General features: G+C 39.0%; 3 protein-coding genes across 5 annotated transcripts in view; 2 read left to right on the top strand and 1 right to left on the bottom strand.

Annotated features, from left to right (window-relative positions):
• LGR6 (leucine rich repeat containing G protein-coupled receptor 6) overlaps positions 1-11,119 on the top strand; it is a 119,573-nt gene extending 108,454 nt beyond the window's left edge. Inside the window, exons 14-15 of the mRNA XM_042464278.1 lie at positions 4,977-5,057; positions 6,220-11,119. Of these exons, the coding sequence (XP_042320212.1) occupies positions 4,977-5,057; positions 6,220-7,469 (1,331 nt within the window). The 3' untranslated portion in view covers positions 7,470-11,119. The remainder of the gene's footprint in view (positions 1-4,976; positions 5,058-6,219) is intronic.
• Positions 11,120-19,851: 8,732 nt separating this feature from the next.
• UBE2T (ubiquitin conjugating enzyme E2 T) lies at positions 19,852-32,311 on the bottom strand. 3 transcript variants are annotated; one of them, XM_042461574.1, is made up of 7 exons: positions 32,191-32,311; positions 27,737-27,801; positions 24,131-24,200; positions 23,773-23,878; positions 22,801-22,899; positions 22,063-22,146; positions 19,853-20,313 (listed from the first exon to the last, which is right to left on the bottom strand). In XM_042461574.1, the coding sequence occupies exons 2-7, from the start codon at positions 27,795-27,797 to the stop codon at positions 20,185-20,187; spliced, it is 549 nt and encodes a 182-aa protein (XP_042317508.1). In that variant the 5' UTR covers positions 27,798-27,801; positions 32,191-32,311; the 3' UTR covers positions 19,853-20,184. The 3 variants fall into 3 exon arrangements, with proteins under 3 accessions (XP_042317510.1, XP_042317508.1, XP_042317507.1); XM_042461573.1 differs by having other exon boundaries at positions 19,854-20,313; positions 27,689-27,801; XM_042461576.1 differs by lacking the exon at positions 22,801-22,899 and having other exon boundaries at positions 19,852-20,313; positions 27,689-27,801.
• A 5,180-nt stretch (positions 32,312-37,491) lies between these two features.
• LOC121929565 (cryptochrome-1-like) lies at positions 37,492-52,742 on the top strand. Its single transcript, XM_042465245.1, has 11 exons — positions 37,492-37,610; positions 39,826-40,258; positions 41,338-41,454; positions 43,139-43,289; positions 44,383-44,523; positions 46,222-46,392; positions 46,887-47,027; positions 47,804-47,955; positions 48,915-49,012; positions 49,636-49,746; positions 52,081-52,742. The coding sequence occupies exons 2-11, from the start codon at positions 39,846-39,848 to the stop codon at positions 52,176-52,178; spliced, it is 1,593 nt and encodes a 530-aa protein (XP_042321179.1). The 5' UTR covers positions 37,492-37,610; positions 39,826-39,845; the 3' UTR covers positions 52,179-52,742.
• The last annotated feature ends 5,193 nt before the right edge of the window (positions 52,743-57,935 follow it).

Raw genomic sequence — 57,935 nt, 5'->3', positions numbered from 1 at the left:
CGAGGAAATCCAAATCAAAAGCTCCCTGACAGATGCCATCCAGCCTCTGTTTAAAGACCTCCAAGGAAGGAGACTATACACCCTCCGCGGGAGTGCATTCCACTGTTGAACAGCCCTAACTGTCAGGAAGTTCCTCTAATGTTCAGGTGGAATCTCTTTTCCTGGAGCTTGCATCCATTGTTCTGGGTCTGTTCTCTGGAGCAGCAGAAAAACAAGCTTGCTCCCTCTTCAATATGACATCCCTCAATATTTAAACAGGGCGTCATATCACCTCTTAACCTTCTTTTCTCCAGGCTAAACATCCCCAGCTCCCTAAGTCGTTCCCATAGGGCATGGTTTCCAGACCTTTCACATTTTTGTCGCCCCTCCTTTGGACACGCTCCCGTTTCTCATGTCCTTTCTGAATTGTGGCGCCCAGACATGGACACATATTCTAGGTGGGGTCTGACCAGAGCAGAATACAGTGGCACTATTACTTCTCTTGATCTAGACACTACTTCTATTGATGCAGCCTAAAATAGCATTGGCCTTTTTAGCTGCCGCATCACACTGTCATTTCCTGTTCAACTTGTGGTCTACTTGGACTCCTAGATCCCTTTCACAGTAGTTTCATTCAGCCAGGTTCACCCATCCTATATGTGCATTTTATTTTTCCGCCCTAAGTGCAATCCTTAACATTTCTCCGTGTTGAATTTCTTTGTTAGCTTTGGCCCCGCTTTCTAGTCTTTCAGGTCATTTTGAATCTTGATCCTGTCCTCTGGGGTATTAGCTATTCCCCCTAATTTGGTATCATCTGCAAATTTGTAAGTTGCTTCCCAATTCGTCATCCAGGTCATTGATAAAGTGTTGATAGCACTGGGCCCAGGACAGAGCCCTGTGGGACCCCCACTGGTCACTTTTCTCCAGGATGAAAAGGAGGCCATTGTTGAGCACCCTTTGGGTTCGGCTGTCAACCAATTACAGATCCATTTAACAGTTCCTTTGTCTAGCCCACATCTTACAAGCTTGTTTGCAAGTATGTCATGGGGAACTTTGTCAAAGGCCTTACTGAAATCAAGATATACTATATCCACAGCATTCCCTTCATCTACCAAGCTGGTAATTTTATCAAAGAAAGAGATCAGGTTTGTCTGGCATGACTTGTTTCTCTGAAACCCATGTTGACTTTTTGTGATTATGGCATTGCCTTCTAGATGTTCACAGACTCTCTGTTTAATGATCTGCTCCAGAATCTTTCCTAGTACTGATGTCAGACTAACTGGACGATAATTGTTGGGATCCTCTTTTTTCCCCTTTTTGAAGATGGGGACAACGTTTGCCCTCCGCCAGTCTGCTGGGATCTCTCCTGTTTTCCAGGAGTTTTCAAAGATTATTGCCAATGGCTCCGATATTACATTTGCCAGTTCTTTTAATACCCTTGAATGGAGTTCATCTGGTCCCGGAGACTTAAATTCATTTATATTAATAAGGTGTTCCTCTACTATCTCTTTACTTATTCTGTGCTGAAATTCCCCTATTCTGTCCTCTGCTCCATTATCCTCAGGTTGAGCACCCTTTGCCTTTTCTGAGAAGACTGAGGCAAAGAAGGTGTTGAGTAATTCTGCCTTTTCTCTGTCTTCTGTTAGCATTTTGCCATCTTCTCCACGCAGTGACCCTACCGTTTCCTTCTTCCTTTTGCTGCGGACATATCCAAAAAAGCCCTATTGTTCTTAACCTCTCTAGCAAGCCTGAGTTCATTCTGTGCTTTAGCTTTTCTGACTTTACCCCTACACATGCCTGCTATTTCTTTGAATTCCTTTTTTGTGATTTCCCCCTTTTTCCATTTCTTATACATGTTCCGTTTCAAACTTAACTCGGTTGAAAGTTCCTTAGTCATCCATCCTGGTTTCTTGAGACACCTCCCGTTTTTCTTTCTCACTGGAACTGTTTGAAATTGTGCCTTCAGTATCTCTCTTTTGAGAAACTCCCATCCGTCCTGAACTCCTTTATCTTTTAGTATTTCTGACCATGGAATCACCCTCAATATTCCTCTAAGTTTACTGAAATCCGCTCTCCTAAAGTCTAGGATGCGTGTCTGACTATGCCTGGCTTCTCCTTTCCACTGTATTACAAACTCCAGGAGAACATGGTCACTTCCACCTAATGATCCCACCACTTGCACCCCATTAACCAAGTCATCCTTGTTGGTTAGGATCAGATCTAAAATAGCTGACCCCCTTGTTGCCTCTTCCACCTTTTGGACCATGAAATTGTCTTCCAGGCAAGTGAGGAATTTGCTAGACTGAGGATTTTGCTGAGTTTCACTTCCAGCAAATATCAGGATAGTTGAAGTCGCCCATCACTACTACATCTCTCTTTTCTGACTGTGTGGTCATCTGTTCTAGAAAGATATCATCCAATTCCTCAGTCTGACTTGGGGGTCTGTAGTAGACTCCCACCGTAACATCCTTGTTGTTTCCCTCCCCTTTGATTCTTATCCAGATGCTCTCCACCTGGCTTCCATGATTGATGTCCAGGATCTCTTCACTGGTGTAAATATCTCTGACATATAGTGCTATTCCTCCTCCTTTCTTATTTGGCCTATTTCTCTTAATAAGGTTATACCCCTCTATTTCCACATTCCTATCATGAGACTCATCCCACCAGGTTTCAGTGATGCCTATTATATCATATTTGCTTTGTTGTACTAGGAGTTCGAGTTCATCTTGCTTATTTCCCATGCTCTGTGCATTAGTGTAGAGACATCGCAGACCATAGTTCCCTTTTACTTGCTGCTTGTGCAAGTTTTTTTGCCTCCCACTGTTGGGTCCTTGCACTTTTTTTCTTGTTTCCTCTATGTCAGTTTGACTATTTTCGCCATCCCTTTCGCCTTCCTTAATATTGTCTCCCTTCCCCTCGGAACTCAGTTTAAAGCCCTCCTGATCAAGTTCTTGAGACTGTTGGCAAAAATATTTCTTCCAACTGGCGTGAGATGCAACCCGTCTGTTGCAAGAAGTCCCTCCTCATGGAACCGCAGCCCATGATCGAAGAATCCAAATCCTTCTCGGCGGCACCATCTGCGAAGCCAGTTGTTCACATCTGCTATTTTCCTCTCCCTTCCTGGACCATGCCCTTCAACTGGCAGAAGAGACGAGATGACAACCTGTACATCCATTCCTTTCAGCTTCCTACCAAGCGCCTCGTAATCCCTTTTGATGTTCTGAAGGCTGTGTCTTGCAGTATCATTAGTTCCCACGTGGACCAAAAGGAAGGGGTATTTGTCAGTAGGCTTGACCAGTCTTGTCAGCCTCTCTGTCACATCACGGATCTTTGCACCTGGAAGACAACACACCTCTTGAGACATCTTGTCAGGCCTACATATCACTGCTTCTGTACCCCTCAGCAAGGAGTCCCCCACTACGACCACACGCCTCCTCCGAGGCTTAGCAGCGACTGTTCCCTCGGGTGGGACTCTCAGGCTCCCCTGCTCTGTCCCTGAAGTCTGTCCATGCTGCTCTTCTTCATCCTCCTTGATAAGGGAAAGAGCTTCGAATCGATTCTCTAGCTGCAAGCTCCCTGAACAATTCCTTCTTGGCTTACTTCTCTTTGTGACATTCCTCCAGCTGTCTGCCTCCTGTGTATGGCAAGTGACCTCTTCCACCCTAGCATCTTCCTCTGCATGGTACTCATCCAAGATGGTTAGTTCTATTGTGTCCAAGAAATCCTCTTGTTCCCTAATATGCTGAAGTGTAGCTACTCTTGACTCCAGCTGCTGCACTTTCTCCTCCAAGAGTGCTACCAACTTGCACTTGGTGCATGTGAAGTTCTCGACTTCTGTGGGCAAGAAGAGAAACATCCCACAAGAGTTGCAGGTGACTACAGCAGATCCCTCATTGTCCATACTGCAAAGTCTTTAGTAATGACTATAACAGTCAATCTACTGGGAATACTTCTTTAAAGGAATGTAGTGGCTGCTATCTGATACTTAAAGGCAAGGTTCTATTTCAATATCTGATTCTAACCTGATGCCACTTGAGTAGAGTTGTTGAGTTAAAGAAAACTAAAACTAAAATTCCTCTCCTTCTCCTCTCTCTGGCCGGACTGCTCTGAAAGGGTCTGGAAGTTGGTATATAAAGCTAGTCTGCTAGCTCCGCCCCCTTGTGACTCACAGATGTGACTCACAGAAGCTCCACCCCTTCAGCAATGAGCACACGGTCTCAAGCACACAGTCTCAAAATGGCTGCCAAGTACAAACCTGTGAAATCTGTGGAAAATACCATTAAATGCTCCGCAGATATATTTATGGATTCTGAAATCATGAGACAAATACATCCCTTAAAATGATGAGTGGCATTGGGTTTTGTTGGAGACAGATGTTTTAAGAAAATACATTTATAACATGATATATTGTTTTGTAACATATCTGTCACATTTTTTCAGGCCTGCTGCTTTAAGCACAAAATCTCACCATTTCCATAGCTGTGACTGAGAAACGAAGTCACATGTCACAATACAAAGATGAACATTAACATAACTGTGATGTATTTCTTTTTGTTGTTTTTTAAAAAAAATGATTTTATTATTAAAAAACCATTCATATATATACAACAGAAAACAAAAACAAAATACAAAAACAAAAATTACAAACTAACTTACAAGTACACACACACACAAAAAATATATAGAGCAAAAACGAAAAAACATTAAAAACAACCTTCCCATCCTTTAAACTGAATATATACAATGTATCAATTATATGACTTACCTTTAAATCCTTTTAAGTCTCCTTACAAAATGTTTCTTGTGCATCCTTTAATTGAATCATCTATTTTATACATAAATTCTATTGTTAACACCATTGACGTCTTTCCTAAATAGCTTATTATCTATATAACTTTTATATAATCCATAATAGTCCTTTATAGTTACAATTACCAGTATTTCCTTAACAACTTTCTTTTTGTATGTATCTGTATTTCTTTTTGTATGTTATCTAGATGACCTGGACATAGATGACTTCCAGCTGGAACTTGATGATTCAAAGCTATATCCCAACATCCAGTGTACACCAAGCCCTAGTAAGAAAAAATGCTAAAATACAGTGGTGCCTCGGGTTACGAAAGTAATTCGTTCCGCGGCCGCTTTCGTAACCCGAAAAGCCTTCGTAAGCCGAATTGCCATAGGCGCTAATGGGGAAAAGCCGCGTTTCGTGCGAAAAAGCCGAAAAAAGCACCAAAAAATTTTTTCGTAACCCGAATAAACATTCGTAACCCGGAACAATTATTTCCTATGGGATTTTTTCGTATCCCGGAAATTTCGTAACCTGGGTATTTCGTATCCCGGGGTACCACTGTACAGATATCATTGATAAAAAGCTTTGTTTCATTAAAAGTGATGACTATAATACATTTTTAGTTGATCTAAATATGGAAGTACAAAGCTTCCTAGAAAATACTAATTCTGTGATACTCACTGATGAACATTACATATATCACCGCAAAGGGGTATTGTAGCACCTTTGAAACTAACAGAGAGAGAGAGCTTGTAGTGTAAGTTTTTGTATGCTGAGTCTCCCTCATCATATGCTACAAAATCTTTTTGCATACCTATCTAGACTAACATGGCAATGTCTGTGAATTCTGCATTCAGAACTGTTATTCTGATATCTCAGTTCTTCATCCACTACCAATTCTAAGTTCATGTAGTGTAAAACAGCAATCTCAGTCTTTCTTTTTAAAATAAAGCACATTTCTAGCTTTTTTGTGGGTTTTTCGGGTTATTTCTAGCCCTTACTGCCCTAAAGAAAATGACTTATTGCTGGCCAATATCTTGCAGATGATTAAGAGAATGCAGGATTTTCAGAGGACTATCTTTTGCACTCCATTTAGTTCTTTGCCCCCCCCCTCAAAATAAGACTCAAATAAGCCCCTTGTACTTTGAATACTGATTTCCAAGCCCCTAGTTGCATCTGTTGAGCAACACATCTAAGAGAAGTGCACCATTATTATTCCTTTTTTTTCATTGTGAGCCACCTTACTTCTAGGCATGTGTCCATAGAGCTATCTCAGCTTAAGTACTCAGTACGTTTCTTTTTCTTCATCCTCTGTTAAATGCAAAATGAGACAAAATGTTCACATGTCTCACTTTTGAGCTGAAGCTCTGCATGGTACTGTGTCACCTGCTTTGTTGCATCATCCTTGCCATCCATTTTGTAATTTTGCTTCCTTCCTTCCTTTTTAGGTCCTTTCAAGCCCTGTGATCACCTGTTTGAGAGTTGGGTCATCCGCCTAGGGATCTGGCTGATCACATTGGTCTCCATGTTGTGCAATGGGCTAGTCATGGTGGTTGTCTTTGCTTCACCTGGCTATCTCTCCCCCATCAAGTTTGTTATTGGCACCATTGCTGGTGCCAACATATTGACAGGCCTGTATTGTGCTATTCTGGCCTTTGTGGATGCATTCACTTTTGGTCATTTTGCAAAATATGGAGCCAGGTGGGAAACGGGTATAGGGTGCCAGGTGACTGGATTCCTATCTGTCTTTGCTTCAGAGGCTTCCATTCTTCTCTTAACACTGGCCACTGTGCAGTGCAGTCTCTCAGTGTCATGCATGCGGACATATGGAAAGGTTCCATCCTTTGGCACTGTCAAGGCAGGCGCCTTGAGTTGCTTGTCACTCTCTTTGGTAGCTGCAGTGCTGCCTCTGTTTTCTGTTGGGGAGTATGGCGCATCTCCACTCTGCCTACCTTACCCACTCCCCGATGGTAAGCCTTCCATGCTGGGTTTCATGGTGACCTTGGTGTTGGTAAACACCCTCTGCTTCCTCATTATCACGGGGACATACATCCGCCTCTACTGCAACCTGTTGAAAGGTGAGTTTGACTCTGTATGGGATTGTGCTATGATTAAGCATGTTGCTTGGCTCATTTTCACCAACTGTCTTCTCTACTGCCCTGTGGCCTTCCTAACATTCTCTTCCATGCTCAGTCTCTTTCTCATCACCCCTGAAGTCATCAAATCTGTGCTGTTGGTGGTGCTTCCTCTGCCAGCCTGCCTGAACCCCCTGCTCTACCTGCTTTTTAACCCCCATTTCAGAGATGACCTGCGGTTACTGAAGCAGAAAAGGCAAGCTCAGGAGAGCTGTGCCCAATCCTATGTGTCTGAGGACACAGAGAAGAGCTCATATGACTCTACTCAGGCCCTTGTTGCTTTCTCTGACATGGATCATATATTTGAGGCACCAGACATCTTTCGAGTGCCTTCAAGCTGCTCATCAGTCCTAGATGCCTATAGCTTCCCTTCAATGACTCTCATTCCATGTCAACAAAGAGCAGATGCAAAAGGATATGACAATGGCTTTTCTACCCATCTCTCCTACCTTGCTGATGATGAACTGCTACTGGCACCAGAAAGCAGGGACACAACAAGGAGCAGCCTTCGGATTGCTTTGTTTCCCACAACACCTACACCAGCCTTCACTTCTCACTTATAAACAGTCCTTCACCTTTCCAGACCCAATGTAAATTTCCTCAGTAAAAAACCTATGCAAAGACACCATGCTGTAGCCATCAACAACTTGGGGCAATGGCTATTCTGGGAAAACAGCCCAGTTTATTGCTTCTTCTGGAAACAGGGCTTGATCACCTGCAAGGTGCTTCCAGTCCACATATTGCTTGCTAGAGCATTGTCTCCTCCTCCCTGCAGCAGTATGCAGAGTATTCCTCCTCAGGAGAGGAAAAACTAGAAAAGAGTTTAAATCCTTGGCTATTGCATAACAGAGCACGGCTGTAGCAAAACCAGAAGCTTCTGTGCTCCCTAACCAATCATGACTTGGTTTTCTGGGATATTTTTGACTCCTGATGAGTTGTGTGGGATCAACAGCAGATCATAATGGAGTGTTAAGATGGAGAATCTTGTCCTAGGACAGTGACAGAGCAGGTATTGTTCTGGGTGATGTTATGACTAATATGATAGACACCACTGTCCCTGCCAAAGCATAAATACATAGAAACATCATTGGCTCTTCCCCTCTCGCTCTCTGTAATGAGATTCATTATCAATTCTGCTTTTACAAAATAATGTCTAAAGGCTTTTACTAAATAGGTCTGGACTTCATTATGGAATGCTGGTTTTCATAGAGCCTAGGGTTTGAGTTTTTTTAATGAATTACAGTATCTATCTATCTAAAATGTAACTCCCAAGAAATTAATGTGTCCCAAAACCAAGGTCTGTTATAATAGTGTGGCTATCTGTGAATTGAAGTGCAGTGGTAAATCAAAGAACAGAAGAAGTCTGGAACCTCACTCCTCTAAGAGCCAGACCATGAGACAGTTTTAAGTTTAGCTCACTGTTTAGGATAGGCTGCATCTCCTTGGTCCTAGTTCCACCAGAACCCATAAGCACAAATTCTTAGAGCCTGTGAGCTGGAAAATTTCAGGAAGGCAGCCTTAAGCTAGAGGCCCCCATCCAGACTGTTGAAGAACAAACAGTACATAAATATTTCTGCTTTGTAGCACTCTCCATTTTTAAAGCTGCCAGTGCTACAAGGAAGAAAGCTAAATACTAAACATACCCATACACTCAAGAGAAAGGCAAGACACAGGCTTATTAATCATAAATCAAAGATTCCCATCGTGACATATCTTTACCAACCAGTGTTAATCCAACACAGTTTAACTGCACTAAAGCCAACCATTACGTATATTGTGATCCAATTATACTGTAATAATAATTTAAGCAGCACTCATAAAGGCTTGACATAGCTCATGTCTGAAGACAGTAACAATATATTATGGCTTTGGGATTGCACTTTTAACCATAAACCTTTCAACTTTCTTTGTAAATTAAGGATAGAAATTATAAAAGAGAATTTATACCTCTTGCCTTCCCATCTAAAGGAACCAGTAGTTCTGTTGTGGAACAGCTGCTGTTGTGTGCACTGAAGTCATTTCTGACTTATGGTAGCTCTAAGGTAACCTTATGATGGGGTTCTCTCAACAGGATTTATTCAAAGGGGGTTTGCCATTACCTTCTTCTGAGGCTGAGAGTGTGTGCCTTACCAAAGGTCACCCAATGGGTTTCTACAGCCGTGCAAATTTGAACCTTGATTTCCTATAATCCTAGTCCATTACTTAAACCGCTACACCACACCAGCTTACAGTAACATATAGCAAATAGGGAGCCAGATTCCTACTGATGGCAGTTAAAGTCACTGTGGGGTTAAGGCATTCAAGTAAATTTGTGTTATAATTTTGATGGACTCATTTCCAAAATGAACAAGTTGGAGAAACTGCCCTAGCCTTTTAAGAATTGAAGGTTGCTGGAAAAGCCCAAAATAATTTTTCCAATCTGTTCTTTGCTGAGATAGCATAGCTGTCAACATTAATAACTTGTCCAGTGTTCTATGAGGACATTTTTATTAAAGGAATTTTCTCCTAACACATGAATACCTCAGAGGAAATACTATGATACATACAGTAAGTGTACCTTTAGGGAAGCTCTTAATAGAGTCGGGAGAGAAACCTTAAGACTGAAACCCAGGAGAAGTGAAGAATGTTATAAACAGTCTGGATACATTTTCCTTCTGTCCCTTGAGGTTGATTTGGCATATCTAATAAGTCTAGTTATGGCAGAGTTCTGGTTAGACAGAACTCGAGTTCTTAATTCCTCAGTTGTTACCTATGCTTATGGCCTTATCCATAGACAGTAAAGATTGACAAATATATAATAGGAAGACTCATTATGCCTTACTCAAAAGAAGATAGGTGCAGCTAGTATAATAGGAAGCACTTGAATTCCAGAGGGTCTCACATGAAGTTATACATTAAGAAATAATTGAATTCTTGGCATAAGCTATTAATCAGTGCTGCTGTCAGCCAGGTTCCCAGGTAGTAATCAGCCACATGAAGAACTTTCTTCCTTCAGTAATGAAGTAGGCAAAGAGCACCTTGTGCACCAAATTCAGAAATCAAATCCAGCAGGATTGCTATGCTCACACATGAAATAACTTACACAGCTGCCCTTTACTGCACCAGTAAATTTACCAGAAAGGATAAAGATCAAAGGAAGCTACCTGCTTATCCAGAAACAATATTGCACAGCTCTGAGCATGTTTACTCAGAAGTGTGTCCCACACTGAATTCAATGAGATTTATTCTCAAGTAATTGTGTTTAGTATTGTTGCCTTAGGGATTTGGCTTGCCAAATGCTGAGCATGCTATTGTACATAAAACAGTAAACACCACTGGCTTTCCATGTGGACTTCATATTACACAATATTCCTAACCTACAAGGAGCCTGATTAAAATTCTGAAGGTCAGGTAGATTAATCCATAGTAGGAATAGACAACTTCCTGGGATTGTGGGGAGGACATTTTTTTTTTCTTTAACACCCTGCAAACATCCTAGAGGATGTGGGGATAATTTTGCTATGTATGTGTTGGCAGCTCTTCTGGGCTGTTTTACTTCTAGGACAGGCCTTTATCTAACAGGGAAGTTAACTGGCATTCATTAAACCAATTTAATTCTTCATTAAAGGCCTCTGCTAGACCCAGAACAGCCTCAAATACATAACAAGCTACAATGGGGGTCAGGCGAGGGAGAACATTTTGAATTCGTAAAAATGGGGAGTGGAGTATTAGGATGCTGAGGGACTGCAAAATTGGTCCTAGGGAGTATACTTTAGTTGGAATTCAAAATACTGACGTTAAAAGAAGTGGATTGTATCTTAGTTGTGTCTCATAATAGAAGAACATCTCACTGGAACAGTCTATATCACATGCAGCTGGGAGCCGAGAAAATTACTTAACCAATGTTAGAAATCTACTGCAACATTTTAAATTTAGGGAAATGAAACAAAGTGTATAAAGCTATGCATAATTATTTCTGCATTCTGCTAGATAGTTCTTTGTCCAAAGCAAGCCCTGCCCTTGCCTGTTGTACAGAGGAAAAACATGCAACCCAATTGTACAGGCCTTACAGATACTGCAGCAGGGGATGTTCTAAGACCCCAAAAACTTCATAAATTTCAAACATGCCTCAGTCACCATGTATCATGTCTCTAAACATGATTTTAAAGCCAGAGTGGAGAAAACTTGGCCCCAGCTCCCTAAGGTTATAGGGGACATTTTCACCATCTTAGGCCTTTTTTTCAAATGGAAAGTTGATATCTTGCTTACTTTCTGTCTGAAATAAGGCCTTTCCTAGACCTAAAACAGTCCAGAGGAGTCTGAAAACATAGCAAAACTGTTCCCATCTGTAGGGGTTATGAGGGGGCCTTTTGGTGTAAAAAAGTTGTGTATGTATATCAGTGGTCTATGGAGGCCAGTGCTCTGCAAATGTCAACATTTGTTTTGAAATAAGGGTCTTCCATATCTCACCTCCTGCTTTCCTAAAAGGGTGACTGTTTTAAAAATAGAAATGCTTTTTGTATTTCTAATGTCTTCACATATGTTGCTTACAATGTAAATTCCATTTAACAGGAGTCATTTGGGTTGTTTTTTTTTTTTTATGGAGTATTAAAAATGTCTAGAAAGTACACATTACAGAATGAAGAGGTTCCAGGTAGATCATCCACCATACTGATTTTATCAACATCAGCACTCATAAAGCTCAGTCCAACTAGTTGCTAAGGTAGATGCACAATCAGGGTCAGGAAAGATTCATTTCCCCTTACTGGCAGCTTGATTACTTAGCTAGGTCTCTAAATAAGTACAGGTGCTAGTCTTTCCCAACACACAAGCACCATCTACGATATGACTATTTCAAGGTCTTCTGCCTGTGGTTCATTTTCCTGTATCACATGAGACCATTGCTACTCAACTTCTCTTGAAATAGGATACTCTTATGTAACCATAAAAGATTAAACATAGAAAAGACGTATCAATATATGTGGAACTAAGTAGGGAGGTTTAAAAAAGCAGGCAGAAAGAAGCCTAGTGACACAGAGAGAAGACACAGGGAAAAGGAACAGCTACCAAGAAGTGACTCAGTGCACACCACAGGAGAGATTGAGCTGGAGGACAAGAGAGTGTTAGGAGCTGACTGCAGGTTTAAAGTTCCTTGGCTTTTGTTATATAATTCCTACTTGAGTTTTACTGAAAACTCAAATTACATGATCCATGGTGTTATTGTCATCTTTAACCTTTAAATACTGAATTCCTATAGTTCTTACCATTGATACTACTATGTCCAATATCTTATCAAGATCCCGTCCTACATTGAAGCTAAGAAACATATCTGATGAAATACCTTTACACACCATGTATGTTAGTGTCTGTATATACATGTCATATATGCAATATCCAGCATGCGTGTGTTTGTATATTATGTGTATATTTATATAGAGAGATATATAGCTACCTTCCCTCTCTTACTGACCTTGTTTGAACCTTTCATTTTGTATATTGATTTGTAAATCATTCCCAATGGAAGACTATGTAGAAAATTAAAAACTAAGTTTTAAACAACTAATTATTATTGTTCCAGTGATTGAAGTTGGAAAGCCACAAGACTGCAAGTTGTACATGGTTATTTAATGATTGCAACATCAGATATGGTGTTAATGTATCAACAGATCCTTACAGATGTAACATCATAGGTAGAGCACCTACATTACCTCAAGCAAAGTGCTTCTCAGTGCATATAGTCAGTTGCTAGACATCAAAGCTAGAGTGCAAAGTTGTCAAGTGATGACTTGTATGTATGAACTAGGTCTCTGTGCCTGCTAGGAAAAACCAGAAAAATCTAGTATCTCAGCAAATGGGATCTACAGAAGAGATTATCACAAAAAGGGGGTGAGGGCGGAGAGGGAGACACAGACATCACCTCAGACAAAAACAGCGAAAGGCTTTATTTTAATAAGGAAGGAGTCTGTCTTGACAAACCAAAGACAAACTAGCTGCTGAGGCATTACACCAGTCCTTCAGGGAAATACAAGAAACCAACAAATTCTTATCTTATGAAGTCTTACAGAGCATGCCTTTATAAGTAGGCCCAAGGAGATGAATGAATGAACACTCCTCCTTCAGTGTCAGTTAGCTTTAAAGGAGGCTTAAGTGCAATATTAATAGTCTGTGACTTCAGATAATTGAAGGAACCAAAAGGTAGATCAAAGTTGTTTTTAAGGCAGATTAATACAGATGGCTAACCTACAAGAGCTGGAATGTTAATTAAGCCCATCATTCAAATTTTTGAAAATCTATGTAAGAACAGTCAATAAAAAAACAGGAACATGAAATACAGAGAACTTGTACACCAACAAACCAAGTCTACAACTGAGAAGGTCAAAGTCTGGTTACATAAATAGGTCGTATACTTCATTTACATGCTTGATTGCTAAATTTGGGTTTGTCAAATTTGACTTTCTATCGGAGAACAAATAATGGGAGAGTTAACAGAAACAGCAAGCAAGGAGGGATGGGGATCTTAGGGAGAAGTGCTGTGTTGTGAAAACTTGCTTTCTGATCAGTAGAAGTTAATAAATGTAGTTACTTTTTATCTAAAAATTTCCCCAGATAAAATCATTGGGAATGGGATTAAAAGGAAATTGTTGGCATCAAACCTCCTCACACTTGAAATTCAGATTCCATTCTAGTACTTGTGCTCAGGTTTCTAAAAATCCTAGCCCTATACAAAGAGGACAATTAGAAGGGCAAAACTTGCAAACTCTCTCTGAACAAACATGCCAAGTAAAACCCATGATATGTTGAAATCCGAAACAACTTGAAGGCACACAACAACAACAGCAACAGAGTCAAACTGTAGCAGTAAAAGCTTAAAAGGTGCAGTCTTAGGAAATAAGCTAAACATAAACCCATGGGAAGTCACAGTAAGTTTTTATACTTCAGGACAACGTATTGGTCTAGTTCAGGGGTGGAAACTGTGGAGCCCTCCAGATGTTGCTAGACTGCAACTCCCAGCAACCCTAACCAGCACAGCCAAACCTGATAAAAACTGAAGGTAGCAGTCCAACAGTATGTGGAGGGCCACACAATTCCCACCACAGTGTAGTTGAATCAAGCTTAAAAGGAAGGTCACTGGATGAAATTCAAAGACATTTTTCCATTGGTAGCACTGCTTCTCTGTCAATCTAACAAAGATCAACTTTCTCATGCGGTTGCAGAATCTACTCTGGTAGGCGATGGATCCAAAGAAAAATTTAAGGGGAAATGGGGAACTGCAAGGCAGAAGAGATGGGGAGGCTTTACCACTGTGTAAGACTTCCATTCAGATGTTAGCTTCCATTCACTATAGATCAGTGGTTCCCAACCTGTAGGTCGGACCCCTTTGGGGGTCGAATGACCCTTTCAAGGAGGTCGCCGAAGACCATTGGAAAACACCTATTTAATTACAGTTATGAAGTAGCAACGAAAATAATTTCATGGGTTTGGGTCACCACAACATGAGGAACTATATTAAAGGGTTACGGCATTAGGAAGGTTGGGAACCACTGCTATAGATATATGTATGGGACACCATTCTAAATTAATGTCCAAGGCAATATGCAAAAGAAAACAATGAATCATAAAAGCTAAATGATAAATCAAGACACAGATAACCACCCCACTGCAATGCAAGTTTATCATCAGCTCTTATGTTCCTTAGGTCGCTTCTCATAGGGAATGGTTTCTATGCCTTGAAAATGGAGCCTATTATGTTCCAGGAGATGTTTGTTTTCTCCCATGTAAACAAATATCTCCTGGAACATCACAGGCTCCATATTCAATCTAAGCAGCCGCCCAAGGATGCTGGTTAATAATAATAATTCTGTAACCACAGAACTTCTGTCAGGTATGCTTTAGCCATAATATCTGATGTTAAATTTGCATGGCTTTCTCATGGGAATATAGTGTCTAGATCAAGGGAAGTAATAGTACCACTCTATTCTGCTTTGATCAGGCCCCACCTGAAATACTGTGTCCAGTTTGGGCACCACAATTCAAAAAGGACAATCTTGAGCATGTTTAGAGGAGGGCAACCAAAATGGTGAAAGGTATAGAAACCATGCCCTATGAGGAGCTACCTAAGGAGCCAGGGATGTTTAACATGGAGAAGAGAAGGTTAAGAGGCAATATGGTAGCCCTGTTTAAATATTTGAAAGGATGTCTTACTAAAGATGAAGCATCTTTGTTTTCTATAACTCCAGAGGAAAGGACCCACACCAATGAATTCAAACTACAGGAAAATAGATTCAACGTTAGGAAGAACTTCCTGACATTAAGAGCTGTTTGCCAGTGGAACACACTCCCTCAGAATGTGGTGAAGCCTCCTTCTTTGGAGGTTTTTAAACAGGCTGGATGGCATCTGTCTGGGGTGCTTTGAATGTGTATTCCAGCATGCAGGGGGTTGGACTGGATGGCCCTTGTGGTCGCTTCCAATTCTATGAGTTTCCCTGAAGATGTAGTTCTGTGGCACTCATATCCACCTTTTCCTCCTTCATGGAACCAAGTTCTTTAAGGAAGGAGGATTACTTATTTGGGGGGATACCATTAAGAGCACAAGCAGCCTCCATAGAACTGCTCCTTAGTAAAACAAAAACTGCTAGGTCTCATTTGACCTTACCTGAAAATGTATTCCAAGATAAAAGGAAAGAAAACATAATAGAAAAACATAATTTCTAGGCATTGATAGATCAGACTTCAGTACCAGGACAATGTACTGTACATACTCACCTTGAGCATTTTAAAGTGGGAAGGTAGGATATAAAACACATACATTTTAAGGTGCAGAAAGGAATTTATGGAAGACAATGACTTTTAGATAGAGGGTGATAAAATTATTTTCCTGTGGAAGCTGGATTGCCCACAGGAATGCTCCCGCCCATCAAAAACTGGCAGTGGGTGAGGCCTCTGATGTTGGCTTTGAAGCTTGAACTAATGTAGAATCCTGTGGCCTGATTTAATCAAGCAGATTATAAAGAGCTCATTAAAGTGATTCATGCTTATCTATACTGATTTTGTATTAGCTTCTAGTCCAGTTCAATGTGCCTTTAAAGCACATATAGGCAATCCACAGGTATTGTCTAGTCTTTGTGTAACCCACTTTTTCCTGCCATACAACTCATTCGTTGTCATTGTGGGCAGTAGAAAATTGTGCCTGAGAATCTGGCAAGATCTGCTAGTCTAAAAGAGTAAGGAGTGTTAATAGAAGTATATTAACTACAGTATGACTGAGGCTGTGGTACTGGCAAAATACAGTTCTAGATCCGAAGAATCTGGCTATGGATTTAAAGTGTGCCTGCAGGAATAGCCATGGAACTTGGAAAATTAGCAGAGGCTCTTCTAAATTAAGTAGGAAAATGGCCAATTTCCTAAATACTGTTGGATTGAAGCTCCTATCAGTCTTAGCCAGCACAGGCAATGTAGAGGAATGGTGGAAACAATATGAACAGAAGGGGAAAGCATGTGGAAATTTCCCCAAAGAAACCATACCAAAATTAGTAATTCTTAAATCAGCACAAGCAGAAAGGTTCTGTTATAACTGACTGAAGGAATTGATACAGATAATCAGATCTACTGATGACTACTATATTCTCACTAAGGCCCAAAACAAGACAGGCCAAATAAAGTGCCTTTCAAGTGCTTTGGGGCATGGCTTTCAAACAACGCATGCCCCCAAGCCACCCAGAAGCTATTTGGGACTGCGGTGTCCGGCTGCTGCAGTCCTGGTGCGATCACAGCTGAAGCAGCTGCAGATCACTCCATTTGGCCTGTCTGCTTTGCCCCTGTGTTCAACAGAACAATATGTTCTGCAAAGAACTTCCACTCACAGATGACTGTGTATCTAATGTTATATCCCCAGCTTCCCTTTGGTGATGATATTCAATTTAAAATAATAGATCGGGTGAATGTGTGCTTTTTGGGGGAAGGGAACCCCATCAGTATAATTTTATTATGCAAGGCATGCCTAAAGGTACAGAAGGCAAAAAAGCACATATGTGAGACTGGATTGTTTTTTATTGGAATAGGTTTGTGAACAGCTATTACAGCTATGTTTTGATTCAAATCCAGATTTTCCAATTCTGAAAACATATAAGTCCGTTTCTAACCTGGTTATATAATGGGTTTAAAATTTGTTCAGAACATATTTTGGCAGACATCTGGATTGTTAAATTCTATGAATGACTAGATAATCAGATTGGTTCCCTCTCATTTTTAGTAAGCCTAGACCACTGAGGGTAGTCATTCTTACTTTACAACACAAAATCTGCTTGGTTAAATTGAATTGCAAATTCCAATTACAGTACGTATAAATATTGAGCCAATGCATCTTAGATAAGTTAGACGTATCATGCAGGAATTGCTTCAGTGGTTCTATTTTAGTTGGAATAAGCAAACAGATTTCACTCACTGTATATATGGAGATGAGCAGAGTGGAGATGCTACCCATTAATTAAAGAGCAAACTATACTAACTTCTTTGTATAGGATTAGAATATTTGTAGACAATTTGACTCTATGGAAAGCATGGGCATAAAGGGGAGTTAACTGGTCATGTTCTTTCAATATAATCAGCTTAAATGTGAATATCCTGTATTTCTGTCAACTGTATGTTTCTATCTGTCTATTGATCACATCACCACAGTATTGCAAGGAATTTTTATGAATATTCTAGCATAGATTTTTGTACTATTTTAATGTTTGGGGGAAAATAACCTTGCACCTGATATACATACTACACTGTAGAAGCTCACAAGTATGTGTGCTGAACTCTTTAGGGTGTTATTAATGAAGCACTCCAAGATCACAATGAAACAGAAGAATGTTTCTGAAATCTGTTTAGACAATGAACATATTCAGTCACAGAGCAACTGAAACTAAGCATTGTCATAGTTCAAAGTGAGGGTGAGTCAGGTGTAAACAAAAGCAAAATTATGTAATACTATGCAGGTATGAGCATATCCATTTTTGGGACTATATCATACATTCAAGGGAGCCAGCATGGTGCAGTGGTTTCAGTATTGGACTATGACTCTGGAGAATCCCTGCTCAGCCATGTATACCTTGGGGTGACTTTGGGGAAGTCACGCTCTTTCATCCTCAGAGAAAGGCAAATGCAAATCACTTCTGAACAAATCTTGCCAAAAATATCACATGATAGATTTGCTTAGGGCCACAGGTCAGAAACAACTTGAAAGCACACAAGCAACATTCATATAATCGTATCTACAGTTAGCCTAGTAGTAGACTTGAACATGGGTGCATTTGCTTTGTCTTTTATAGGAAGAGTTGTTGCATTCCAAAAAAACATTTTCTCAACATTTCACTTCTAATACTAGACACAGATGTTCAGTACCACCATGACTGTAGTGAAATAGCACCACTATAGTACAACAGTGAGATGCTAGCCTGCATGGAAAAAACTGTAAGGCTTGCAAATGCACAAAAGGATACGTTAAAAAAATTACGCAATTAGCCAAACCCTCAAAACAGGCCAGTGCTAGGAGACATAAAATTTGTTGTGAATTCCCATCAATTTGGCTTTGATGTATGGTGATCCATCTTGGAGAGCCCTACAAGATATCCTGTTATTGAAAGCCCTACTATGGTCTTGCAGACTCAGGTCCATGGCTTCCTTGACTGAGTCAATCCATATGTAATATAATCTTCCTCTATTCCTACTACCTTCATTTTTATTAATATTGTCTGTTGATTGGGGAAAAAAAGATGAATCAATGAAATATTATAGTAAACTGAGAGCATGAATAGTGGCTGGAACACTTAATACAAATATTCCCTACTAGGGTGTGGGAATTCATAACCATCTGTAGGTACCAATTACAGTGTGTCCTCGCCTTACGCGGGGGATCCATTCCGGATCCCGCCGCGTAAGGTGAATTCCGCCTATGCTCGAGCCCCATTGGAAACAATGGGGCTCGTGCGCAGCGGCGCAGGGCACAACGGGCATGCACGCCCATTCAATTGAATGGGATGCGCCGCCCCTTCCACCCCACGGCTTGAGCGCGTATGCTCAAGGCTGCGTATGGCGCGCCCGCGTATGGTGCGGGCGCACTATATTGAAGTTACAGTACAAGTAAGGGTGCCCCTCCACAAACAGAGGATGCTTACGGAGGCACACCACACAGGGCTTTCAGCATACACTGAAAGCCATGCCGGAAGAACCCATCACGCACTCTGGAAGAACTAATGGGGTGCGTGCCACAGGTGCAAGCCCCATTACTTCCTATGGGGCTCCAACATACACTGATTTCCCCTTACGCAGAGGGATCCGGAACAGATCCTCACATAAGGGGAGGGCCCACTGTATTCACATCAGTTCAACCCTGTTGCTTGAGCAATGAAATATTAACTCTTCACTCCTCTCTCAACCCCAACCACCACTGCAACAAATGTGATTTCTAGCCTATGCTTGTTACTGCTCATGTACTACCATATTTTCGTAAGATTTCTTACTAACTGGAGATTCTTTTAGACCAAAGATATAACAGATTGGACCTGTTCATGGATAATATGGATTCCTCCTTGAAACTATGGATTATTCATACCTCTGCTCCAGTTGGTGAATGTAAGTGGTGATTTCCAAGGCAGTTTTTAAAAAAGGGAAAACTAGTTATAGAGCACGCCTGCGTCATAAGCTGGAAGCGGTGCCAGAAGAAGCAGCGCCGGAAAAAGCAATGGCACGTGCACCCGTGACACACTGCTGCACATCACTGTGGGCACAAGCCCCATTATCTTTAATGGGGATTGAGCAACCGTGGAACTTCCCTTACACCGGGGGGGGGGGGGGTCTGGAACAGATACCCCACGTAAAGGAAGGGACCACTGTATGAAGTATTCTGTACATTCATCCTTAGCCTAGCAAGTAAAGCTGAAGATAACCTATAGCAGCTTTTGCCGCCTGAAGCAAAATACTTCCAACCCTAAATTAGAGTGGTGCCAAATATATTGTTTATTATGCTCATCTTTATACCTGCTTTCAAAAATTAAATAAGCTACACACAGCAGATACAAAATGTAGCACAAAATAAAGTGAAAAAAACTGAAAATGTAGAAGTTTTAGAGAAGTGAAACAAGATGTTTTTTTAAAAAAAACAGACATCACTGCATTGGATACAATAATATGATCACTGACAGCTGGAGAGGCATTACAGAATGTGTAAACAGTACATTAATTACATCAAGCCTATTTAAGAGATGGAAAGTAACACTAAAAACAAACAGACTAGGATATTGTACAGCAGCAAACCCTCTATGTTCCTGAACAAACTTTTTTTGATGATTCACTGATATTGCTTCCTTTCCTTTTCTGGGAAATGTTAGAATCTTTGGGTTGGTTGGCTTCCCTTTGGTGGTTCTCTTTACCTGAAGTTTCCAAAGCCTGGAACAGCATAAAAGAAAGACTACTAAGAGGGGGAAATGTATGGCAGATTTAGGTATACACACCTTGTTTAAAGTGTTTTTTATTCACATCTTTCAGATGTTCAGACTCTCCAATTCAGAATTTGTAACATATTCTGCTCCTTAAACATAGTAACTAACTAATTTCTCTTATTGTATTCCATGTTCTCACCATCCACTCAGGATTCCCTTATTATCCCAATTATTTTACAGCTTAAAATATTTTTACCCCCTGCAGCAGGAGCTCCTTCATTCATGGCATGCATGGTAAAATATAAGATTTTTTAAAAAGGTTGTGCATATATCTTTACCACTGATAACACACACTTTTTTACAAGACACTTCAGGAGCATGTTTTAGACAATGGGGAATTACTAAAAAGAAACAAAGAGTCCTTTCTACAGAGAGACTGAATATACACAAAAATGAAATATGTACTGCCAAACAGTTCAAGAAACCACACTTTATTCATTTTCATCACTACATCTTCTTTATAAGTTCGGAAGAAATTAAGTACAACTGAAGGAAAGTCCTTATCTAAGATCCAGTTGCCACCTAGTGTTTCAAGTGGATAATCACAATCTTTTAATCACAATTTGCTGGGATTTGACCACAGGCAAGAAGCACAAGTGCTAATTATTGAAAACAATTCATTAGCATACACCATAACACACTTAACATAGTGAAATCTAAACAGAAATTATCAACAGAGCTATTTTCAAGTTTGTATGTATCACTAAAGCTTGACTGTGTTTTAAAAGGGTTCTAGGTAGCCTTACGTAGAAGGATGAGTCTGAAGGTAGCAAGTGCTACTCCAAAGTATTTTCTGCTATACAATTCATTTCCAAGCTTTGTCAAAATATATTAACGCACTGTATAGCATGGATGACAACCTTGTTCTCATAAATAATGGCCCTCTCCACACCTTTGCTTCCCCAAACTTTTCCTCCCGGAGCTGTACATTTCTTGAAGTTGTCTCTTTATCCTTAACTCCAAGACACAGCTGAGGCCAAGTTATCCTGTATTCACCAGTATTTGACTTTGTATTTGACTTTTACACAAAAGAAGATTCAAGAAGAGCACTCCACATCTGAGGTCTAAGTTCACTTTTTACCTCTGGCTACTACTACTCCCTTTTGCTGTATATATAGACCAAGTCTAATGGGAAAATTTCTAGATCTGCTAACTCAGTGAAGAGAACTTATCAAATTTTCCATGCCGCTCTAGAATCAAAGGGAGTTTTGTCTGTATTGACGACCTTTTTGCCCATACGTTGAACATGTGGTTTGCCACAAGTCTTAGACCCAGGCAATAAGCCAGAAAGAATTCCATTTGAAGTATGACGGCAATAGGATAAAGTCCAAATACTCCTACCCAAGGCATATTTCACAAGATCAGACATAAATAAAATACAATAAGCCCTCAACTGAAAAATCCCTGCATTTTCCCTTGACATTTTGAGCTTTGGTAGCGTAGCCGGGGGGGGGGGGGGGGTGTGAGAGGAGGACTTGCCTTGATAGAAAAAAAGAGGATATTCTAGGAGGAACAGGTTAATCCAAACACTTATGTTTCATGGCACATTCACAGAACTCCAGTTCCACTAACTCAATTAAAGGAAAATTGGCAATTGAATTATGCAAATCTGAAATATTTCATTGGGTACAGCAAGACTGCACATGCAAAGATTAACTACACCCTATTCCTATATAATTGAAGTTATTTTTCTTACCATTGTTGTCTGGCTTGCATACTTTTCTGTCCATTGTCTGGCATTTCTGAGGAATTCTTGCTTGTTGTATTTATACTCAGAGGACTAGACATAATAAAAAACAAAAGACAATGATAATTATGGCCTCTTAACCATAAGATCATACTTATGTTTGATGACAGATTTAACAAACCACATGGAAAACTGCTTACCTATACTAGGTACTTCAGAACAAAAGACATATCTTAGCCCAAAACATACTGCAGAAATAACCCAGTATGAGACTACTTTAACTGCCCTGGCTTAGCACTAGGAAATACTGGGAATTGTAGTTGATTATGGCACCAGACCTCTCTGATAGAGAAGGCTAAATATCTCACAAAACTGCAGTTCCCAGAATTCTCTAGCATTGAGCCAGCGCAATTAAAGTGGTTTCACACTGGATTATTTCTGCATTGTGCTTTGGACCTTAGAAACAGATATGCAACATATATTGTCTACTCCTCAATTTTTAAAAAGGATGTTTCAAGGTGGAAAGTGTTGACCTCAGTGTCAGCAAAGCAAATTCTGTTTGCACATCCTGCCACAATTTGGTTAACATTTACTTTTCTCAGATTCATTCCTAAAAGTTATGTTGATTTTGTATGCAGAAGAAAGATGAGCAGGTGTTTTTTAAAAAAACTAACAGCAAACATTATGGCACCAGTTAACTTTCAAAATCCAACACATGCTTCATTCAAATACAAGAAGGAAATTTACTATGTCTGCCATGAGAGGATCATCAGGGTTTGGTTCATTCATCAGCATCTGTATCGATGTCAGCAAAGTGGCAATATTCAGGGATGGCCTCCATGCGCCCTTCATAGGAAGTGCAAGTGAAAAAAAAGAGGCATACGGTAAAACTTGTCTTATTGAATGGACTGTTACTTTGCAGGTCTATGCTAAACCTTGCTCTATGATTTTCTAGGTATTGTTTAACAGAATAGGAAACTGCCACTAAATCACATCTGGCATTTGAATGTATGAACAGGGCCTCCATTCAGATTTTACCCAACTCTCCCCTCCAAACTGGATCTCAGGTTCAGAAACACCAATCCATCCCAACTTCAATTTTCTAGTTCAATTTTCAAACAACATTCCAACTTTCCTAGACACTACTGAGCATGTCCAATAGTCTAATGCACCATTTTTTCAGAGTGTACTGTTCCCCCACTCCCTTTTTTTTTTTTTCTTTTATACTTCTGTAGACTAGGATTGCCTCAGGCATGTTACTACCCACTTGGATCTCATTATTGCCTTTCTGGCTATAATATAGCTAGTATTCATATCTGAATTTGCTTTTATCAATGTATATGGCCAAAAAGTCCCCCCGCACAAATGTACCCAGTGAAAACAAAGACAAAATCCTCAAAATCCCAAAGGCATTATAGGCATCTAGATCAACAAAACTACAATAATAATAATAATAATAATAATAATAATAATAATTTATATTACACTTAATCTTGAGGAATCCAAGTGGATTACAGCAGTAAAACAAGATACAATTAAAAGGAAAAAAATCATTTAAGTTCCAAGATCCCCATACAACTTCCATCTCAGTAAGCAATACCAGCAAGAAACCTTGTTGTCCCAGTACATGCAGCAAGACTCACACTTACAGATTAAAACACCCTTGTTGGCTATTTATTGTTGCTCTTATAGATTTCCATAAAAGAAACAACTCATTACCTTTGGTGGCAATCTAAGAACATCGAGGCAGATTCTTCCTGCTGAGTCAATGTTAGGATGGTAGATAGGAGTCAGAAAGCGCATTTTGGGGGGTTCAAATGGATACCTATTTCAAAAGCAGTTCAATTATGTGAGAAAAAAAGTAAATATTTTCACAAGTTTACATCTACAGTTCACTCTGCCTTGGCCATTCTAGAACATGGACATCCCAAAACACTACACTGGCAGCTCTATGAATCCAGTTCTTTAATGATCTGCAGCCTAATCCGCCTCCTTCATTATGACCACTATTTCCTTCTGTCTCAAGGTCATCTTTGCTAAATAAAATCATTATTAAAGATAAAAATTCACCATTTACCTTTCAGGCACAACTACTTCCAAGTTAAAAATTCCTTTCTCATATGGTGTATTTGCAGAACCCAGTATTTCTAAAGAAAAAGGAAAGGACAAACTATGTCAACACTGCCCTCTTTTGGTAACTGCTGTAGTCACTATAAGCATCAGTGTAGCCACAGTAGTAATCTCTTCATCATCTCTAAAAAGTATGTCCATCCAAGAAGTTTGGCAGGACAGGAGAAATGCAGAATTACAAAGAGTCTAATGTTTAATCTCCAAAGTTAATATTTAGCCACAGAATTAAAAAGGAGAATTTCTTCATAGTCAAAATTTAATAACATCATACCTACCAACTAAGAGCTGACTGAAATAATTATATTAAATCCACATAGAATGTATATCACCTCACATTAAAACAGACAATGGATGTGAAGAGTAAGCCAGGAATCTGTCATGTCCACTCATGGCTCTTTAAAAGTAGCATTTAAAAAAAAATTAGAGGATATGGCAGCTACAATCCCAAACATACCGAGATGTTTGATTGAACTGAATGGCACTTAAGCAAAGTTAGAATTCCTTTGCATTCCAAAAAGCAGATGGAGCAGCACCAATGTCCAAAGCACCAACTAGAATCAGAAAGACACTAATTTGTAGGCCAGGGAGGATTTAATCTTATCTATTTAAAAATAGAAATCCTTTATTTCTTATACAGTATATGGGTGTTATATACATTGATTATCCAGCAGGGTTGATTAAAAACAGTTTCAAATATATTCAGTGTTTCTTTTTATAAACAACATTGCTTAATAAACTTACTACCTGAAACAAAATTGTTAAACTCAAAGGGAATACGTTCATTGCACCAGTACTAAGTATCAACATAAGTAGTTCCAATTGATTCAAATGGTCTACTCCAAACGGGACTAACAAATGGGTCTACCATATATACTCGTCTATAAATCTAAACATTTATGCCCAAAAACTGCCCCCAAAATCCCAGGTCGACTTATCTATGGGTCACTATGAAAACGTGGTAACAGCTCTTTCGGATTTCCTCATGCGATTTCGAGTGAAGTTTAGCAAGAAACTGTTTAAGAGTCCCCCTCCTGCCATCTAGTCTGGCTGAAACAAAAGCTGAAACAATGAAGAAAAGGCTCAGTGAGGCTCTCTCTTGCCATACGCACACTTATGAAGCCTCCAAGTTTTACCCTTGACCTAATCTGAGAGAAATAAACGTCATGGCAAAATCCATAATTTTGGTCCCAAAATCTGACCTCGATTTATACATGAGGTCAACTTATAGTTGAGTATATACGGCAGGACTTTAAAACTAACACAAAATTTTGAAACTAAATAATTAATATTCACATCTTCACACGTCTCAAGAATTCATTCTCCAGAGATCTGCATCATGTACCCTCTCTGCTGCTTTTAAAAACCTCTAAAACCATGTTTGTTCTCTTTAGATTTCCATGCTGAGACCATGTAAAGTGAAAATAAATGCTTTTCCATAGGAAAAAAACACCATAAAGACATTTGACTTGATGTGTTGTTATAAAAGACATAATTAGTAATGCTGTACACATAGCATCTAATCAACAGACAAGCAAGTCATCACCAGTATGATCCAGGAGATGGCACCCTATCATACTAGGGTCCGCTATTGAACCCATACTTTTATACTTCATATCCTTGCAGATATGAAACTTACCATTTATTTGGTGAACCCATGTCCTTCCTGGATTATGAAAGCAGCCCAGAGGGATCTGGCTGACTGGGTAAAGAGAAGATAAACATCTCTGCAACCAAGGCAGGGGCACCACCTCTAAAAGAAGCCATTGTAAGACTAATGGTAAAACAAATCCTTCCTGATTTCCACAGTATTGGATAGTGACCGATTTACAAAATTTCAATTTGGGGAAAGTTCCTGAAGCATGTAGCGATCTATGAACTCCAAATATTCTTGGAGGATGCAAGGATTATCTAGGCTTCAGGCCTCTTCATGGGAGAACGACAGCTTTGCTTGCCTTGTGAATAACCTACACCAGGAACTGGATGGGCCTGGGTGCCCCTGCTACTTCTAGATACAGTCAAAAAAGTTAATTAAGAAAAATTGGCACTTCCAGGTTGTAAGACAACAAAACAAGCAATGGGAGGTGAATGCAAGGCAAGGTACAATATACAATTTGTGTTCATGCCGTCTCAAAGAGTGTGTTCTCCTGTGCAAAGTCCCTTGGTTTTGAAAACTTCATGGGAGGCCCTTCCCTCAGACTCATCTCCTTCAGACATGCCTCTTGATTGTTGCTCCAAGACTGTAGATCTCTCCCTTGAGGGAGGTTAAACTCTGTTGTGCTTTCAGTGGCAGGCAGAGCCTTTTCTACTGTGGAGGACTTCAGCAACTGACTGGTTGATGTAGACAGAAGGTGAATGAGCTGAATGTTAAATACTGTATTTTAATTTCTATTATTACTATTGACTTTGAAACTGTTAAACTTAAGTTGTGTTTTAGTATTTTGACCAGTTCCATATTTATTTTTAAGTCTATGATTTACTGTGTTTCACTATATCGAAAACCAGCTTACACCCCAGCCATGGAAGGACTGTATTAACTCTAATTGAAATCGAATTAGAAAATAAATTTTATTTTAGACAGCCACAACTATCTGAACTCTACAGAACTCAGGAATATCTATGACCATGAATTACATACCATGAATATTTATTTTTGCAGCAAACAAGAATATAGTTCTGCCAAACAGCTATCAATTCTTGCTTGGGAAAGCTTCTGCACTCATTCTCTGCATGTTTACACTAAATGAAACCTTATTTTGTTAAAATGGAACTTCTATCCAAAAACGCTTATATATTATTGCAGCCTTAGTTTTCAGGTTAAGTAATCTTTAGTGACAAAGAAAGCACAAAGCAGAAATCACAAAACTTCACAATCAAAGAATATGGATTATGGGCCTAGGTCAGTGGTACTCAGACTTATTACCTTTGGGACCCCACGTTATATCTATATGCAGATTTCACACAAACTCACAACACAGTATATGAATAAAAATAGTGTGTTTATTAAGTATGTGTATTTTCATTTGCACATACATGTATATTCATATTTTAACATTTTATAAGAAAATAACATTATTCAAACTAGAACAGTTTTATTTATGAAATTAATTTATCTCAACACATGTGTAAATTTTGTATTTAAAAAAGTTCAGGAAAAGGAGGAGGACCAGGTCCTCTAAGTCTTGTGCAGCCGAAGGCTTTCATGGCCGGCATCCATAGTTTTTTGTGGGTTTTTCGGGCTATGTTGCCATGTTCTAGAAGAGCTTCTTCCTGCCCTTGAGCAACTCTCACACACACCCCAGTGGCCCAGCCCTACAAGTTGAGAACCACTGGCCTAGATTATACAAAGGGTTTATTTAGTTGCAACCCTTTATATTTAGGAGATTTACAGTAGATTTAATAGCAACATATGGAGGCTAGTTTAGAAAAAATAAACCACTGATGATAAACAAAGAATTAAATGAAACTGCCGCCTAAAAATAAAGACCAAATTCAGACAGATACATACGGGCTTTAAGTTCATCTATGCGACTTCCATTCTGCCAGCAGGTAATACCTGGTGGTGGCTCCGTAGTTAACAGATGCAACTCCCTCTTCAGTCGTGACACCCTCTGCATTGCACTGCAACAGTATGAAAAAAGATATTTACCATTTAGTTTCTCTTATTTCTGCAACCATAAGTTCTTCTTTAATCATGAACTGCATTTTATCAATATAGTACTGTACTATATTTTATGCATTTTATCAGAACAGCACCAGCAGATTTAACATACTTTCTTAAAACAGCTGTGCTTAGAGCAATAGTTGTTGTTTTTTAACTGTTGGAATGACATTTTGTGATGTGGGAAAAGGGGAAATGTTTTAATTTGCTAATTGTAAAGGGCTTTTGTGGAGGTGGTAGTGTGCATCTTCTGTGATAAGGGCCGAGAGGTTAAGGTCCCTTCCATGATGGTTACAAGCTAAATTTACTGGAATGTTGTTTTCTTATGACTTCTATAACCCACATTCCACAAACCCTCACAATACAAGTATGTGGAAGTGTTTATATAATTACAGAATGGGCTCTGCCCCACCTACTTACTGTTTATACACTCGTCCCTCCACATTCGCTGGGGTTAGGGGCACAGGACCCCTGTGCATGTGGAAAACTGCAAATAACAAAAACACTATGCTTTTGCCTGACAGAACACCTCTCTAAGAATCTCTAGGTCCTCCAGTGCAATTCTGTGGTCAACATCTGCCAGGCACTGACCACAGAATTGTGCTGAAGGAGCTACAAATGTTCTCTCTAGGAATCTTTAGGTCCTCCAGTGCGACTTTTGGTTAAAGTTGTCCACAGAGTTACAGTTGATGACCTAGATATTCCTAGAGAGAACATGTTAATAAAATATGTGAATAATCAAATCTGCAAAAGTCAAAGCAACAAGTGTATAAGGCTAAAGTATTTTCAGAGAGCCAGCATGGTGTAGCAGTTTGAGCGTAGGACTGGGACTCTGGAAACCAGGCTTCGAATCCACACTCGGCCATGGAAACCCACTGTGTGACCTTGGGTGAGTCACTTACTCTCAGCCCTTGAAAACCCCATGATAGGTTCACCTTAGGGTTAGCATAAGTCAAAAATGACTTGAAAGGCACACAACAACAACAACAGTATTGCTAATGTTTCATTCAAAGTGAAGCTAAGTCAGGCTTAGGGGCTTATGGTTTTCATCATAAAATGCAACCACTGCCTGCTTATCTCAACTTCCATCACCCTTCGTTTCTATAGATATGAATGAAACATACGGAGGGCATCTTTAAGGTTAATGCCTCCTCATAGACAAGACTCGTCCAACTGGGCAATGGGGGAATATACTAAAAACCCTTCCCTCTGTAAAGAGGTGTGGGTAAAACCCCACATGTAGGATGCCCAACTCTTAATCACTGGCCATACTGGTTAGGGCTCATTGGAGATACAGGAGAAGACTGATGGGTAGGGTTGTCTGAATGAAAACTAGAGAAGGTTTCTGTCCCTTTACTGGTTGTGTTTGTTGTTGTTAACTGCCCTTGAATCTATCCTGACTAATGATGAGCCTATGGATGAGACACCTCCAAGATCCCCTGTCCTCTATTGCTCTGCTTAGGTCCTGCAAATTCAGGCCCATGACCTCTTTAATTGAGTCTATCAATCTGGCATGCAGTTTTCTTCTCTTGCTGCTGCCTTTTACCTTTCCTAGTAGTACTGTCTTTTTGAATAAGTCTTGCCTAGTATGACAGCCTCAAATTAATCATCTTGACTTCCAGGGAGAGTTCTGGCTAGATCTGTTCTTGAACCCATTTGTCTTCTTGGCTGCCCACAGTATCCTCAACACTCTTCTCCACATCTCAAATTAGTTGCTTTTTTCCACATCTTTCTTCACTGTCCAGCCCTTGCATCCATACATAGTGATGGAGAATACAATGGCTTGGACAATTCTGACTTTAGTGCTCAAAGTCATTTTTGCTCTTCAGGATTTTGTCTAGTTCTTCCATAGCTAGTCTTCCCATTCCTAGTCTTTTTCTTATTTCTTTACAGTTTTCTTCCTGATCAGTGTTTGATTCAATTAAAACAGAGACTATGAGAGAGGTATTCAGTGACTCCGTGGACTGCATTAGACTGGATCATTTTGAGCTTGTGAGTACCGATGAAGTGGACAAGCTCCTTGGATGTGTAAGGACAACTTGCCCCCTTGACCCCTGCCCATCTTGGCTGACTGTTCAAGGAGGAGATGCTGTAACATCACTGCTTCAGACTATAATAAATGCATCCCTTATGGAGGGGAAATTTCCATCAGTACTTAAACATGCAGTGGTTAAGCCACTCTTAAAGAAACCCTCTCTAGATCTCCTGACAAGAAACAAGTATAGGCCAGTCTCTTTACTACCATTTTTGGGCAAGGTGATCGAGAGGGCAGTCACCTTCCAACTTCAGGCTGTTTTGGATGAAGCCGATTATCTGGACCCATTTCAAACTGGCTTTAGGGTGGGATATGGAGTTGAAACTGCCCTAGTCGATGATCTCTGTCTGGGCATTGATGGGGGAAGTGTGGCCCTGTTAGTGCTCTTGAACATCTCAGCGGCATTCGATACTATTGACCATGGTATCCTTATGGAATGCCTGAGGGAGCTAGGTATTGGGGGCACTGTGCTCCAATGGTTCAGTTCCTACCTTTCCGGTAGATTCCAGATGGTGATGCTGGGAGACAGTTGTTCTCGTAAAAGAGAACTGACATCTGGCGTCCCTCAGGGCGCCATTCTGTCCCCCATGCTTTTTTAACATTTACACGAAGCCACTGGGAGAGATCATCCAGAGACATGTTATCAATATGCCGATGACACCCAAATTCACTTCTCTGTCTCTGACTGCTGCAGTGGCTAAGGATGGCATCTCTCCTCTGAATGTCTGCCTTGAGTCTGTAATGGGCTGGATGAGGGAAAACAAATTTAAGCTGAATCCAGAGAAAACAGTGGTGCTAGTGATAGGTGCCCCTGGTCCAGGGAGGGAGATCTGCCAACTTGTCCTTGACGGGGTCACACTCCCCGTGAAGAATGAAGTCCGCAGTTTGGGAGTACTCCTGGACTTGTCTCTACAGGTGATCTCTCAGGTGGAGGTGATAGCCAGGAGTGCATGGTATCAGCTACCTGGCTCAGGGGGACCTTGAAACAGTGGTACATGCACTGGTAACCTCTCGCTTAGATTTCTGTAATGCGCTCTACATGGGGCTACCTTTGTACCAAGTTCGGAAGCTCTAACTGATTCAGAATGCTATAGCCAGACTGATCACCAAGACACCAAGATCAGAGCACATTACACCGGTGTTGAAATCTCTACATTGGCTGCTGATTAGCTTCCAGGGCACAATACAAAGTGTCAGTTATTACCTATAAAGCCCTACATGGCCTGAGCCTGAGTTACTTAAGGGAACGCCTCTCCCTACATAATCCTCTCAGAACATCTGGCACAAAAATATTGGAACACCCCAAAACCAGGTTGAAAACTACCTCTTGTAGAACATTTTCTGCGATGGTCCCTAGACTTTGGAACAATTTACTGGAAGAGGTCCGTCTTATCACTTCCTTGAAAACCTTCAAAAAGGCACTTATTATTATTAATGTACAGGAACTTTTAAAACTATTTCCTCAGATAATGAGGAAGTTGAATGTATGTAGATCATAGAATTGTAGAGTTGGAAGAGACCACAAGAGCCATCAGTCCAACCCTCTGCCATGCAGGAATTGTCAATCAAATACCTGACAGATGGCCATCCAGCCCCTGCTTAAAGACCTCCAAGGAAGGAGACTCCGCTAGACTCCGAGGAAGGAGTTTGTTCCACTGTCCAACAGTCCTTACTCTCAGGAAGTTCCTCCTAATGTTGAGGTGGAATCTCTTTTCCTGGAGCTTGCATCCATTGCTCTGGGTCCTGTTCTCTGGAGCAGAAAACAAGCTTGCTCCCTCCTCAATATGACATCCCTTCAAATATTTAAACAGGGCTATCATATCACCTCTTCTCTTCTCCAGACTAAACAACTCCAGCTCCCTGAGTCTTTCTTCATAGGGCATGGTTTCCAGACCCTTCACCATTTTAGTTACCTTCCTTTGGACACGGTCTAGTTTCTCAATGTCCATTTTGAATTGTGGTGCCCAGAACTGGACACAGTATTCCTCAGCCTCAGGGGAAGGCAATGGCAAACCTCCTCTGAACAAATCTTGCCAAGAAAAACCCAGCATAGGTTCGCCTTAGGCGCAATGCTTCTCAACCTTTGGGCCTCTCCAGATGGTTTGGACTTCAATTCCCAGAAGTCCCTGTCAGTATGCTCACTGTTCAGGAATTCTGGGAGTTGAAGTCTCAAGGACCAAAGGTCGAGAACCAGTGCCTTGGGGTCACATAAGTCAGAAACAACTTGAGGCAGAGCAACAAGAAGAAGAAGAAGGCAGGAAGGAACTGAGGGAAGAAGCAGCAGGAGCCACAGGCGCCCCAACGCCTGACTCACCCGCTCTCTCAACTGCCCGAAAGAAAGAAACTGAAGGGACGAGGAGCAACGCGCCTCTCGTTTTGAACACAATGGACCCGGCATGCCAGGCGCCTCGCATCCTGAATGGGCAGGCCGAGTGTCCTTCAAAGCCCAACTCGATGCGGATTGGCCGAGATGGACAATAGCGCCGCCTCCCTGGAGATCTAATTGGTTGAGCGGCTCCAAAGGGGTACAGTCTGTACCCTAGAATATAGCGTTAACATTTCCGGTGTCCAGTTGAATTAGCTTTCCTGCCCCTCTCCATGGTGTTTGTCAACAATAGTGAATATGGTTGTATTATCATTAATTTAGCCCTTGGAGAGAGCGTGTGAGAAATTATTATTATTATTATTATTATTATTATTATTATTATTATTATTATTATTATTATTATTATTATTATTATCAAATAATAATAATAATACTGTAATAATAATACTGTAATAATATATGTAGGCAGGTCTTGTAGCACCTTTGAGACTAACTAAAGGAAGAAGTTGTTAGCATGAGCTTTCCTAGACTAAAATCTACTTCCTCTGCCCGAAATGCATCTGAGGAAGTAGATCTAGGTCTACAAAAGCAAAGCTCATGTTTCCAACTTCTTTCTTTCAGTGACTCTCAAGGGTGCTAAATGATCTAACATCATCATTATCATTAAAGTCTAGGAAAGCTCATACTGCCAACTTCTTTCTTTAGTTAGCCTCAAAGGTGATACAAGATCTTTCTACATAGTGATTCTATAAAGGCAGCTATAGCTTTGAATAATAATAATGGCAACAATCATAATAACAATAACAATATTAAACTGGCTACAAGGGCAATAAAATTATTATTGTCTATTATTACTACTTCTACATCATCATCATCATCTTATAGCTACTGTATCCAGTTTACTATAGTTGTAAATTGCTAGTTGCAAGCATACTAGTTCAGTTTCTGGATCCATTGGTTTTTCTAATTCGGTTGATATCTAGCTTTCATCATCCACATGGAACCATCTTGTTGCATTCATATTCATTTAGATTCATTGGTCTAAATCACACTGCAGAAATAATCTAGTTAGAGAGACTGCTTTAACTGCCCTGGCTCAGTGCTAGGGAATCCTGGGAATTGTAGTTCATTGGGGCACTAGAGCTCTCTGACAGAGAAGGGTAAATGTCTCACAAAACTACAGTTCCCAGAATTCCCTAGCACTGAGCCAGGACAGTTAAAGCGGTCTAAAACTGGATTATTTCTGCAGTGTGGTTTGGACCATTGAGTGCTAAATAGCAAGAATGCTGGTTGTCCGCAAAGCTAGAATCAGTATCTGTTTCTGTTCATAGGACAGGGCTTATCATCAGTATGTACTGATTTACCACTCAACTGGCTGCTCAGCAATCCCTGCCTCAGCTGACAAAATAGGTTTTTGGATTTGGTGCTGAAGACTCAAGAGACTGCCTTGTGAGACTCTTAACATTCAAGTGAGGACCACCTTGTCTGGGTTGATGGCAACCCTGAGGCTATTCCAACATGTCACTGACAGAATACATGAATCTGAGCATATTCTAGATTTAGTTCTCTCTGCCAAATAAGAAGATCTGAACTGAAGGTGGACCATTAGCATCTAATCCTTTATAGTGTTTGCATTACAGTCGGCCCTCTGTATCCTTGGATTCTTTATCTGCTGTTGCTTTATCCACTGCTCTTCCATTATTATGGTACATGCTCTCAGTGCCATCTAACAAGAGTTTTTTTCCAGGTAGAACAAGGCCTTTTGAAACCTGGCCAAGAGAAAGATATAGGAGAAGGCTTACCAGCATTGCAGTACACTTCTGAAGAGAAGGATCTCCTTATATATCATGGCTTATCCACAGATTCAAGCATCCACAGCTTGAAAATATTCAAATATATATATTCCCAAAAAAACAAACCTTGATTTTGCCATTTTGTAAAGGGGTCACCATATTACTGGTTTAGAAATTGGAAAACAATGACTGAGTTTATTGATGAAAGGGAGGGAGTACAAAAATGTAAAGGAAACAATTAAAATGATCTTCCACACGACAGGAAAAGGTAATTCAAAAGGAAACACCATTCCTAGATTAATAATAATAATAATAATAATGGAAATATTATTTATATTTATGAGGGATTTATTAATAGCTGAGGACACTTTTGAGGATGTGAATAATTCATTGGTAAGTAAGGCTCAACTGGACACCATTTCTCATCATAAACACTCATCCCTAATAGGCAGAGGCAATGAAGGGCCCGCTTGGGGTTGGCAGTACTAAATGAAAAGCAAATCAAAACAAAACTGAAGGGGAAAAGGGGGGAGGGCAAGAAAACAAAACAAAAATAACCCAATTTCTGAGATCTGTCTTAAAAAAAAAAAACCAAATGGGGGGACAAGAAGACAGCTGACAGAGAGGAGGAGTATCCGGCCTGCTGATGAGTAACAAATACAGAGGGTTGGCAGAGATGCCTTTCAGCTCCTGAATGGGCAGACTCAGCCAATGTAGATACGGTGGAAGTCGTTGGCCCCCAAAGCAGCAATCTGTTATATTAATACTCATATAATAAAAAAGGGATACCATGTTACTACGCCATTGTATGTAATGGGACCTCAGCATCCACAGATTTTGGTATACACGGGGTCCTGGAACTAAACCCCAGCACAGTGATTTCCAAGCTTTTTATATACCAAAACATCTTCTCCACATCGACCTTTTCCATGCCATGCATGATTTTATGTATCCTTCTTTTCTCTATTTACTGATTTTATTTTTTTAGCTCAACAGCCCCCAAAGGTGCAACCTTTCCTCACAGGTGATGTTTTCTAATCCCCCAGTCATTGCAACTGCCATTTTCAGCACCTTTTCCACCTCTGCAATATTCTTTATTTGCAGTGACTAGAACTGTACACAGTATTCTGGAGTTAGTTATACCACAGATCTGTATAAGAGCAATATAATATTGGCAATTCTATTTTTAATCCCCTTTCTAATTATGCCCATCCTAGAATTCATTTATTGTTTTTGCAATTGGAAACTGCATTGACAATTCATTTTCACAGTCCAAAGTTACTATTGGTAAGTCACTGATAACTGAGCCGCCATTAGCGAAGCTGTTGTTTTGGGCTATTTTTGCCCCTGTGTGCATCACTTTGCACTTGCTTGCATCACACAGAGACATTTATTTGCCACCGTGATTCTTTGTTGTTGTAACTTCTACAACAGATTAAGATCAGTTAATATGCTGATGTCAGGTAAAATGGGGCCTTTAGGTTAATTTCCTCCCATGTTAATTTCCTTAGCAGACAGATTTGGTAAGCACTTCAAAGACAATCCATAATGTGATGAGTGACTGTTCAGCAGAAGAGGTTCATTCCTATTTGACAAACACTGCTCAAAGTCTCTAAACAAGTAATAACCCAGAAAAAGGAAGGTTGATAATTAACCTGAATCCACATTTCCTGGATCTGTTCTTAATTAAATTATAGCAGTTTAAAACGGCTGCTACTTAGCTCCAAATAAACAGCATAAATTTTTATTTATTTTTTTACAATTGCAATTATCCTTTCTTCATATACAGAAAAAACAGTCATCATATTAGAGAATCATAGCAGTAGTTGCAAAGCAATCTGGTTTAGAATACCAGTTATCTGCAAATAGATGTTGGATCCTGAGTTGAAAACCTAAAAGATCCTACTGTGCCATAGAAAAGGGACCAGAGAATGGAGGAGATGGCACCAGTGTCACTAGCAACAGGAAACCCAAGTCCTCCTGATGTTTTGGACTAAACCAATAATCCAATAATCATGACCAATAATCAAACATATTGAGAGCTAGCATCTAAAACTTTCAGACTACCTCTGCAGCCCCCTGGAGCAGATTTTAAGGGAGATACTGTTGGTATATACATTTGAGTGGGAAAAAAGAAGACTGCAGAGGGAGGGAGGTTGAGCAAAAATCACATCTTCCCTTTACCCTGCTCATTGGAGCATCCTGTGAACAGACATCTGCTGAGGGGGCATTTCTTCCCAGAGAACATTAGTTAGGATCCAAACCATATTTTGTACAGAAGCCACCAAAACTAATGAGTAAAGAAGAGGTCTGCCTTCATGTATTTGGAATATATAGTTGCTGGCTATTACCATTTCCTTATACACTATATGAAATCTTTATCAAAGTACACAAACTATTACTGATCAAAAATGAGAACAGAGCAATCAGATCAGTGCAGAAGACTACAACTAGAAATATAACGTTAGTCATAAGCTTCTGTAAGTGCCTGACAGTAAGATGGTTTCCCTAGCTATCAAGTCTCTTCCTCTTCCATTGGCTCAAAGGCCTCCCAAATTTGAACCGTAAGACACAGTTTGATCATTTTAACTGGCTGTTTAACAAGAGAGGCTCTCAGATTTGGGAGAAGTATTAAGAAATGTGTAGGATGCCAGGAGGTGTTCATTTCTGGGCCTCTTGCTTTGTTTCTGATGGACCAAAAAAGAAACAAGGGATCCTATTGTCTGTCTTCATGATGTTGTCTTCCTGTGTTCCTCTTTGATTTGTACAAAGTCAGCATTTTTAGTATTGAACTGAGCTGGGAAGCATAACTTTTTTGGACTATTACTCCCAGAATCTCCCAGCCAATGCACTGCAGATTCCAAGAACTCACCCTCCCCCTTAAAAAGTGTTTTTTCCAGGCAACGAAGTTCTTCATTTTGAGAGCTGTAGCACTTTGGGGAAATTTCTCAAGGGTTGTTAAAAAAACAACCCAACATCTTAATATCCAGGTGTTTGTAAAATATGCAGATGTGGATTTTCAGCCTCAAGAGGGAGCCAGGGGCAAAAAACCCAATCTGGCCAAGAAAACACCATCTTAGTTCACCTCAGCAGTGATTCCCAAACTTTAGTTCTCCACAAAGTTTCAGACTTCATCTCCCAGAATTCTTGGCTGTTGGCTTCTGGATGGGGGCTTCTGGGAGCTGAAGTCCAAAAGACACCAAAGTTTGGGAATCACTGCCTTAGAGAAACTCCTTGAAGGCACACACCAACAACAACAACAACCTTCACTTTCCAAGGGCTAAGGGGATGCTCCCTCCCCAAGTAAAACCAGAGTAACGCGCTAGGCGTTACTTCTTAGCAAACCAGGCGTTAGGGAAAGCCTCAAGACGGCGGCCATTTGCTCCTTCCTCACGCAATTCCTTTAAGGGAATTTTTGGACTTCAGCTCCCAGGATCCCTTACTATTGGCCAACATGGCCGAGGCTTCTGGGAGCTGAAGTCCAAAAGGCACAGTACCCAAGATGCCTTGCTGCCTATTAATGGTGGGCAGAGAGGCTGAGCAAGAACAAGAAGGCGGCACCGGAAGTAAGAGGCCTAGGTGCCCAGCTTGGCCGGAAGTTCCAGAAACAATCAGGTAACCCGAGATGGCTATTATTCTTTCTCTCTCAATCCCTCCCAGGAGAGCGAAAGTGAAATCGTCCGGAGCTTCCGAACGTCCTTTTCTTGCCCCCTGAGGCTGGGCAGAATGGTTCATCCCTGGTCGCCTCAGGACAGGAGGCGGCCAGGCGAGGGTTTCCCCTCCGCTCCCCGACCTGGCTCCCCTTTGGGCGAGAAAATGGCCTCTTCGGGAGCCATGTCGGGGAGCGGGGGGGGGACCGCAAATAACAAAAACACCATGTTTTTGCCTGAGAGAACGCCTCTCTAGGAGTCTCTAGGTCCTCCAGTGCAACTCTGTGGTCGATGTCTGACAGACACTAACCATAGAGTTGCGCTGGAGGAGCTACAAATGCCTAGTGGAGTGTCCTCTCTAGGAATCTAGGGATTCTTTCAGTGCAATTCTTTTAGTTGAAGTTGACCATAGAGTTGTGCTGGAGGACCTAGATATTCTGAGAGAGAACATATTGATCAAATCCGTGAATAATCAAAGCTGCAAATATGGAGGGATGAGTGTACTTCTATTGATGCAGCCTCAGAGGGGGCTGAGAGAGTGTGTCTTGCCCAGCGTCACCCACATGGCCACCAGAGTCACCATTACACACCACACCTTGCTCCCTTTGAGGAAACGGGTTTCTGTTGGGGCACTTGAGTGTTGTCAAACCAGATTGTTTGCTCTGGTGTCACAACACATGATCGTTCCCAGAATTCCATAGCACAGAGCCGTGGCTGTTAAAGTGTTGTCAAGCCGGCTTGTTTGCTCTGGTGCCACAACAAACTATAATTTCCAGAATTCTGTAGCACTGAACCATAGCAGTTAAAGTGGTGTCAAACCGGAATGTTTCTGCAGTGTGGATGCAGCCAAGGAGATTCCCTTCGGAGAGTGACATTAACGTCCACTTAGATCCACTTAGATTGCATCCACACTGCAGGAGTAATCCAGTTTGAAACCACTTTAACTGCTGTGGAATTCTGGGAATTGTAGTGTGTTGTGGCACTAGAGCTCTCTCTTACAGAAGGCTAAATGTCTCAGAAAACTACAGTTCCCAGAATTCCATAGCACTGAGTCATGCTAGTTATGTGGTGCCAACTTTGAGTCTATATTGGGAGAAGGACGGGATATAAGTAAATAAAATAATAACAATAACCAGCTTATTTCTGCAGTGTGAATGCAGTTCCACATCTTAGGTACAGTACAAGCATTGTGTCATATGTACACACTATTAATATTTTTGTACTTTATATAAAACTTTCATTTAAAAAAAATCTGTAACACCCCCCCCCCCCAGAACCAAGAATAAAAATGAAAAATGAAATGAAAAAAAGGGGGAAATATTTTATATTTCCTCTATGATATGGAAAGAGGGAAGTCACATATTTCCCGCACAGAAAACTGCCTGAATATCAGTGATGGAAGTGGCTTGCATTTAAAGAGAGATTAACTTATGCTCAATGTAATCTTGTAATCTTCCCATCCCTAATTCAGAGCTGGCAGGCTAACATTTCACCACTGGTGTGACTCTGGAGATCAGTTCGATTCCTTCTCAACCATATAAACCCACTGGGTTACCTTGAGCAAGTCACACTCTGTCAGCCTCAGGATGGCAATGGCAAACCCCCTCTGAAGAAACTTGCCAAGAAAACCCTATGATAGGATTACCATAAATAAAAAAATGACTTGGAGGCACACAACAACAACAACCAGAGTTGGCCACATCTTGAAGAGTAAAATTTGAAAATCTTTGGAGAAAAAAAGCCTAAGGATGGAAGGGCAGTCTGGAGTGTTATAAAGAGAGAAGACAGGCAAAGAGCTGGTCACGCACTTCCTCATCTCTGTGCTGTTTCTCTGCTTCCAGTTGTCTCCTCAGGAAATATTGGAATAAATAGCATAAAAGGCACCAGATCCCATATGATCATGGAAGCAAAGCAGGATCAGCCCTGGTTTGTACTTGGAGGGAAGACTGCCAAGGAATCCCAGGCCCTGTAGGCTATATTTCAGAGAAAGGAACTGGCAAAACCACCTTCCTTGCCTAAGTAAAACCTTTGATATTTGTACTTTCTGTCCAGCACCGGCCTGTTGATTTTCTCATCCATGTTTACTGTTCTTCTCTTAGCCTTCCACAGTTCTATTAAGTTTTCCATTTTCCTTCCCAAATTAATATAATATGTAAATTTTTGCTACATTTTTCTTCCAGGTTTCAAATAAATACCCAATATGTCTCATCAGACTATTCATCTTTTCCGGAAGGGTCTCCGGCTACATGACAACCCCACTCTACTAGCTGCATTGAAGTCTTCTGCAATTGTATATCCAGTCTACATACTGGACAGAAAGTTTTTGACATCTGCAGTGAAAATGGGAGCTATCCGTTGGCATTTCCTTTTGCAATCTCTGCAAGATCTGCAGGCAAACCTAAAGAAATTGAATTCTTGTTTATGGATTATTCAAGGAGAGTATGAAGTTGTATTGCGGGAGCATGTTAAAAAGTGGAATATTACGCAAGTGACATTAGATGATGAGATTGAACCATTTTTCAGGGAGATGGAGAGGACTATTCAAGCTATCGGGAAAGAAATGGGATTTGAAGTATTATCAATGGTGGGACACACATTGTATGATGTCAAACGGTATGGAACTGGCCTAGGGGAACAAAGGCTATCTCCTGAGGGCCTGTGTTAGTTTTATAACAAATGTGTAACACCTTGTATTTTGAAAGTATTTGCAGTCAAAGTAAAAATACCTCCATGATTATTTGAAAGGCTGGCATAAAAGTATTTTGCATAAATGGCTAGATATGGGATTCCTGACCAGTTAGGGCCCTGTATTCAAGCAGTCAGTAGAAATGTCTTTTAAAACCATGTTGGCACAATTAGGAGGTCCAACATAGCAGGAAGCAACCAGTGTTTACTTACGGTGCATTAAACTGATATGCAATATTTCAATGCCAGAACAGTTTTAGGTACTATACTGTACTGATACAGAAATCATTATTAGAGCTAAGTCTGTCTGTAATACAGGCTAAACTGCATTGACAGTGTACACTCTTGAGAAACATAAATGTGCAGTGAGGCAGCAGAATCATGCTTTTCTGCTCTGTGCATCGATTCCATGTGTTTGCAATGAAGAACATGCAGTTCAGGCACTATTGTGTCTTACTTGCATACAATCAGCCTTCCATATCCACGGATTCAACTAAACCTTGATTTTGCCATTTTATATTAGAAACACCATTTTACTACACCATTGTATACTTATAATGGGACTTGAACATCCACAGATTTTGGTATCCATGAGAGGTCCTGGAACCAAACTCCAGTGGGTTGCTGTACATCCAATAATGTACAACTGTTAATATCTTGAAGAAATTCTGGGTATATATTATAGCAAATGTAGACAAGGAAGATTATGCAGTCTTGGACTTTTGCGGCACTATGTATTGTTACTGCTAAATTTGCTAAATGTTTATTTAGCTTTTATTTTCTAAACTTCTAGCAAGTAGAAAAATGTATGAAACATTTTGAAAATGATTGAATCTGTCAAAATTCTAGAGCCTGTATGATGCTTTATAAATATATGGATGTTGATAACTTGCTTACAACTCATGCAGTTGAATACTACTCATATCACCAAATTTGTTTTGTGGCTAATTTAATTACTATGCTGTGAGCAGGTTACATTCATAGTGTAATTGTCTTTTGATATATAGGATTGTGGAACTAAATAGAGGAACACCTCCATTGACATACAAGAGGTTTCTCCAGATACTCTCTAAACTTGGAGATCCAGAGATGCCTGTGGAGGATTTTACAACTGAAAATTCACAGTAAGGCATGATTGCACTGCTATAAGAAGAAATCCATCTTCTCTCATGGAATAATTTGCTCACTATACAATGATTTATTACATAACATAGTCTTAAATCTAATTACTGGTCTTAAATAGAGTAGACCCATTGAAGTGAAGAGATTTGTACAAGTGTTAATTTACCATTTAGCAACTAATTTAAAAATTCTAATTTAATTGGGTTCAGCAGTTTTTAATGCATACTTCAGTATTTCATCTCTGAACTCTGCTTAACAGAGAAAATAGTGTTGCTTTTTACAAGATAGTAATGTTCTTATTTCATGAAGCATAAGTAGAATTACTTCTGGTTCTCCCCTGCCCCAAATTATTTTTTTCACGTTATTCTAGTTCTTAAGAATAGGAACTGTTTTGAATGGTTGCATTTGAAAAACAACATAGGAAATATTATGAGAATCCTGGGTGGGGATTAGGAAAAATAGTAATTTGACATTTTCCTCTTGCAACGAGATACTTAAATAGGAAATGGAAATAAAAGGAGAAGACACAGGTGAAGTGATTATGATTGTTAATGTTGCACTGTACTAGCATGTTACGAAAGAGTTTACATTGTTTTGTATGATTTGTGTAGTGGCAGCTATTGCATGTATGACTGCAAAGACACACAAAAATATAACTTGAGGCAAAGCCTGAATTACAAATACAACTTTTAAAAAACAGCTTAAGTATCAAGGCTTTCCACAAGTATCCTGGGAACTGTATATTATGGTAATAATTTATAGTGCAATTTTATGCATGTTGTTGTGTGCCTACAAGTCATTTCCAGCTTATGGCGACCCTCAGGCAAACCTAGTAGTTCACCTGAAGGGCACCATAACTGGTCATGCTCTAGTAAGAAGTACATATTGTTTATTTGCACACCCACAAGAGTACTATATTGTGCAGTTTTTGCCAGTTAAATAATTTAAGTTTATAATGTGGATATGCTCCATGTGTAATTGAGACAAAAATATTTTAAGGAATTAGGCATGGTGCAAGAACTAGAACAATAACAGTAAGAACTATGACCTTGATTATGTATGAGCTCATGTTCCTTATGACCCCTAGTTTAAATATGCACACTCTACCCTGGATTAGCAAATATCTTCTTATCTTAGCTCATCTGAGGATGCAAATTTGATGACTTCTGGTGGTCCCTGCTACCTAGGAATGACTATTGTTATGTTGTGTTAAGTAACACAAACATAGGAAAGTAGAAAAAGCAGTTACTACAGTCTGTCATATTTTTTCTATTTGTACTAGCTAAATGACATGTGTTGTCCCAGTGGTAATACAGTGGGGACTTGCTATCCGCAGGCTTGCCATCCATGGATTTAAGAATTTGCGGATGGCAATCCCTGTTGTCCTCAATGGCAGCATGTGAATGCGGCCACACTAGTGGCTGTGCGCATATTGTGCTGCCATTGCGGCAATGGGACTTGAGGTCCAATGTTTCTTCGTATCCTCAAGGGGTGGGTTCAGAACAGAAACCCCACGGATACAAAGATCCTACTGTAAAAAAAAATTTTTTTCCTGGTGGAGCTACATGATCTGTGATGAAAAATCAGTCTTGATCTTAGTTAACAAGCTGAATGGAACAGGGCTTTTTTTTTTTTACTTCTTAAAGCAAGTTTCACTTTGTGAAAAGTCTTTTTCTACCTTCTAAGAAAACTCAGCCCTCTCCCTGAAGTAGAACTGGATGAATGTTACAGAGTTCCTCTCCCAGAGGAGTTGGGAATTTCTAAAGAGTACCTGTCACCTTGGAGAGGTGGGGAAACAGTTGGGCTACAGCGACTTGAAGAGCACATGAAAAACCAGGTCAGTCTTCTTTTTCATATGTGTCTCTTAGTCTTGGCATTAGCAAGTAGGAAAATAATCTTTCTGATATTCTTTGCATAAGAAGCCTAAATGCAATCAAAGCTCTTTCTTTTCCTGTTTTAATGGATCTATATGTGAAGACATCTAAAAGATGCCTCAAATGTTCTTATTTTATTTCTGCAAATCGATCTTCAGAATTTAGTTTTAGCGAAAGTGGGGTTTTTTTCCAGTTGCAGCTGGAGCATATTACCTAAACTTAATCTTTGTTTGGAAAATTATGCACATGTGCAGAGAGGAGGTTATAAGGTGGAATCCCTTCACCAGTGGCACTGCCATAGTGCTTTGATTCAGTGATCTTTTGTGAATAAAAAATACCACCACAGAAGAGAAACAATAGTGGGGGATGAGCAAAAACACACCTGACCACATAAAATGTGTACATTGTGCTGCTATTGTATGTTATGCTCAAGCTGAATGTACATCCAATGTCTATAGAGAAGAAGAAGTGGTCACTAGTTGTGTGGCTGTATGTGTTACCTTTAGAACAAGTCACATTTACATAAAGTTTATTAGCATAGGGCTATTTTACTATTCATTTATTATCGTTCTTATTTTTATCCCACCTTTTCCCCAAGATTAGGACTCAAGGCAACACTGCCATAGATTTCATTTACTCTTAGACCATAAGCATGACATATGGGTATTTGTGTGTGCATGTTCCTTGAGGTCACCTGTCAACTTATGGCAAACTCATGAATTTCATAGGCTATTCTTACTCAGTGTTAGTTTTCCAGTTTCTTCCTTTGAAATATAGCCTTGAATTCATTGCCAGTTTCTCATCCAAGTACTAACCAAGTCTGACCCTGTTTCCAAGATCAGATGGGACCTGGGGTCTTTGGAGGTATTTAGGCCAGCTCTGAAAGATATATAGCCTACTTTTTATTTCCAATGATATCCATATTAACTTTCATCAAATATTAGAAAATGAATTATGGGATCTACGATCTGCTACTAGTGTACAACTAAGAAATACAATCTCAGCAGAGAGATTGTATCAATAAAGCTTCTTATGATTCTTTAATTTTCTTTTAAGGGGTGGATAGCAAAATTTGCTAAACCAAGAACTATCCCAAATTCTCTGCTTCCAAGTACTACAGGCTTGAGTCCCTATTTCAGCTTGGGTTGTTTATCAGTTCGGATGTTTTTTTATTGGCTGTCAAAAATTTATGCTCAGGTAAGATTGCACATTATTTTTATTTATTTATTTTAAACATGGTTACTTTATTGTTTGGTTAAAATAGGCTTCAAACGTAACTTACAAAAAGTAGAAATTGGACATTTCCTGCACTTCAGCTTACAATTTAGAAATCACAACACATAAATAAAAGGGATAGGAAAGGGAGAAGAAGGGGAAAAAATCAAACTCACACAATAGTTTTTGATTGGAGCTAATTCTTATAATGACCAACTAGAGTGGAATCAGTTCAGAGAGAGGAGGCAAACATTGGCGGTCTCTGAGCAGAGCCAGTAAGGTGATTCTGCATCTCTGCCTTCCTTTTGCTTCATCCTGATGGAATGATTGCTACCAGGTTACAATCTGATCAACTTGAGCCTGTGAGACAGAGGACACATTTTCTGAGATCAGTCTTAGGGCCAGAATAAGCTCATGTGGTCTCAAGCAGTTCCAGACTGCTTAGTGTTAATCTTAAAACTGAGTCCAGAAACAGATGGATATCTGATGTAATGTTGATGTGATCCACAAGTATTCTAGTGGCTAGATTTTGTGCCAAATGGTTTCCAGACTGTATTTAAAGATGGCTGTAGCCCAGGGTTGAGCAATGTGGACCTCATGCAGCCCCAGGTCTGCTTTTGTACCTCCCTCCCCCAGTGCCTCCCTGAGGTTAAAAGAATGATCTAAAATGCCTTCTAGGGGGCTGTAGATATTTTCACCATGTTCCCAGAAGAGGTCTTTTTTGAAACAGGAAATTACTTACAATCACCCCTTGCTGTTTTAAAAAAAAGTCCTCTCTGGGGTCTGAAATGGATCAAGAATCCCCCAAAACATGGTGGAAATGCCACATGTCCCCTAGAAGTCATTTGGTAGCAAATCATTCTTTGATTTATTTATTTTTTGTGGGTACAAGTACACTGGGAGGAGTACAGCCCTCCAGGTCTCAAGGGGGCTAATGTAGCCCTCTAATCTTCCACACTTGCTCATTGCTGCTCTCGACTGAGAACTTGGCAGTATTTTAATGTTAGTGTAGCTAGGCTGTTTTCTCTTGATAGCATCACAGCTAACTCAGCCACTGATGCTTGCTTCCATTTCTTGCTTCTATAATGCTGCATCTAGGAATACACCCAAACATTTATCTGATTCTGCAAGGGAAGTGTAAAACTATGCAAGACTGATTGTAGGCCTCCTACAATTAAAATCAGCAGTCTTCCCAGTCAACTATAAACTCTCTCTATATATGTATCTATAGAATACTATAGCTCTATCCTGTGGAATCCTGGGATTTGTAGTTTTACAAGGTCTTAAGCTTTCTCTGCCAAAGAGTGCTGGTGCCTCACAAAACTATAAATCCCAAGATTCTGTAGGATGGAGCCACTGCAGTCAAACTGGGACCAAACTGCATTATTTCTACATGGTAGATGCATTCTCTCCCTCCCTCCCTATATGAGGTGTATTGTTTGGTAAAAAAAAATGTTTTGCTGTGTAATTCATCTGCATATCTCATTCATGAGGTTTTTACTTATTTACCCATCTGTCAGTTGTGTAAGTTTATATTGAAGCATGTCAAGCTGTGGTTCAAGCTTCATGATAGGCTTAGAAACAGGGCTTAAATTCAGCCCCTTTGTTAAGCATTACATGTTCTTAACCTAATAATCATTCCCATGTGCATGTTTTCATGGACTTTTATCTGTATTACAGTCAAAGAACCATTCTTTGCCACCAGTATCTCTTCAAGGTCAGCTGCTTTGGAGAGAATTTTTTTATACTGTAGCATCAACAACACCAAACTTTACAAAAATGGCTGGGAATCCCATCTGCCTTCAGATAGAATGGTACCAAGATGCAGAGAAACTCCACAAATGGAAAATGGTAAGACATGGATAGCACAGAGGTATAGTATTTGTCTCAGAACACTAATAGCTGTTTTGTACGGAATTTAACAATAAATAAAGCAGTAATTTGTAAAATGTTGTTTTATTATATCATCCATCTGATAGTTGTCTTAGATTGTGTCCAGGAGATACAGAAAATTCTTTATTGGGAAGTGGCTAAGTCATTTTAAATAAACGTTGAAGTGAACTATACAAATTAATAAAAGTGGTTTGGTTTTTCGTTTTGTTTTTTAAAGACCAAAATGGGTCAGTAACAGAAAATGTTTTATTTCCATATAGAACTTTCTGATGTTTACTAGAATGTTTAAGAACTTTAGCATTCTGTGTTGTAATTCTGGATGAGCAATTTATCAGTCTTTTGATAAAAAGAAAGTTGTGGCTTTTCTTTCAATGAAGAGGACATACTGAAGGAAAGAGAGAAAAAAGACTTAAGCTGAATTTGTAAAAACTGATATCATTTGCTTTTCTTAGGCACAGACAGGCTTTCCATGGATTGATGCCATTATGACCCAACTCCGTCAGGAAGGCTGGATACATCATCTTGCTCGTCATGCTGTGGCATGCTTCCTGACACGTGGAGACCTCTGGATCAGTTGGGAGGAAGGCATGAAGGTTTGCAATAATCCTTCTTCCTGGAATGGCATTTGAAGATTCCTGTAAAAAGAAAACTTTCTAGAAAGTTTGAAAGCAGTCCCAGTGTTTTTATATTACTTCCCACCCAGAAAATTGTGTGTGTGTGTGGGGGGGGGGATACCTAACATTGTTTTGGAAAGAAGAACCAGCAAAAAAATTGAGGTGAAATGTTTAATAAAATTTATTACAGAAACTACCATAAATCTCACTAAAATGCTAAACATTTGCCACTTAAACATAAGCAATATAAGAGTGTTGTCAGATCAAGCAAAGGCATTCTGTGCCACATTAGCCACAGAGGCCCACAAATGGGTGTACTGCCACAGAACTGCTGAACCCAGACTTAACCATGACATTAGATTAATATGATATCTTTAGTATATTTGTTATATGTAATCTGACATGAAGTCCTCTTATGGGTGTCACCCAGTGCATTCTACACCCCCTGCATTTCCATATTGACTCCACTGGTGTTATGAGAAGCAAAAGTCAAAACAAAAAACCTTTTGCCTGCCCACTCTTTCCACATCATGCCTAATATTATACAGAGTCAACTAGGTGCTGGTTCATATGATTGAATATGCCTTTAAAGAAATACAACACCTCCATGCAACTCCCCCCCCCCAAAAAAAAATCTGATAGTGTCATGGACAAGGGTCCTGCTCAGCTCTTCTTTCTTATTTGTGCAACGATTTAATATATATGAAGACATTCATATGTATCAGGTTTAATTTTATTCCTCTCATTATTGCAAGGTATTTGAAGAGCTGCTTCTTGATGCAGATTATAGCATTAATGCAGGGAACTGGATGTGGCTATCAGCCAGTGCTTTCTTCCACCAGTATTCACGCATTTTCTGTCCTGTTCGTTTTGGCAAGCGCACAGATCCAGAAGGCCAGTATATTCGGTAAGTCCCTATGGTTGAATGATTCCATTAATTCAGTGTCTGTCAGACTAAGGACTTAAGCCACCACCTTATCCAGCTCCCATAATGGCTAATCCACCATATACCAGCAAATCCACAAGGAGGACAAGAATGCAGTAATGATCTACTATTGTTGTGTTCCATCAGTTAGTGTTCAGTGGCATGCCACTTCTAAACATGGAACTGTCTGCAGTACTAATTGATAAACAGTACTGTTCCCCATGAAGTAGCCTAATCCTCTCCATTAACATATATATTCCGAAAATGAGCCAAAAATATAAACTGGCCAGACATCATTTCTGGTTACATCAGGTATACTGATGCAGCACCCGCAATGGAAAATGGGTCTTGCCCCCTTCACAATTACAGCCGTGTTAGAGCAAACAGTGGCGGGATACAAACCGCCGCTTTGCGGCGCTTCCCTGCCGCCGCCGTTTGCTCCGCACGGGAGCCGCAGCAGCCAAACCACGCGACTCCCGCGCGGAGCAAAAAAGAAGCTCCATTTCGGAGCTTCCTCTTGCGGGCACTGATGACGTCGCGAAGCGCCGGCAGCGCATTCGCGACGTCATAGGCGCCGCGACACGTCTGGACGCTATGCGTCCAGTACGTAAAGATGGCGGCGCCCATGTAGAAGGGGCACCGCCATCTTGTACGTATAGGATACGTACTAGGGTTAGGGGGGTGCGGAAGCACCGGCCCTTCCTAACCCTAGTACGTATCCTATACGTACTATATGGTGGTTTGTATCCCGCCAGTGTTAAGTCAAAGTGTGCACTTTGTTTGTATTTGAATGTATCATCTATTAGTTTTGGATTTGACTTCTTTATGTCTAGATTTGGCTTAAAGGTGTGGAGTCTACTATGCATAATGATGACCTATGCAGATCATGTCTAATTTGTCTTCCATTTATCTGTTGGATGTATACTAATTACATTTTTCAGAAAATACCTCCCAGTGCTGAAAAATTTTCCTTCCAAATACATTTATGAACCTTGGACAGCACCAGAAGAAGAACAGATAGAGGCTGGCTGCATTATAGGTAATACTCAAAATAGAAGGCAACACCTACTCAGTCATGATGTCCTTGTGTTTATTTTATCTCTCCCAGTGACATCAGGGAGAAGTAGCATAGTTCTTGACTATTGGTGGCTGTTACAGCAGTATGAACAGACATTCCAATTGCCCTGGCAAGAGAATGCCCTCTCACTACCTCATTTCCAATGACTATATTGTTAGAGCTGAAGATCAGTGTACAAGCAGTGAGATGGTACCAGCCATTTGTTGCCCAATTAACAGTCCTCTGCCTTAGACAGCCACACTGGAGAGTCTGCTTCCCTAGTATCAGAGCCTGCTGCTTACATTCCTTCCAGGGCTTACCTTCTTTCCATTAACTGATGACTTCAATAGTCTTTTACAGCCTGTACCTTAATGTGCAAATTGCATTTATATGGTATATGGGACCAGCAAATGATTTTTATTTGAATGTTTTCTGTATGTTGAGCTACCTCTGCTGCCTAGTAAAGTACTTTGCCTTACTAATATTTAGCCATGAAAACAAGAATTTTCTACTAACTGCATTTCTGTAAAAATTAGACTGAGTAGTCACTGTTTTTTTAATTAAAAAAAACCCTTGATGTCATTTTTTACTCTGTTTTGTGTTAGGTAAAGATTATCCTTTTCCTATGGTAAACCACAAAGAAGTCAGTGTTCATAACCTGCAGCTGATGAAACAAGTCAGAGAAGAACAGTACAAAACAGCTCAACTCACAAGAGGTGTGTCCACTGACAAAGATTGTCTTAGTATAATAGGAATTGTGGGTTTCTCAGAAACCATTGGTAGTACTTTATATATAAAGTAACAACATAGTCATCCACTCTTTTGAACCTTTTAACCAGAGCTGCATATACTTATTATTTTGCAACAAAAATTAGACTCTGCACCAAAGTAATCCAAATTCAGTATCAAGAGAGGATAAATTCTTCGTATTTTGTATATTTTGAATGATTTTTCTATTGTCTGGGAAAGGGAGTTCTTAAGGACATTGTCGTCTTTGAACATCCTCAAATCTTACATAGTCCTAATTGTTGTTTCTGAGATTTCACCAAAGGATTAGACACTGAGAAGTGTACAACAGAGTACATATTTTTGTAAGTATTTAGGCTTTTTTTGAATGCTGTTTTTGGTACCCAGTTGGTTTATAATCAGCATTAGAAAAGACTGAAATGAGGACTGACATAGATTAGGAGCTGATAAATTGATACTAGGGAGAGGAGACCAAATGGCAATGAATTCCAAATGATTCAAGAGATATTTTGCCACAGAAGTAGGAAGAAATAATAGATTTTTATCCACCAGGTTCAGAGAAGATTCATGTAGGGAAAATAAATCAGTTCATATCTTTTACTGAAATGTAGAATGTGCCTGTTATTGTCTGAGTTTTGTTTTTCAAGGTGGAAAATGCTTAGACAATGGAACAGTATGAGGAATTAATTTTCCTAGAACCTATCATTATTAATTGTTATGTATCTCTAGAAATGTTAAGGTGTGGATCCCACAACTAAATCTGCCAACCCAGAGAAACTTGAGGCTTTTATTTTTCAAATAAAATAAAACAATATTTCCTCATTAAATATAAACAAATTTCTAAATACAGGGAGCTTTTAAAACTAGATTGTGGTGTAAGATGTATAGGTGGGATGAGGAAAAGTCTGCAATTGAAAGGGGAAGAGATTATAATACACTGCTCCCTCGGGTTACGAAATTAATTCGTTCCGCGGCCGCTTTCGTAACCCGAAAAGCCTTCGTAAGCCGAAATGCCATAGGCGCTAATGGGGAAAAGCCGCGATTCCGTGCGAAAAAGCCGAAAAAAGCACCAAAATTTTTTTCGTAACCCGAAAAACATTCGTAACCCGGAACAATTATTTCCTATGGGATTTTTTCGTATCCCGGAAATTTCGTAACCTGGGTATTTCGTATCCCGAGGTACCACTGTATCCTATTAGGCATATCCAAGCCCTTGGATATGATTAAAGTGAGTAAATCCCCACCAATGTATTTAAATGGACATAAATCAGACATTAGGAATGGGAATACACAAAAACCAGTGGCAGAACATTTTAATCTTCCTGGGCATTCCATCTCTGACTCAGAACAGTGGTCATTGAACAAACTCCCTCCTTCCTTAGGGGTCTTTAAATAGAGGCTGGATGGCCATCTGTCAGGGAAGCTTTGATTAAGATTTCCTGCATGGCAGGGGGTTGGACTGGATGGCCTTGCGGTCTCTTCCAGTTCTATGATTCTAACAAAAGAACTACAAAGATAGATTGGAAAGAACTGAAATTCATCCACAAACTACAGTCCCTCAGCAGTGGATTGAACAAAGACAATGGTTTCCTGACACACTACACACACTTCAACACTATCTGACTCCATCCTCATGGGGATTGCCCTACATTCATCTATTCCTCTCACCACAAACAAGTCTCATTGCAAAACTAGATCTGCCAGTTCATCTCCATGCACAAAGACTAGTTTCCTATGTCTTTGTGCACTAATGACCATTGTTGAAACAACCTGCAACTTCATTTCCATACACAAAGGATTTGTAATTTGAATTGATTCCTCATATACCAATGGCATATATATATGTCTGTGCATGGTTTCCACTCCACCAAATGCATCTGAGGAAGTAGACTGAAGTCTACAAAAGTTCATGCTGCTAATTTCTTTCTTTCAGTTAATCTCAAAGTGCTACAAGATGTCTCTACATACTGGTTTTACAGACTAAGAGGGCTCTATCTTTGATTTGTAGTTACCTTTCCAGCACATGTTAACTACGCAGATGCATTCATTTGTATAAGACTTTTAGTATTGTATCTCTGACCAATCACACAACAATACTGAGGACCTTTTCAGCTCTTCCTGTGATTCTACTATGGTATTTTGTGTGGTGTCTTTTTAGATGGTAAGCCTGAGGGCAGGGAACCGTCTAATTAAAAAGACTGTATGTACAGCGCTGTGTAAATTTACAGTGCTTTATAAATAAAGGATAATAATAATAATAATAATAATAATAATAACAATAATAATATTTTCCTCCTTTCTAGATGATGTTGATGATCCAATGGAAATGAGGCTGAAACGAGAACTTTCAGAAGAGAACACTCAAAAAGGAAAACATACCAGAAAAAGTGAAGAAGTATAGACTAATCCATTCTGTTTATGTTTACTTGGTAGTAAGTCTCACTTCATGCAGTGGGAAAGATGCATCTAGGGAGAAGTGATTTTTTATTATGCAGCTTATAGACACTCCTTTAGATTTATCAGAATGGAAAGTGATGATGTGTTGAATGCAGCATTTAATTATTGCTCACATTATGCACTTTACCCTTTTTCTGTTCTTGAATTTTCTCTGCAAAAAAAAAGTGTTTTCCTTAAAACATCTATTTTTGAAATGATTCATGGGATAACTTGACTTGCAGATGAAATATGTCATTTATAGCCTTCTCTGCTGTGGCATCTTAGTTGTAGAATGTCCTGCCCTTGAAGGCCTGATTGGCATGAGCACTGGTTTCATTCTGGTACCTAGTTAAAACATGGTTTTTTTTATCACAGGTCTAGAGATCTTTCCCAAATATGTATAGTTAAATGGTTTTAAATTATTTTAATTTTAAGTTGTTTAAATTATTTTTTAAGTTTTAGGTTATTTAAAATGTTAAAATTACTCCTTACTATTTTAAATTGTTTTATTTGTACACTGCCCTGAGATTTTGTGAAATAGGGTGAGATATAAATATTTTAATAAACAAAATTTATAGTAAATATTCTGTATTTATGTTCTGCTTCTTTGACATGGGCTTGCTGTTTACAGCATCTCATTCTGATCTGTGTTCAGTCAAAAGTAACATATAATTTTACTCATATATTTTGTTTTATCAGACTGGATTAAACTAAAGAACAAAAAAATGCTTATGCATGGTATAAAAAACGTGTTCACAAAGATTTCACCCACCATTTTGTCCACAAAACATTGTTGAAAACATGGGAAGAGACCAAAAACCTATTTTACAGAGAAATACCAGGATGGGTCTCCCCGGAGGAAGCCTTCTTTGGAAGAAGCAGCAAATGAAATGATTGGCTGAGATACAAAGATTTCATTAAGAAAAATATTCAGAACCAATGAGAACAAAAACCAATACAAGAAATAGAAAATGTAGATATTAAACAGCATTGGTTCCTGTTAAAACAGCTACAAGATGGGTTCAAAAGAGATCTAAAGGAGGAAGACTTCACAATCAAACAAAATGAACTGGACAAAATATTAGAAGAAAGCAAAGAAAAAACAAGTTGAAGACTCTACAAACTGTTATTAGAAAGAAAACTGAAACAAGATGCCATAAAACACTTTATGATCCCTGTGGGCGCAAGATATAGGGAAACCTCTGGAATTGCAAAGCTGGCATTTAGCAAGATTAATAACTTCATGAATGTCAAAGCATTTGTGAAAATTACCTTAAAAAAGCATATCACTGGCACCTAATGCCAGAAAAATACCAAAAACACATAAAAAGAGTAATTTTAACTGCTCAAAATGTGAAACCGCAAAAGGATCTTGGATCCATGTATGGTGACATTGTTCAAAAATGAGCAAATTTTGAAAAAAAACATCCATTTATACATATGTAAGATCTTAAAAATAAACTTCAAATTAATTCAAGAAGCGTATCTGTTAAATATGACAGACAAAATATCTGACTTTCAAGCAAGAAAGAAATGGAAGCAAATCTTATACATGATATCAATAGCAACTTGCTACTGCAAAAAAGTGGAAACAAAAAGAGACCAAACATTGACAAATGGCTAATAGGTTTATAAGATGTCATTGAACTAGACAAATTAACACAAACATTCTTTATATATATATATATATATATATATATATATATAAATTTTTTTTATTAAATTTGATCAAAAAACAAACAAACAAATAAACACATATCTATATATAATAATTCTAACTTCAAAGAAAAAAAGAGAAACAACAACAAAAAAATCCAAAAAACATTCATCCCTCCACCCTTCCCATCACCATTCCAACATTCATTCTAAAAAGACTTCCTTCCTCTTTATACATTATAACATTCTACCAGTATCTCTTATATACACCTTATAATTTTCCTATATTATCTACCTTCCTTTACTAAATATAGTTATCTTCTCCACTACGAATATCATCCTTATTCACCTAATATTATTCTTAAATCAGATATATTACACTTACAAATTAGATGTCATAATCTTCAAATTGTTTCCTCATGTATTCCAATACCAAATCCCATTCCTTTTTAATTTTTCCTGTAATATTCTTTATAGATTTATCTCTTATTATTTGTGTTAATTTATCCATTTCTATTATTTCTGTTAGTTTCAATAGCCATTCCTCTTTTTTTGGTATATCTTTATTTTTCCATTTTTGTGCCAACAACATTCTAGCTATTGTTACCATATAAAATAATTGTTTCCCGTATTTCAAATTTATTTCCTTATCAAATATTCCCAATAAAAATATTTCAGGTTTCATTTCTAATTTGATATGTAATATTTCATTAAATAGCTCTCTGATTTGTTTCCAAAATTTCTTAACTTCTTTGCAGTTCCACCAACAATGTAAGAACGACCCTGTTATTTCTTCACATTTCCAACATTTATTGTTTTTATTTTTATAAATTTTTGCTAATCTTTCCGGTGTCAAACACCAACGGTAAAACATTTTATACCAATTTTCTTTTAAGTTTTGGGATGCTGTACATTTCAACTCCTTTTTCCAAATATATTCCCATTTTTCCAGTGGTATGTTATAACCAAAGTCTCTAGCCCATTTTATCATTGTCTCTTTAACTATTTCATCTTCCGTGTTTAATTGTAATAATTTTTTATAAGTTTTCCCAATCAATTTCTCCTGTTCATTGATTAGTAGTGTTTCCAAATCCGTTTTATTTTCCTCTTCTCCAAAATCTTTTAAATCTTTCTTCATTCTCTCGTAAATTCTCCTATATGCATACCAACCAGCATCAAATCCAATTTGTTCCAATTCTTCCTGGGTTTTTATTACAAATTTACTTGATTCAATTTTTAACAATTCTCTATAAGTAAACCACTTTTCCCTTCTGATCATTTCCTTCCTATAAATAGCCTCGTGTGGCGATAACCATAATGGTAATGAATGAATAATATTTCTTTTATATTTATTCCAAATCCTCATTATATTCCTTCTTACACAATGATTATTAATAAGTTGGTTACTTTTTTCCTTATCATAAGCTAAGTAAGCGTGGAATCCAAAACTTAATCCCTCACCTTCTAATTCAAGCATTCTTTTTTCTTCCAATTTCATCTAATCCTTTATGCACATTAAACTACTGGCATCATAATATAATTGTAAATTTGGTAAGGACATACCTCCTCTCTCCTGGGCATCCTGTAACAATTTTAATCTAATCCTAGGTCTTTTATTTTGCCAAATAAAGCGTGATATATCTCTTTCCCAAATTTTTATTGGTTTATTTGAATTAATAATAGCGATCATTTGAAATAGAAAAAGAATTTTCGGCAATATCACCATTTTTATCGTCGCTATTCTTCCTAATAATGATAAATGAAATTTACTCCAATTTGTTAGATCTTTTTTTATCTCTGCCCATAGCTTTTTATAATTATTCTCATATAATTCATTCATCTTTTTTGTTATCCATACACCCAAATATTTAACTTTTTTACTTACTTCTATTCCAGTTTTTCTCTTTATCTCATCTTCCTCTTCTTTCTTCATATTTTTGGTTATGATTGCCGATTTATTCCTGTTAATTTTACATCCCGTATACCTCCCAAATTCGTCAATTATATTCATCAATATCTCAACATTGTTTTGTGGATCTTCCAAATTTATTACTACATCATCGGCAAAGGCCTGTATTTTATACTCATATTGTTTTATTTTCACCCCTTGTATCCTTTTGTCACTCTTTATTCTACTCATCAGGACTTCCATAATTAGTAGAAAGAGCAGTGGAGATAGAGGGCAGCCCTGCCTTGTCCCTTTTTCAATAGTAACCGATTTTGATAGATCTCCATTAATATTAATTTTTGCCTTTTGTTCCCTATAAATCTGAGAAATCCATTTTCTAAAATTTGGTCCGACATTTATATCTTCTATAATTTCTAATAACGCTTCCCAATCCACCGAATCAAATGCTTTTTCCATATCAACAAACATCATGCTTAATTTTTTATCATTATGTCTTTCGTAATATTCCAGAATATTTAATATATATCTCATATTATTTTTCATATATCTTTTTGGCAAAAATCCGCATTGATCCTCATCTACCTTATCCTCTATACATTGTTTAAGTCTTTGGGCCGTAATTGTTGCAAAAATTTTATAATCAATATTGAGTAATGAAATTGGTCTATAATTTGCTACATCTAATATATCCTTACCTTCTTTTTGTAACAGTACTATCTCTGATTCTTTCCACGTTTCTGGTATCTTCCCTTTTAAGATGTTATTCATAACTATTCGTAATGGTTCTTTTATTTCATCCTTAAAAATCTTATAAAATTCTATGGGGAATCCGTCTGGCCCAGGAGATTTGCCATTTTTATTTTTCTCTATCGCTTTTTCTACTTCTTCTTGTGTAATTTCTGCTTCTAATTTTCCCTTTTGGATCTCATTTATCTTAAATAGTTCTCCTTCTTTCATTAAATGGAGCCCTGGTGGCGCAGTGGTTAAATGCCTGTACTGCAGCCATTCACTCGAAACCACAAGGTTGCGAGTTCAAGACCAGCAAAAGGGCCCAAGCTCGACTCAGGCTTGCATCCTTCCGAGGAGGAAGCTAAAATGAGTACCCAGACTGTTGGGGGCAAATTAGCTTACTTGCTAATTAGCTTACTTGCTGTTCACCGCTATGATCTTTGGAATAGCGATATATAAATAAAACAAATTATTATTATTATTAATTAAATCTTTTAATCTGATCTCCTCCTTTTGCTGTCTCGTATATAATTTAGTGTAAAAATCTCTAAAGTGTTCTATAATGTCCTTTTGTTCGGTAATTATTTTATTATCTTTCCTTATTCTTGTTATCAGTTTTTTCTCCCTTTTTTTCTTTAACTTGTATGCTAGCCATTTCCCGGATTTATTGGCATTTTCGAAATTTTGTTCATTTTCCTTTTTCATTTCCCTTCCTACTTCTTCTGTCAGTTCCAGTGATATTTTATCTCTTAATAATTTACATTCCTTAATTAGTTTTTCATCCTTAGGTTTTTTATTTAGTAAGTTTTCTTTGTCCTTAAGTTTTTTATTTAATTGATCTAATTCTTGATTTTTCTTTTTTCTTACTATCGCATTTTGTTGTATTAAAAAAACCCTAATTACCGCTTTTACCGCATCCCAAACAGTCTTGATTCCAATTCCCTTATCTGCATTTTCTTTAAAATAATTTTGTATTACCGTTTTTATTTTTTGATTGTTTCCTCACTTCTTAAAAGATCAATATTAAGTCTCCATCTATAAAAGGATTTCTCACTTTTAGTGTCTTCCAATTTTACTATTTGAGGATTATGATCTGATATTGATCTTGGTAAGATTACCATTTCTTTCAATATTTTTGATAGGGTTTGAGTGACTAATATTAAATCAATTCTAGCCATCGATTTATGTCTTTCTGATCTATGTGTATATTCTTTCGATTTCCCATATAGGTATCTCCATGTATCCACCAAACACACGTTTTCCATTAGTCTAAAGAAGGATTTTGGCAGTTTGCCCTGTTTATCTTTTATAGGTTTTTTAGAGTTCCTATCCCATTCAGGATTAATTTAAAAAAAAAGGTCTCTGCCGGATAACAGAGGCTTCCCTTGCTGTAGTGTCCTGCCCTGCCCTGAATTGACCCTTGCTCCT

This window comes from Sceloporus undulatus, chromosome 4, assembly GCF_019175285.1.
Source record: "Sceloporus undulatus isolate JIND9_A2432 ecotype Alabama chromosome 4, SceUnd_v1.1, whole genome shotgun sequence".
Classification (NCBI taxonomy): domain Eukaryota; kingdom Metazoa; phylum Chordata; class Lepidosauria; order Squamata; family Phrynosomatidae; genus Sceloporus; species Sceloporus undulatus.
The sequence above is the reverse complement of the archived record's forward strand: the minus strand, read 5'-3'. Positions and strand labels throughout refer to the sequence as shown.

Bases quoted from the DNA above. Each gene is read 5' to 3' on its own strand.
- UBE2T (XM_042461573.1), bottom strand. From the start codon at position 27,797: ATGCAGAGGGTGTCACGACTGAAGAGGGAGTTGCATCTGTTAACTACG. The intron at 23,879-24,130 runs GTAAATGGTGAA...CTTTTGAAATAG, and splicing joins GAAGTAGTTGTGCCTGAAAG to GTATCCATTTGAACCCCCCA. The intron at 22,147-22,800 runs GTAAATTTCCTT...TATTATGTCTAG, and splicing joins ATCCTCTCATGGCAGACATA to TCCTCTGAGTATAAATACAA.
- LOC121929565 (XM_042465245.1), top strand. From the start codon at position 39,846: ATGTCTCATCAGACTATTCATCTTTTCCGGAAGGGTCTCCGGCTACAT. The intron at 40,259-41,337 runs GTATGGAACTGG...TTTGATATATAG, and splicing joins ACATTGTATGATGTCAAACG to GATTGTGGAACTAAATAGAG. The intron at 43,290-44,382 runs GTCAGTCTTCTT...TTTTCTTTTAAG, and splicing joins AAGAGCACATGAAAAACCAG to GGGTGGATAGCAAAATTTGC.